The sequence below is a fragment of the Cricetulus griseus genome (genome assembly GCF_003668045.3).
Source record: "Cricetulus griseus strain 17A/GY chromosome 1 unlocalized genomic scaffold, alternate assembly CriGri-PICRH-1.0 chr1_0, whole genome shotgun sequence".
Lineage (NCBI taxonomy): Eukaryota > Metazoa > Chordata > Mammalia > Rodentia > Cricetidae > Cricetulus > Cricetulus griseus.
The window spans coordinates 49638623-49709620 of NW_023276806.1; the positions used below are offsets into that span (position 1 = coordinate 49638623).

The following is a 70998-nucleotide window of genomic DNA, read 5'->3' on the forward strand; positions in this document are numbered from 1 at the left end:
AGGCCTCTGTGCTGTGCTAAGTACTCTCTTTACAGGCCATCTTCTCCCATCATCCTCTGGTCCCAGGAGATGGATATTGCTATCTGTAGTTTATAGATGTGAATTTTGAGGTTTAGAGATATTAACTAATTTGCTCAAGGTCCCTCAGATTAGTGAGTGGGCAGCAAGAGACGTGGCACTTGCTTCTGCTTTCTTAGACACTTTGTGATGTGTTTCCAATAGCAAGTTCTTAATAAATGTGGCCAACAGCATAGGCACTTATCAGAATGGAGGTTTATTAAACTCTGTGGGCTCTGCGCTTCAAACCAGTGCACTGGAAAGGAAGAATCAGATCTCTACTAGTGGGAAACTGGTAGAAAATGACCAGACGCACATTGCCAAGGTTTAAGGAATATGACATTTGGTTGCAAATGAGTCAGAGTCCAGAAAAAGAGCCTGGGCTCTATCTTGGTGCTATCTGTTCTGTTCCTGTCTTTCTCATCCTTACTTGACAGCTCCAGATTTCACTTCTTTAAAGTTTGTCCACTTAGGGCTGGTCCCTGGAGCTGGGAGAGATGAGGCAGAGCAGGTCAGATGCTGCCCCGAGAATCTCTGCATCTGCAGAATCAAGGACAGCCAGGAGCTGATGGGAGCCTTGGTGTGTCAGGTTTCCCTGCTGGACAGTATGTGCCAGGGATTTGCAGTCTCTGATGAGGCCCAGACCCCAGAGCCAAACTGCTGGCAAAGCAAGATTATTTACTGTAGCTGCTGGCAGGGGCTAGTGAGGGGGTGCTGCTTGCTTCCTCGTCACATCCCATGGAGATTCTCCTCTTCTCAGGCCTCTATCACTCATGTCCTTGGCTGTTCTGGGAATACTGGCATCTGGTTCCTCTTGTCTATCTGCCTCTTCTCTCTCTGAGAAGTTGTCATTCTCAGAGGAAGAGTCCCATATTGTCCTAGCCTGCCCCCCACCCCCAAGCCACCAGGGAGCTTGAAGGGCAAGTGCCTGTAAGTAAAGATAGATAACTGAAATATAAGCATTAATGGTCCCCTGCCTCAGCAGACAGAAGCTACCCAGAAAACTTTGTTTCAGGGGCAACCATTTTGTGGAGAGGTAATCTGCTGATTATCATGCTTTCTCTCCCTCTTTTTATGAGTAGTTTTTTTTTAATATTAAGGCATTCACTGATGTGCAAATTCAGCTATTTAAAACCACACAATTAGATATCACTGTGCACAGAAAATTCATATGTGAGAACATAGGCTCAGAGGCAGTATGAATTATTACTGAGTCACTCAAGTATTCTTATGTCAGAACCAGGTATGTTTTGTTAGAGAATGGTTCTGGGTCCAGCGAATTTTAGGCTGCCTTAGTCTACCACTTGGAGTTGAGGTGCAGAAACCTGCTTCTTCTAAAGTTCTTGTGGGATGGGAGTGAGGCGTACTAAGGGCCAGAGGAACCACAGATCTAAACCCTGGCTGGCACTATGCTTTAGAACGACCCAGAAGTTCATCTGAAGATAGCACCCCAACATTTGTATTTACTGGTTTAACTAGAATTTCTAATGCTATATTAATTTGCCACCCATTCTTTTGTTCACAAATAGAACTCACTGGTCCATACTCTCCAAACTCTGTCCATTATATTTTTCTCTGTAGACTTCCAGACCCCTGTGGTTTAAAGACCTGCAGAAACTGAAAGCAGAGTAGAAGAACTGCTCACAAAAGATGTGAATGTTACCCAGGAGGGTGGTCCCAGAAGGTGCTGCCAGGAGAGAAGTCAGAGAGGATTTAGACTATGTCTTCTTGTGGCGTCTAAGGGAAGGACAGCTCCTGTGCTTCTGCTGAGCCACTGGGAAGGTTCCCAGTATGGCTGGTGGGCGCTGTCCACGGTCCTGCCATACCCAGAAGCCAACTGCCTGCTAGTTAATTTGAGAATTCCTTATAACACCTAGGAAGAATCTGCCTGACCAGGGTCCCAAGAGTAGTATGCTATTAGTTTTGGAGAAGAACCCAAGGGAGTAAAGAAGCTCTTGGCCTCAGAGAGAGGCTGTGGTCCATGAAGTTGTTCTACTTGGCCTGTGGAGGTGGATTCGTGTGCACCATTCTGCAATGTAGCAGGACACACTACAGACCTTCCCAATCGGTGCCAGAGGGTGCATGTGATCCAGAAAGCACAATGCCCATATCTCTTAGAATAGCTTAGGGGTGGCCCAGGGTTGTGAAGCCTCCTTCATTTACCATAAGTTCCAGGCCAGTATTAATATTTTTGTGTACTGTGATTTGTAAACAGTTGCAAGATACCAGCACATGAGAAAGACTCTTCACTTACAGACCTTGGTAGATCATGATTTAAAACTCAGCTCCTTGCACTTAATGGCTGGGTGACACCTTGTACATGATGGTTAGTTTCTTTGCCTCGGAACCTTCATCTGTCAAACAATGATTGCACTTTCCTTGAGTCATTGTGAGCGTAGTAGGTCTTTGCTGTGACTTGTCCCCAGTAAGGAATACTTTCTTGCCCAGATGTTCACTATGCAAGGCAGAAGACTGGAAAAGAGATCCAACCCTTCTTGTTCCCAGGAAGGAGATGCCATGTGGGGACTGTAATTAAGGGTTTCTGATTACCATTCCTTCAAGTGCTCTTCAGAACTCTGCTGGCTAACTCAGGTAATTGGACACTTGAATCCTTCTGTGTGTCTTTGAAACAAGAGAAAGTAATGAGTTTAAGAAAATCCAGGTCAGAAGATCTGGGCAGATGCTAGGAGACCCATCAGCGACTATCTTGAGTCCCCTTGGGTAGGAAAAGAAGAGAGTAAGGCCTTCAGTCAGTCACTTGTGTCTCTATATCTAATTGTAACTGTTTTCTTTCTTAAAATTGGTGTGCACATGGAACTTCTGTCTGGGGCCTAGGGTGTCCTTCACCAGCCTGACTCCCTGTTTTCCGCTCTTCAAAACCTCTGCCTTTTGCAGCAGCCTGATCCAGGTCACCTCCCATCTTTCATCTGCTCCCCCACCCCCAGTTTCTCCTGTTGTTGAATTACAGGCAGCTATTGATCCTTTTGAAAACAATTGTGTCAGATTCCATCTCAGCCCACAAATCTCCGAGACCTTTCTGGCAGCCTCAGAGAAAAACCAGTCTGTTTCCCCAGGGTGTGGGTCCTGCCTGCTCTGTTGTTCCCCATCGTCCTGCCTCAGCCCTCCTAACTTCCCTTACTCAGTGTGCTTTGGTCATAAACTTTTCTATTGTTTATAGTCGCAAAGCAGCCTGGTGCTGTCTCAGAGCTTTTGTGATTTCTGGGTCCTCTCTGTTGAATGCATTCCCAAGATATCTGAATGGCTCATTCTCTCTCTGTTTAGGCCTTTGTGTTATCTTATCTGAGTGTGCTGTTTTAATGCCTGTTTATCTAGTAGCATTCCTGCCCCCAGCTCCATCTCCTCATACTTCGCATTATATATTATACATTTATTTTCCTCCCAGCATGAGAATATAAATTTCACAGGGCAGGAGCATAATTTCCTCTGTACTCTTCTGTCCCAGAATAGGGCCTGGCACATAGTGTATAGTGTATATTTATTGAAAGAAATGAAGGAACTGAAGGAAACAAGAAAATTAAGGCTGTATTTTCAGTAGTGCTTCTAATTTACAGGAATCTGGGCTCCATTCTTCCAGCCCAAGAGGACAGTGGGAAGTCATTTTAGCAAAGAGCACTTGAATGTCCCTACCAGCTCACCATGTCTGTGGGGCCCTGAGTGCCTGTTCACATTTATTTCAGGGCATCATAGGACCATGGGTGGATGTTTCTGTGGGTTGAGCCAAATTCCTACATTTTCTGCACTAAAGGAGTTCCAGTGTTGGCTGTTGGAGAGTGGGGTGCTCTCTTGACCACAGTCCTTATGCTTTTATACATATGAATTGGGAGTTTTCATACCAATCTTTTCAGGTCCAGAATCTGGAATCAGAAGAGGCTACATTCTTTCCCAGAGATTCACTGCTGGTAGATGGCAGAACAGGACACCTAACCAGGTTTGCCTACCTCTAAACCCCATGTCTTCTTATGATTGCAGACACCTTGGGAGTCAGGCCCTGGAGTCAGCCCATGGCAGTGCAGATCCTGTGGCCTCCACTTTTTTGCACTAGTTGCCTTATTCCTTTACTTCCAAAATGCACATTTATACTCACTGGTATATCTTAAAAGCAGGTCATAACGTGCCATCAATGTCCACTTCAAAATGGCAACCAGTCTATGGCAGGGGTGACCTACTTCCATAGGGCCAAGATCACAGGGTCTTGAGCTCAGTGGAACATAGGTAATTCCTCACAGCTTGCACTTCTTCGTTTGTAAAATATGAACACCAGTGGCATTTCCCTGTTATAACTATGGAGGGATTAAAGGAGACAATGGATGAGTGGTATTAGCACCTTGGCTTCCACAGTGTGACCAGAGTGTTGCAGCTGTCCTTGTTATTGCTACACCCTGCTACATCTTCAGAAGTCCCCCAGACAACAACTCAGCACCTAATGTGGCCGTAGTGAACTCACACAGAGGCGCCATGCCTCCCATCTTACATCCTAAGCATGTTTTCCCCCTCATATGAAATGGTAAAAAGGAATCAAACCATCTTGTTTGCACTGACCACGCCCACATCCTCTAGTGCCAGTTCTTCCCCCTCTGGGCCATCTGCCTCTTTTCCTGCTTCTTTTCTCTCTTGACTAAGAAAACAAATTAGCCACACAGAACACATTCAGCAAGTATGGAAGGAAGGTGGGGGGCACTGCAGAAGTTACATCGACTCGTTGGCCTCATTTGTTGTTGGGAACCATTCCTCCTTAGCTCTCTGGCATACTCTGTGCCACGTGCTGATCATCCACACTTACTTCTGAGATGAGGATGAATCCCTTTTGGGAGATGCTGAAGGTGGAGCACAAATACTGGCTCCTTTAAAAGAGGAAAAAGCCAGTGGCTCATAGTCAGGCTACTTGGTGCACCTTGGTTCTTAAACTACTGCCTGAGGACATCCTTGGGGCACGACATCAGAATATTGCACCAGAAAATGGAAAAATATTTACACTAGCAAACTAAACTCAGACTGGAAAAAAATTAAGGGGCATTCAAAATGCCAGCTCAACTGTTTCATATTATATTTATTTTGAGCATGCCTTAATAGAAAGACATCAAATATTGGTCTCAACCAGCACGCATGTAAAATGGAATGATCAGAAAATCCCCATTCCTTGTGTCTGACTCCTCAAGGAGTTTCTGCTCTTTTCCTTCTTCCCATGTGGTAGCCATATGCAGTTGCAGGTAAGTGGTGTTCTCTAGTTTACAGATGACTAAGGAACAGAAAGATGGCTTCTAGGTCCTGGAGCCTTCACATGTGCACAGAGAGCTGAATTTGATTAGCACCCTGGCAGCCCATGCAGACTTCTGGTCAGGCTCGGTGTCTCCCTGGTCAGCTCTGCTCATCCTTCACCTTGCCTTGTTTTTAAAGATAGCAGTTGAAGTTTCAATGTGGAAAGACGGTTGTTCTTCGAGGGTGGGAAAACAAGGGCTCCATAAAGTCCATGTTTCATCCATGGAAATTTGTAGGGTAACCTGTGCGTAACAGTCAGTGGCTGCACAAGGAACAGTGAAGGTGGACAAAAAAACCTTGGTTCCTGCCTTCGAGGAATATCCTGTTTAGAAAAGGAATGTGTGTGTGGGGGGGGCATGTCTATCTCAAGAGCCAAGGTAGTCTTACAGAGTATGGTGAGCAGGGAAGAGGAAAGCGCCATTACTCCAAGAATTACAGAAGGTGTTACTGAGGTAAGGTCAAGAGGTGGACCTAGGAGGCTGAGGACATGGAAGGGTTTCTGCAGAGGGAGGAATTGAAGGCCAACATCTATGTGGACATAGAGGAGACCAAATGCCTTAAGAAGGGCTATAAGGCTGGGCATGGTGGTAAATGCCTTTAATCCCAGCACTTGGGAGGCAGAGGCAAACGGATCTCTGAGTTTGAGGCCAGCCTGGTCTATAAAGAGAGTTCGAGGGCAGCCAGGACTGTTACATAGAGAAACTCTGTCTTGAGAAACAAAAAACAAAACAAACAAAACAAAAACAAAAGTAGAGAAAAAGAAAGAAAGAAAAGAAAGGAAGGAAGGAAGGAAGAAAGAAAGAAAGAAAGAAAGAAAGAAAGAAAGAAAGAAAGAAAGAAAATCGGGCTATGGGTTCTCTTTAGAGGGGAGTGAATCTGGGCAATATGGTATGCTTTATCAGTTGCTTCTGAAAGTCACATGTAAGAGACAGCAAGATGTCTCAGCAAGTAAAGTTATTTGCTTCTAAGATTGGTGATCTAATTTTGGTCCTGGAGACCCACACAGTGGACAGAGAGCACCAACTCCTGCAAGTTGTCCTCAGACCTGCATATGCCTGTACCCATGCACTCACAATATGCATACATACTAACAACACACACACACACACACACACACACACACACACACACACACCACACATGCACACACACACATACACACACACACACACACACACACACACACACACACACACACACACACACACACACGCATGCACACACACGCACATACACACCACACACACACACACACACCAAAAAAATGTAAAGGCCGTAAAAAAGATGGTCAAGAGACATGAATAGGGAGCCTACCAAAGGTTCCTTAGCAAACAAAGGGCCTGAAGCAGAGCAGGGTGGTGGGGTCAGGTCAGAGATGAACACCCCCATAAGACTTCATGACAGTTGGGTGGAGTGGAATTCCATTCAAAATGGAATTCCTGCAGGTGTGTCCTGGGAGAGGAAGTCCAAGGAAAGCTGCCTCAAAACCATGAGGGGCTGTCAGAAATTTGGAGAAAATAATTAAAAATAATTTGGAGGACAGTTTGTGTCTCTGATAGCAACCCAACCTGTTTTGAGCTGTGTGGAAGCCCAGAGTCACTGAGGTGATTTGGAAAACTGCTGGGGTCACAACCACTTGTGACATCGAAATCAGAAAGCGACTAAGCATTTTCTCAGGAAGAGGGATCTAAACAAATTTTGTTTTCACCACCAGGAATTCTTGAGCTGGATCTTGGCCTTGAGGCCTAAATGCTAGTGTTGCCACTTCCTGCTTAATGTCTACCTCTGTGTCAATGTTTTTCTTCAGAAGGACTGGGTCATAGGATGCTTTCCAGGGCCATAAACTTTAGGGAGCAGATTTGGGCACACCCCAGACTGCGAAATGTGTGCACTGTAGTGTGAATAGTTGGGCTGACTGCCTGCTTTCCCAAAGGTGGCATCTTGTTTACCCACCTTCTCTGGGGAGCTCCTGCCTTAAATGACCTGATGCAACCTTCCTGAACAAGAGATACCCCAGATCCAGAGAAGCCAATTAGCATTTCAGAAGAGTTTTTCCTCTGTATTCCCTGGCTTTGGGGTAGGGGGCTCTGGGCGTGGCCCGGCTCACAGGGTGAGAACAGCCACGCCCTGCCTATGAGTGATTACTAAGGCTTTGTGCTTGAACATTTGTTGTGGAGCCATTAGAGTCCTGGCAGGAGATATTTTTACCTGTCTGCCTCCTAGTCTCACTGTATTTTTTCTCTCTCCTTTAAAGAAGATTCACAGTTCACTGCTCAGTCCTGCTTTTCTCACACGAGCTATTCTGAGCCCTGAGCCACACGGGTTGCTAAGTGACAAGCTGGCACTGAAGGCTTGCTCTGCGCTTGAGCCCCTCTGTGTTGTGCTTCATGTAATTGAGGCGTCTTTTCAGAGTACCTTGCAACTCCATCGTCTGATGTGCTGCTTGTGAAAGCCTTTACAACCTACCCTGACTACTACAGGGGGATAACTAGAGTATGGTTAGGCTGGTTGTCAACACTTCCTCATTACACTCCAGCAGGATCTTAGCTGATGGAGGGTGGTAAGATAGACAGACTGCCAAGCCTGCTATACCCAGAGCCTGGGTGGCCATGCTTTGTTTATACCCCCACACAAGAGGGACACTCTCTGGATATATGCTGGGAGGTTACACAGATTCCTCATTTACACTCAGGGAAACTGAGGTCCTGTGAAATTAGGATGCTGGCTACATATCTGACTCAAGGCTGGTCTATGGGACATAAAGGCAGAGCGGAAAGAGTTTGCCCTCTCAGGATTCTAGTATCCTGGCATTTGCTTCAGGCTGCAGATGTTGGTGACTGGGTTCTCCCTTTGTGCCTACCTCTGTGCTGAGCACTTCCAGCTAGCCATTTGCTACATCTGCCAGCAGCTTTCTGGGAGAAGGAGCCATTTTCATCATGAAATCAGTCCTTGGGTAACTAATGGGTCTCTTCCAGGAGCATACAGCTAGCGTGCAGCCAAGCCCTCAAGTGGGTCAACACCTCATCAAGAATGCCCATCCAAGCCAGGCAGTGATGGCACATGCTTTTAATCCCAGCACTGGGGAGGCAGAGGCAGGGGAATCTCTGTGAGTTCAAGGCCACCCTGGTCTACAAAGCTACACAGAGAAATCCTATCTTGAAAAACCAAAAAAAAGAAGAGGAGGAAGAAGAAAAGAAGGAGGAGGAGGAGGAGGAGGAGGAGGAGGAGGAGGAGGAGGAAAGAAGAAGAAGAAGAAGAAGAAGAAGAAGAAGAAGAAGAAGAAGAAGAAGAAGAAGAAGAAGAAGAAGAAGAAGAAGAAGAAGAAGAAGAAGAAGAAGAAGAAGAAGAAGAAGAAGAAAGAAGAAAAGGAAAGGAAAGGAAAGGATGTCCATCCAAGTCTTTGTCCCCATCATGCCATCATGCTTTTCCTGCTCTTCCCACTCACCCTGGCCATTTGGACCACACTGCTGTTCTTGAATTACTCACATTACTTCTTTTCATAAATAGGGGGGATGCATGTGTGCATGTATGAATGCCTTTGTGGGCACACAAGTTCATGTGTGGTGTGTGTATTTGTGGGTGTAGGACTTATCTCTGCTAGTGCTTTCCCCTGTCATTTAGGGCTCTGCTCCAGAGCTACCATATTGCCCTTCTTGATTTCTCCCTCCCCAGCATGAAGGCAGGTGGCTCCATTCTGCCCATGTTGTTTTTCTCTTTGCAGCACGTATCATGCCTGGCCATTACATTTGATATTCATTTCTTTAGTATCTGGCCCTCTGAAAGAAATGTGAACTACACAAAAGGGTCTGTTTTGCTCACTGCAGTATCACTTTCCCCAGAATAGATTTTGGTGTGCCTGCCTCCTTCCTGAAACCCCTCCCCCCAGATCAGCAATGTTGATCCTGACTTGGTTTAGTGGGATACCCTGTTAGGGTGTCAGGAGCATCTGAGTAGTCTGAGCAATTTATTTTCTCTTTCTGAGCCTTAGTTTTTATGCACATTCACACACTCATGTGCACACATATGTATTTCTATATGTTGAATGTCTTATTGGGCAATTATAGGGACCCTTAAGCCTTAATTCTTTCAGGATATGGTTCTGTCATCACCTGAAAATAACCACTGGATTTAGAACTTCCTGACTGTGGCTACAGCCCAGCACTGCAGCTTGCAGGCTCATATCATAAGGATGCATCCTGCAGACATAGTGGTACATGGGTCCCAGGATCCCTATCCCATAGAGTGAGGACAGTCTGAGTAAGTGATATCAGGAGGAGGAAGGCCATGCAGCACTGACTGTGACCCTGTGGCTGCTGGTCATACAGCTGTGGCTGCCCTCTGGCTTTCCAACTGTGTGTGCCTGTCTTTGCCCTTGAGTGTTTCTAGCTCAAAGTGGTGGTACTTTTTTTCTTTTTCACATTAGTGACTAGTGCTGCTCACCAGGTATTTATAGGGAAACATGTGCTCTAGTTGGTTAGAATAGAGATGGATTCTGCAGCTGGTGGGAGCCTCCCCTGGCCTTCTCCACTTTGGGCATAATGATCAGTAGATCATACCTAATGCATTGCAGAATGCTCTGTGAAATCCTATGTGGGGGAAGTAGCTGGAGGAAATTCTAAGCCAAAGCATTCCAGATTGCAATCTCTAGACCCCCACCCCCACACCCCACCAACCAATATCCCTGGCTTTAACCTGCAGTAAAAGCTTTCAAGGTTAGCTGCAGAAGAAAGGAGTTCTTGTAAATGCCTTAGGTTTCATCCATTTGAGTGCCATGAGGTCAGAGACCTTCTGTATGTTTCTATGTTTCTAGGGCTCTGGTGCCAGAATCCATAGCTGAGCCTGGGCAGCTTTCCTGCCAGGGAAATGAAAGGGACTCAGTAGCTACTGTCCAGAAGCCCCATAGTGACATCAGGGAGCTTTCTGAGTCATAGGTAGGCTCTCATTCCTACTGAACTCCTAGTGACGCTTTGGCCCATGGATTAGGTTTAACAGGAAGAATTTAGAATGGGGACACTCACCTTGGCATCCCAGGCCCAGACACATGCCTCCCCATTGCATAACTCCGAGAGTATCCTTCGATGTGTAGCATGGGCTATACAGCAGCTGGGAAGAAAACCCCGAGGGCTAAAGAGCCCATAGACACAAATGCCACCTTGGGCACCCTCTAGGACACAACAGGATGCTCAACTAGCCTACCATGTGAACTTGGGGCATCATCCAGGATGCAGTGGAACATTCAGCTAGCCCACTATGGAGTCTCAAAAGAGTTTCTTATTGGGAATTCTGAGATCTTTTAGGCAGGCTGACTCTGCCCCAGTTCCTTCAAAGCCCAAAGTCATCAAGACATGATGTCTTGATCCTGGGGTGGAAAGGACAGTTGCAAAGATTCACTGCTGTTCTTGAACAAAAAGAGCAGGTTAATGTCACCTGCTGATGTGGTCCACAGCCTGGCCTGGGTAGAGCTAGCTAGTTTCACAAACTAGCATGGATGCATGGATGGTCCTCTCCCCCCATTATCTAGGCCCCACGGCTTTATTATATCTGTAGCAGGGATGGCCTGGACAGGTCCTAGCTGCAGTTACCCAGGAGAGTTGTATCAACTCCAGAAGAAAAGAATGCCTTGTGCCCTTCTGCCACACAAGTGACCTTGCCTGTGCTTTTCAGGGGGCATAGACACATGAGAAGAATAGCAAGCCTGGCTTCCAGAGACAGCTTGTTCCCTTAATAAAGTAATTACAGAGCTGGCTAATTTACATCCCTAGAAAGATGCAGGGCAACGGTAGGCTGGGGTGTGTGTGTGTTTAATTTTAAATCCTCCAGCCTCTCCTTAATGAGGAGGTGCCTTGAAATACAATTTCAAAGCACTCGTCTCAGCGCTTTCTCTCTTTAAGGGAAAGTGTAAAAGACAAATGAGGGATGGCAGCAGAAGGGGACATGTTGCCTCCCCCACCCATGTTGGGCAGACATTATCTGCCATAAAGCTGTCACTGAAGGATGGAGAACCAGGTCTTGGCTGCAGTGGCCCTCAGATAATGTCAATGCTGAGCAATGACCCAGGATTTGTTGGCACCAAGCAAATGTTTCTAGGGCTCTGGTGCCAGAATCCATAGCTGAGCCCGGGCAGCTTTCCTGCCAGGGAAATGAAAGGGACTCAGTAGCTACTGTCCAGAAGCCCCATAGTGAGATCAGGGAGCTTTCTGAGTCATAGGTAGGCTCTCATTCCTACTGAACTCCTAGTGATGCTTTGGCCCATGGATTAGGTTTAACAGGAAGAATTTAGAAAAGTCAGACATTGGCTTCCTGTGTGTATTAGCTACTTTCTCATGGCTGTAGCCAAAGACCTGTCAAGAAGCAACTTAAGAGAAGAAGGACTTTGTCTTAGTTTGGGTCTCCGTTGCTGTGAAGAAACACCATGACTACAGCAACTTATAAAGGAAAACATTTAATTGGGGTGGCTCTATTATATTTTCAGAGGTTTAGCCCATCTGGTATCATCAAGAGGTTTATCATCAAGGTATGACATGGTGCTGTGCAGGCAAACATGGTGCTGGAGAAGGAGAGAGTCCTACATTGTGACCTACAGACAACAGGAAGTGATCTGAGTCACTGGGTGTGTCTTGAACATATATGAGACCTCAAAGCCTGCCTTCCCGGTGACCATAGGCCATACCTATGCCAGCAAAGCCACACCTCCTAATAGTGCCCCTCCCTATGAGCTTACGGGGGCCAATTACATTCAAACTACCATAGACTTATAGATTAAGGAAACAGTCCATCATGGGGAAAGCATGGTGGTGGGGACAGCTAGGGGCATTGGCAACAAGGAGAAAGGAACTGCTTGCTCTTATCTGTCTCCATAGGCTTGGAAGCCCAGAAAGCTGACCTATTTTCCTCCCTTTTACCCTTTTTACTCCATCTGGGACCTCAGCCTGTGAATGGCATGGCACACATTTAGGGTAGATATTACACCTTCACTTTGTCCTCTCTGGAAGTGCCCTCTTAAAACACTCAAAGGTGTAATTCATGAAGTTGTTCCTTAATTCAACAAGTTGACACAGTTGAAATTAACTAACATACCAGGGTCCCATTGGCTTTGGTAAAGTAGAACACAAAGGGCTTAGGTGTGAGCCACAGCCATGCTACCTGGGAAGGGGAAGGGTGTGGGTATCTCCAGAGGTCTTGACCACTCTAGGTTCAGCATTATAAAAGATGGATGTCATGATAGATGATATGTATTTGGATTTTGCTGGTTCTGCCCCAGTAGGTTTCCAGAACTGTCTAGTGATACCCAGGTAACACCTATGGGAAAACAATGTGTGTTTACCTTCAGCTCCCCATTGAGCATCCTGGTGGGGACAAAGGAAAGCTCAACACTTTGGGAACCCAGGGTCAGTATGGGATATGTACCAGGGACTTGATTTGGGTTCTGTCTGTCTAATTTGGGCTCCTTATTTCTGGCATTGTCAGTCAATCTTCTGCTATGTATCTGCTTTCACAGGCCTTTGGATGAGAAAGAGCTGACAGGAGCTGAGCCCCACCTTCTCTGTGTGCTGGGGAACAGGGCTACACAGCCCCAGTGGCACCCATGCCGAAGAACAGCAAGGTGACCCAGCGCGAACACAGCAATGAGCATGTCACTGAGTCCGTGGCTGATTTGCTGGCCCTCGAGGAGCCTGTAGACTATAAGCAGAGTGTACTGAATGTGGCCGGCGAGACAGGTGGCAAGCAGAAGGCAGCGGAGGAGGAGCTGGACGTAGAGGACCGACCGGCCTGGAATAGCAAGCTGCAGTACATCCTGGCACAGATTGGCTTTTCGGTGGGACTTGGCAACATCTGGAGGTTCCCCTACCTATGCCAGAAAAATGGAGGAGGTAAGAGGGTACCTGGAAAATGGGTTGGGCTAGGGTAGGAAGGATCATGCCTTTGCTGAGGCAGAACTGGAGTCCTTGGAGATAGGAGTGCAGAATTCCAGAACAATACTCATAGTGTCAGACAGTGGCTCATAGTTATAAAATGCCAGGAGGCCATGATAAGAATGGGGATTCTGGATCCAGGCTGCCATGCTTCAGTTCCCATCCTAGCCATAGCCTGGGACCTAGTCCAAGCTGCTGGACCCCTGTAAATTGAATGTAAGAATACTACTCTTGATAGTTGAGAGGATTAAATGAGTTTTATATACTACCTTGGTAAAGAACAACTGTTGGCTGTTATTATCAAACATTTACAAGATACAAAGCACTGTTTTAAGCACTTAGTGGATGTTGGACTCAACTGCTTGAAACTCCTCCTATTTGAGCATCTTGGGACAACCAAAGTACAAGTTTCACATGGCTCATCCATCAATTCCTCCCAGCAACCTTGTGTAAGGAGAAGTTCATTGTCTTTACTTTAGAGACTATAAAACTGAGGGACAGATAGGTTGGGTAATTTTCCCAGGTCATGTGACATGAAGGTCTATTGCTAGTGATGGGATTCCCCCTGGTGGGTGTGGCCTGTGCACTTTACACGACTCCGGCTGGCTACCTGTAGTGGATCCTCACACTGCACCTGAATGCAAATTCCTCTTGAGCATGTGGCATGCTATAAATTTGTCATCAGTGCTGACAAAGCACCCAGAGCAGATAGATATCCCTAGGCGCTGTCTCTCCAGAGTGTGGAAGTTTACCAGAATTTCCCAGACCCACACTGATTTGAAATGATGGGAAAATTACAGAAAATAAAGAAAGCTTTAGTAGGCTCATGTTTTAGTTTCTTTTCTCTTATGATAAAATACTCTGACTGAAAGCAGCTTCAATGAGAAAAGGGTTTATTTGGCTTACACTTCCAGGTGACAGCCCATTATTGAGGGGAATCAGGGCAGGAAATCAAGCAAGAACTCAAGAAATCATGAAGAAATTTGCTGGCTTGCTCACAGTATAATGTTTAGCTAACTTTCTTATATAGCCCCAGCCACTTTACCAGGGAATGGTGCTGCCTTGGTGCTGCCTATAGTGGGCTGGGCCCTCCTGGATCAATTACTAATCAAGGAAATCCCCAAAAGACATGCCTGAGGCCAGTCTGATCTGGGAAATCTCTCAATGGAAATTCCCTTCTCACATGGCTACAGTCAAGATGTCAGTCAAAGTTAACAAGGAAAGCCCACACTTGTGTTCCTGAGAAAGCTATCCGCCAGGGAACTTCATAGGCCCTGAATCTCCTACTCTGGGACTACCACACTCCAGCCTGCTGGATGGCTACAGCTTTCTAGGCATTTTGACTCAGCTTCTTCCTGCCTTCTCCATGGGATTCCTAACATTGTAGCCTCTCCCAAAATGTCTGCTCCATTTAGAGAAGGACACCCCACCTTTATACCGGTTACTGTTCTCACTACTGGAACAACATAGCTAACAGAAGAAACTTGAGAGAGGAAGGACTTAATTTGGCTCAGGGTTTTGGGGGGAGCTCTGTTGAGGTGGCAATGTGAATGAGTGTCTCATGTCAGAGGAAGTGTGTTGGGAAGCTCATCATGAGGTAGAGAGGCAGGAAACAGAGTAATACAGAGCCAGGGACAGGCTGTACCTCTCAAAGACCCACCCACAGACCTCCTCTCTGCCAACCAGACCTACTGAAGGTTGGACAGCAGCATTCTTGCTTAGTCTTCCTATTCGAAGTAACTCATTCCTTCTTCACAACGCCCTTTAGAGAGTGGAGGAGTATGAAGTGACATTTTTGTAAATAAAAAAATGGGCACGTATCAGCTATTTCATATGGTTTTGTCTAATGTTTTCATTCTGTCTACATAGATGACAAAATATCAGTAAAGAGAGATCAAGTGATTTGCCTAAATTTGCAAAGTAGGTGGCAGAGCCAGGATTCCAGTTTTGATGATCTGACCCCAGAGTCTCGTCTCAGCTCCTTTTCAATCCATATCCCAATTAACTGGGGCAAAAAAGGGGTTCTTAAGTCCCAGAAATAAATGGTCTATGCAAAAAGCAAGGCATGGTGTATAGACAGGAATCTGGGGAATGGAGAGCCAGGCTCCATTCACTTATGGTTGTGCTCTGCTAAATGCTCCCAGCTGTTCATTCCTAAGACTCCTGAGAGACACTGTGGCATCAGAAGAAATCCAGTTGTCCCCAAGTCATGTTTTCCAAGGTGGAAGAGGGTGTTGCATGATTTCAGTGATGGTTGACACACAAAAGTGCCTTTTACTAACCATGAATTAATCTCACCTAAGTGTCCTGGCCTTGAACCCTCTGGCCAGACTAAATTCCATGTGGCCATGACCTGCAGTCATGACTAGGATAAAAAGAGCCTGGGCCACGGGAGGCAATCCACAGTTTTTTTTCCCACGAATCACTTTTAGAGGATCTCCCGGGTTTGTGAGAAGAGGAGAGAAACATGCATAGGAGATACCAGTGTGCTCTGACATCCTGACACTCATCTCCCTGTACATCTTGTCCCTCCTAAGAACACTGAGGAAAAATAAAAAAACCAGTGAGGCTCCTTCATGTTGTGTTCCTGAACTCACATTGCTTCCATTGCTTCTGTTTCTCTCCAAAGACCAAGACAGACTAGGGTGCATGCCCATGGTTCTTTAGGCCCTCCCTTTTTGGAGAACTTGATAGGACTGCTTGTGAATGACAGGATTAATGAGTGAGTATACGAGTGGGTGTGCATGAGTGTACATGCATATACATGTGTGTGCGTGTGTGTATGTATGTGTGTGTTTTAAGATGCTGCTGCTCTGTGAGGCTCAGAGGGAAGCTTCTCTTGGAAGGCTCTCCCCAGGAGTTCCCTCAGCAGATGTGTGTTCAGGTGGCTCCTGTAGTGTGACCAATCCAGGATGTGTGTATACACATGCCTGCTGACATTGCCCAAATGAATCTGAGGGACATGCTTCCCATGAGGTCTCCCAGGATGGCATCTGGGCCTTCTGTTACTCTTGTATTCCCCAGAGCTCGAGTCTGGCATACAGAAGACCCATGGTAGGCAGCTTCTGTTGCTGACTAGCAATTTTGTGTCTAGTAGTTGTCTGACCTCCAGTGTTCTTTGGCAGATTAGGCACGAGCCTGAGAAGGGTGAGTTACAGGGGACAGAGCAGGGGGACCGTACTGGACTTTTGGAGACTCCTCTCTTGAGAGGGTTTTCCTCAAGGTGTTAGGTAGCCCAGGAGACAGGAACCAGCAAGACAGTTTGACAGGCAGAGCCTGGCTGATAGTATTGCTAACAGGGCTATGTACTTGGCACAACTCTTGGTGGGGTGCAGTCATCCATGTCCAGCCGTGGCTGTAATTCTCTTGCTAAATGCCCTGTCACTTGGAATTGAGATCGTGTCTGCAGCTAAGTTTAAGACAGCAAGATTAATTTGTTATCTGTAATCTTTAGCAAGATCATTCCATCCTTTATGATTCCCTTATCACGCTTTCCTGAACAACTAATTTCTCTCCCATTCCTCCCAATTAGCTGTGGATTAATGGTGATGCTGATCAGACCCTCTCCCTGGAGAGTTTCCAAGCTCGGCTCTTCTAGACTGGCTCAGTCTGCTGTGTCAGCATCTGTCTCAGATGCCAGGAGGCTGGACCACAGAGTGGGAGGGTGTGTGGCAGTGAGCCCCTGGGAATGAGTGAGCAGGACCCGTGACACCCGGGAGGGTTGTGGACAGGTGTTCACAGAGTACTGTGTGAGACCAGGCCCTGTGACTTGACATGCAGCTCCCTGAGAGGCAGTGAGGAATCGGCTTCTGAACCCAGCCTTGCAAGTGGAAGGCACTGGCATCCATATGCTCCCTGTTTCAAATCTCAAGTCAGAGAATCGAGGAGAGGAAAGGTCTGGATGGGCCATTGTTGGAGAGATCACAGCCGTGAGCCACACCATTCGCAGAGAAGCTCCAGATGGCCTAAGATGTGGCTGAGTCTGCTGGACATGGTTGCCACCCCTTCCCTTACATTGCTGTCACTGCCCACACACTGTGGCTGAAACTGTAGGGCATGCCTGCCACTCCTCCCCTCACACTGTCACTCCTGTCCTTGCAGGTGCCTACCTGGTGCCCTACCTGGTGCTGCTGATCATTATTGGCATCCCCCTCTTCTTTCTGGAGCTGGCTGTGGGCCAGAGGATCCGCCGTGGCAGCATCGGTGTGTGGCACTATGTGTGCCCCCGCCTAGGGGGCATCGGCTTCTCCAGTTGTATTGTGAGTCAGAGCTGGGGGCTGGCGCTGTGTGGGAGGCAGAGGGACCACTTTTGGAGAGTGTGAAGGAGGTCACCAGGTTTACAGGTCAAAGTCCTGGGCCAACACAAGAGGGATCATCACTGGAATTAAAGCTGGTTTCCCAGGACCATAGTCACCATATTTCCTAAACTGAAAGTTGATGGCACTGCCAGACACCATATGTGATGCAAATGATGCAAAAGAGGGAAAATGGGGCATGTTCACGGGGATATCTCAGTACTTATTATTCAGGGACAGAGGGACTATCCCAGGTCCCCAACACTCCTAACCAGCCTTCAGCTCCTCATGAATTCCTTTCTCTTTCCTTGGGAAATGAATTTCAAATTTATGTGGCTTAGGACCCCTTGCTAGAGTGCCCTTCAAAAGAACAGTTGCAATATTCAGACAGGAGCCTTATGGTCAACCCAGGAGGCATGAGGTTTTGGGAGATGTGCTGGGCCTTGAATAGGGATTTCTGGGCTCCTCTGTGTGGCTGGAGATGAAACCTTGCTGAGAGTTGTATACAGTAGAGGAAATGGAGCATCCCTTAAAAGTGAAGCCTGCAGATGTCCATCCTTACACTTGAGATAAACACTGGAATTTACTTCTTGAAGGGATTGGGGAGTCTGTCAAACATGGTAGGATGATTATCCTAAGTCTGTTCGGTCCTATTGTTCAACCAGGCATCACCTTTGCCCCGCTTACTCTGGTCAGCTACAGTGTAACTGCCAGGCTGGCTGTGTGTGCACATGTAGGAGTAGGGAGCCCTACTGGACTGAAAACACCACAGTTAAGGAAATGGATGTTTCTCTGTGTATTTATTCCAGCACAGCCCCCTCGCTGGTTTTCTCTTTTTGTGTGTGAGTGAACACGCGCTCCTCCACACAGTTGCTCATGTGAAAGGGAAGAAACCAGGGGCCCTCTGCATTCACATCAATGAGCAATCTTAATTGTCTGGGGTAGCCAGGCCTCCAGAAGGGACCTCTGAGCCTTGGGAGCAGTCGCACCCAAACCCTGCCTACTAAGCATTGTTAGACCCTCCTATTTTAATAAAACTCTGCCAAGCTTAGTTGCTGTGTCTCTAGAGGCAGCTGCTCGTAGTTCCAAAGAAAGAGTAGCACCCCAGAAAAGGGAAGAGTTGGGAAAACCAGCACCACTGTCTGGGCCTTTAAGGACCAATGCTGTGGTGTGTTTCCACAGTCCTGGAGGGCATTTCTAATTAGAATCCTGAGTCATCAGGAAATGATGGGGGAAGTGCTTCAAGTGTCTTACAGGAATTTCAAACTGGAAAGGATTAACATTTTAAGAGTTTATTGCTTAAAGGAGAAAATTTTAATATCCCAGGAATTCCTTTGTGGACTGCCTGAGTACCAGATGAATGGAGAAGGACAGGGAACAGCCCCTACTCCATCTCACCACCCCCCAATCCTCCATCATGGCTGGTTTTGAGATGCTGGGCCTTGGATGGAGTGCAGGGAGGGGTGGCTGTACCTGTAGCCTCCATGACCTTACCCTGGTCCTTGTCCACAGGTCTGCCTCTTCGTTGGACTGTACTACAATGTGATCATTGGGTGGAGCGTCTTCTACTTTTTCAAGTCTTTCCAGTACCCGCTGCCCTGGAGTGAATGTCCTGTCATCAGGAATGGGACTGTGGCAGGCAAGTGTGGGACCCCTGAGGAGCCTCAGCTGTGGTCTCCAGCCAGCCTCGTCCCAGGAAGGAGTCTAAACTGTTTAGTGCTCAGATTTGGGGTTTTATTGGTTCATTCAGTCGTCTTGGAGAAACCACTTCACACCCTGGTCCTCATTTTTTCCTCTTTCTCCTGAGGGAATGACCTACCGCTCTCCTGCTGGCACTGAGGTCTCAGGCACTGAATTGTGTTTGGTTATTATGAACTATTGTGTTACTCCAATAGCATATGTCTAAGAACAATTTTAACTTGTGTGCAGCAGACTGTCCCACTCTGTAGATGGGAAAACAGATCTGGAGACCACTTTCCCATGCTCATATGTCCATTTAACCAGTAATCTCATATCTGGATTCCAGCCTCTGTCTCAGAGCCTTCCCCAAGAACCTTTAGACAAATTTGGCATTTTTTTTTTTTTTTGTGAATTAGTGAGCAGAAGATGGTCTATATGGGAATTCAGCCATGTGATTGTGGCCCAAAACCTCTTAGGCCCCACCAGAGACGGGATTCCTCAGGACCTGTCAGATCATGGCCCAGCTTGCCCTCAGCGACCCACTTACCCACTGCTGCCTGGGCAGGGTCCCACACAGGAGATCCCCATGGGGCTGGAATCTGAGGCCTCATGGCCTTTGCTGTGGTTTCAGTGGTGGAGCCTGAGTGTGAGAAGAGCTCAGCCACTACCTACTTCTGGTATCGAGAGGCCTTGGACATCTCCAACTCCATCTCAGAGAGCGGGGGCCTCAACTGGAAGATGACACTCTGCCTCCTTGTGGCCTGGAGCATCGTGGGCATGGCAGTAGTCAAGGGCATCCAGTCCTCTGGAAAGGTGAGCTGGGACAACCCAGAAAGCAGGAGCTTGGAACCCAGGCTACCAGGAAAGAATACTTGAGTGGCAGCATTGGCCTCATGGGATGGGTAGGAGCATTACCAGCACAGACAGCCTAAGGATGAGCTTGCTGGAGAGTCATTACTGGGACCTATCTATCTGCCTTCGCACTCATAGCTCCGGCCTGCTTTGCATCTTGGGTGCCACTTGTCCAGGTGGCGCCTCCTCAGGTTCCTAAGCAAAACGCCCTTATATCGGGTAGTCTAAGCAGTTTTTGATTAAATTCTGCCCTATGCTGTCTGCTGATAAAGGGCTATTAGAGCATCTGAGAACTTTGAGGCCCCCAAACAGTCCAGTCAATGATGGTCATAATAGTTGAGCCCTGCCTTCCTTTCCCAGCAGTTCCAATCTTTATTATTTATGACCTCATAGAATTCATGGGCTCCCAGGGATGGAAAGGATGACAGACATCTGATAGCCCCCAGCTCATTTGATTGACAAGGAAACTGAGGTCTAAACTGGGGAAAGTACCTTATCTAATGTCGTATGGCTAGTCTGTCTGGGCTGGAACTGGAGCCCTGACTGGCTGGCTTGATGAGTAAGCATGCTGAGTTGTAGAAAGGTGGCGTCATCTCAGCCACCAACCTCCTCCCTCTCTGGAGGCCAAAATAGTAGCTGACACTTCATGGCATTTATCAGAACTGTCACATCTGCACATCCTTGGCTCTCACCAAAATGTTATGAGTTAAGAATATTACAACCCTTTAGAGATGGGGAGATGGACGCATCCTAAGTAGTTAGCCTGAGGCCCCAGGATTGGATGATGGTAGCTGCAGAATCAGTACTCATGCAGATAGCTCAGGATTTGTCCTCATAGCCTTTCTGTTGCCCTGTCCTTAGTACCCCAGGATTTGTTTCACTGCAGCTGAAGTCCCATGATCAAATTCTTTGTGTATGGCTCTATACCAGGCACACTGGGCTATAGAAAGGCACATGATACATGTCAGCTAGCAAGTATCATGTGGGTCAGGTTCGGGATCCCTTTCTTGGGGAACAGTGCCAAGACCTCCTAGATGCCTTCTGCTATAGGACCTCTAAGGACAGGGGAGTCCTGGAATGGTCCACTGGGGACATGAGAGTGGGACAATAAGAAGGGAAATCATAGTGTTTCTTCACCCCATAACAGCCTTTATGAGTGTGGTCTGCTAATTCAGCCCTGCCAGCCCTTGAAAGGCAGACCAACTCCAGGCACAGCCATGCTGTCTCCAGCTTGCTCTGCTCTTGCCTGGGCCAGATGGATGGTGGGTTTGGCTCAGTGCCTAGGGGCTCCAGGCTCCAAGTTCTGCTGCCTGATATCAGAGGAGAATCATGGGCCCCAGCTGTGAGCAGGGAAGGGGGGTGCCAGCTGTAGGAGGGGCTCTGCCTGACAGGGGCCTCTGTCTTCTCTGCAGGTAATGTATTTCAGCTCCCTCTTCCCCTATGTGGTGTTGGCCTGCTTCCTGGTTCGGGGGCTGCTGCTGCGAGGGGCGGTTGACGGCATCCTGCACATGTTCACTCCTAAGGTAAGGCTCTGTGGTTTCCACATGTGAGGGAGCCCTGGCAGATCCACTGGGCCTGATCAGCTTCGTGCAGTTTTACACCCAAACCCAACTGTGGGTCAGGTGTTTTTGCCAGCCCCTGTAGAGAGGCACAGGAAAGGGGTATAGGCTCTGCCCTCATGTGTCAAGGAGAGGTGGCATCTGAATTGAGCCTTGCAGAGCAGGAAGGGCTTCAGTGAGTACCAGTGTGATTTATTAACCAAGGGAAACCATGTGAGCAAAGATATGGAAAAGCACCAGGCATGCCTGCAGCAATGGCAGAGGCATATTTCATTTATGTGAGGAAGGGGCTTCATTAATTTGAGGGGTGGTTTCATTTCGTGGATCTGTGGTCAAAGGAGCCAAGGAGATGAACTCCAGGAATTTCAGTTGTACCCAAACCTGGGGAACAAGGAACCTACTCAGGCAACCTGCTTATCCTATCAGTAGCCTGTGAATGGGGCTGCAAGGGATCTTTGTTCATAGAGGATGCAGCTGAGAAACAGGGTTCCTGAATATGTACACCTAGCCTCTGGGAAGGCGGTCTGTCCCCATCTCATGGCCATGACCATTTAGACCACTGGGCACAGTTACATGAGTCAGGTCACTGGGGAAAATCGGTTTCAAATTTCCCTAGACATTGTACATCAGTGTCTCCAGCTGGTGGGGATGAGAATTTCACCTCCAAATCCCCCTAATAAGTGGCAGCCAAAAGGGGCCTACTGAGACTCTAGCCCAGGGCTCCAGGTCAGACTGGGCCAGACCATCTTGAAACCTCAGGGCTCAATAGTGCCACCATACATGTGTACACAAATGCACGTACACATTCCCTTACATAGGTAGTTGACATAGGGTGATAAAGAAAAGCCCAGAGTCTATGGAATTGGAAGTCCCCAGGTCCCTTTGACTCTTCTATTGTGAGCAGGCTCCTGGTGTGGGGAGGATGGGCATGGTTAGGACCTACACCACCCAAACTGCACAAACTGGCCTTAGGCATCCTGGGATGGAACACGCAAGATTTCTACAGACGTGCTCACAAAGGCTCACCTTCTAAAGCATGAAGCATGTCTCCTAAAACAAACCATAGGGCTGTAAACATGTGATATCCGGTAGAGAGCCAGGCTGCTTCCAGTGGGGAATTGATCATGAGAAGAAGGCCATCAGCCTCTGAGTTACTTCAACAATTGCCCTAGTCGCATAATAACAGTTATTCTTCACTGGGCTATGTGAGCGTATTCTCTGACGATGTGCCTGAACATGGAGCTTTACAAACATCTCCAGATAGGCTGCTGATGGCCTTAGGGTCATTGGTACGAAGATCCAAAAGGTAGTGGCACAGACTCACTGTGTGGCCCAGCTGTGCTTCAGTCTGCCTCATTAGATTCAGACACCCATTACAATGTCTCTTTAATTCTGAAATATCTCAAGCTTATAATTGCATTCCAGCAATATAATAGACATTTTAAGGAAGTAAACCATTACAGAATGCCGATAAAGTGCCTGTGTAGTGCTGTCTGATGTCACATCCCATTCCTTTCTCAAAGGCAGCCACTGGCCACCTGCTCTTGCTGCCATAACAAAATACCTTAGACTAAGTAATTTATAAGCAAAAAGTTTATTGCTCACAGCTCTACAACTGGGAAGGCCAAGGTGAAGGCACCAGAAGATTCCATAGTGAAAGGGCAAAAGGAATCAGCTTGAGCCTCTATTATAAAGGCACTGATCCCATTCACCAGGGTGGATGCCTCATGATTTAATCACTTCCAATGAATCACTCCTGAATATTAGTTTCCAATGTGCAAATTTGGAGTTACAGAAACTGTTATCCTGAATTGGGAATTTATCCTGCTAATGCCTTCTTTGAGATGCCATACACAGACATATTTCCACAACCAGTGTACAGCAATTCTACATATCCTTAAAGTTTACATATATTTTCACAGGTATCCTTCTATGATTTGCTTTTGATTTTGCATGACATGATTCTTTTTTACTTACACTGATATGTGGGCTATAACACATCTATTTTCAGTATGGTATAGTATTTCACCACAGAAACTAAACTAAAAATTCTCTACTTGGTGGACATGTAAGTTGTTGCCAGTTTTTACTACTACTGATAAGGCTAAGTTCTGGTTAGTTTTCTTGTTGCTACGATAAATAGCATGACCAAACACAAATTAAGAAGAAGAGGGTTGACTTCCTTGTACACTTCCAAGTCGTAATCCATCATTGAGAAAAGTCCGAGGAGGAACTCAGGCAGAAACAGTGGAGGAATGCTGCTTACTGGCTCACTCTCAGAGCCATGCTCAGCCTGCTTTCATACATAGCTCAGATCTATCTGCCTCAGAGTGGTGCAGCCCGCAGTGGACTGGGCTCTTTCACTCAATCACTAATCAAGACAATCTCTTACAGGCAAGCCCACAGGCAATCTGATGTGAGTGGCTTCTCAGTTGACATTCCCTCTTCCTAAGGGTGTCAAGTTGACAGTAAAAATTAACTAGCACAGGTTGTAATAAACATTATTACACAAGTTCCTCTGGAGTATACACAGTAAGAATTGAAATTGCTGTCTCAAAGGCTATGCATTTCTTCAGCCAAAATACTTTCTAAGTGGTTGTATCCATGAAGACTTACATCAGATATATAACCTTCAGTCAGTCCACATTTGACATGCTTCATTTTTGCCTATCAAATAGATGCATATAGCGTATGTACTCACTGAAAAGCAGGGGCATTTCCTTTCTCAAACCATTTCCAGAAACCATGTGGATCTGCCTTGGCATTTGTAGAGGCCAGAATCTTCTGACCTGAATAATTAAACCTAGAGGCCCCTAAAGGAGCCAAGTTCCCAGGAGCCACCATGGCACAGCTCATGGCTCATCTGACTCATTGGTCTCTAGTCAAGACTTTGTGACCCATCTTGATGTTGTGTCCTCTAAGATTTTCATGGTACAGCTCCTGCCCCTGACTCTAGAGGATTGCATTGAGCAAGGGGGGTGGCTAAGAAGACTTGAGCACTCCCCCATCAAGGGTACCCAGGCAGGCTATGCCACTGTTTGCCTGGAGTGTAGTTTCTATTTACAGATCCTCCCCACCCCGCCATACTGTGTAGAGAAAACAAATTCACTCTCAGCAACAGTCATCTTACAGTCCATGCAGGCTGAGTACCATTGGAGAGGTGACTGCTTTAGCTCAGGACCAGGAGATAAGATTTCTCTGGGACCATTTAAAGTTCTTGATGCCATAGAGTACCAGTTGTCCAAAGTGTCCAAGGATGGACACTTTCTTTCATATAGGCTAAAATATTAATAACATTCCAAAGGGTCATGCCACTTGACATCCTGAACAACATCCAAGGAAATTTGACCAGGGCATCTCCGACTCTTTTCAGACTATGCGGATAATGTGGTAGGTCCTCCCTCCTTCTCAGACTTCTTCCAAGCCCAGAAAATATCCAGGCTATAGGACCTGTCCTTTCTGTCCATGTCTGCAAGCAGAGAGCTAGTGCATCTGATGTGCTGTACGACCAGGATGTGATGATGACTCACTAGTGCCCCTGATGGGATAGTAACTGGTGTTAATGGCTAATGAACTACTCGAAATTCCCAGACAGCTTTTCCTTATCACTTCTTTCACCTAATTACAAAGCTGGGTTATCATGGGGTGCCATGCAATTCTCACATAATTTGCCCAACATACAGTGGTGAATTATGGAGAGTTTTTTTTAGCATACAAACTCTTTTTTTGTTTTATTTTTTTCCATTCATTTATTTAGCTCATAAATAAAGTCATGCACAATTATGATACATAATACAGTATGTTCACAATGGCATGGCTAAATTAAACCAATTAACATGTTATCACACATATTCATCATTTTTGTTTTGAGAACACTTAAAGTATACTATCTCACAACTTTTAAAAAAAGCATATTGTCATCAACCATATTTATCATGCTCTCAGTAGACCTCAAGACTTCACAGAGTCCATGACTCTTGTCCAACTGCAGTTTTATATCCTTAAACCCATCGTTTCCCCATTGTTAAAAGACCCACATTGAAGCCTAATAGCTACAATTCTGCTCTCTGTTCCCATAAGTTCATCATTTCTAGGTTACACATAAAATTGAAATTGTGTGACATTTGTCTTCCAGTGTGTCACTTATTTTTTTTGGCAAGCATATAACTTTACTACTTACTAAAGATGAAATCAAATTTGCATGCACAGGTGAGCACTCACTGAAACACCTTGGATTCATCACATATTTGAGTTTCAATTAGCTTATATATATATTTATATTTATATAAAAAGAGCAATATGGCATTATGTTATGCATCAATAGCAGCAACAGCTTTTCCAGGTTCTGCAGTCATTTGAACAAAATTGTAGAGACATTCAGCACACTCTATTTAAAAAAAAAAACCCAAAAAACAAAAAAAAAACCAAAAAACCAAAACAAAACAAAACAAACAAACAACAAAGTAAAAAAACAAAATCCCAGAAAACAGCATAGTTCGAATACAAACTCTTAAGCAATCAGAATTATGAACATTCATATTCTTTGGCCTAGCAATTTCACTTTTAGGTATTTTCCCTACAAATGTAGTCACATATAAGCAAAACAGCTAGTACTCAGTATTGGTTGCTACAGCATTTTTTTTTTTTTAGTAGCAAAAAAAAATGGCATGCTCCAGATGCCCAAATGCCTATCATTCATGTTTGCATTCATCAAATGAAGGCTCACTGGATGCTAAGCAGTGTTGTAAGACTGAGATTCAGCCCATGAGTACAACAGACAAATTTGCCAACCCTCAGAATGGATGATCCAAGATAAGATGCATAATTGTTACTGACCAGGGTGACAGGGGAGAACAAAGAATTGGGGTATCTAGGGAGAAGAGTTGCATTTTTATGCAGAGTCAAGGAATGCCTCATCGAGGAAGAACATCTGAATAGCGACTCTAAGGAGGTGAGGGTTCAGGCTACATGCAAATATAGAGAGCACACCTTCCATTCTAGACAGAGAGACAGTGAGTAAAAGGAGCTGGAGTCTGGAGCAGCTTGCAATTCTAGGAAGTATGCTAGAAAGAAAGGAGGGGAGAGAGGCAGGACTGTGGTCTTACTAGGGCTTTGAGGGTCTGGGAGGCCTTAGAGACACTTGAACATCTCTTCTGTGTAAACTCTGGCCAGTGGGAAGTTGTGGGCAGAGGACTGAAGCCATGTGGTCACCCTGAGCCTCTTAGAAGACTGCCATAGGGAGTCCAAGAGGAGAACATGGAGATTTGCTGTGCAGGTCACTGGGTGAGAGGCAACTGTGAGCCAAGCATCGACGGAGGGCTGAGGGTTGGTGGAATTGAAGAAACACTTACGAAAGCAGATTCAAGGGAGTTTGCTGTGGTTTGGATATGAGGTGTGGGAGGAGTCAAGAGCGACTCCAAGGACTTTAGTCTGAGCAGCCAGAAGGATGAAGATGACATTTACAGAGAGGGGAAGGATGGTGGGAGAAGCAAAATTTAGGAGGGGACACCCAGAATATTGTTTTAAAAAGCAGTTTTAAAAGGTCAGATAGATAGGCAGGTGGAAGCGCTGTGTGGTAACAGGAAACAAATCTGGGAGTTCTGGGTAGTGGGTTGAAAACTATGGCTTGGTTTATAATGCTGGAGAGTGAACACTGTCAGGAAGGAGGACTCAGCCTGGAGCCCCAGTGTTATTGGTTGAGGGAAGGATAGCAGGTAAGGGAGGCAGAAGAGAAGAATGAAGCACACATATCCACACCCCCAGGCAGAGTCAGGGAAATGCTTGAACAAAGGTGAGATGGGCAGATGATAAAGTCGAGAAATGACTAATCACCTGGCAACAGAACTGTCAGTGATGACCTTCATAAAAGATGTTTTGGTAGAATATTGGGGACAAATTCTAATAGTAACGAACTGAAAGAAAATGCAGAGTGATGAATTAGAGACAAGTAGGAAAGGGCATTTATATTCAGTCGTTTCATTATAAAGGGAAACAAAAGATGAGAAATACAATAGAAAGTGGAGAGGGCTCTGAGGTCAAGGATATTGCAGAATTTATATAATGATGAAAATAATTCACTGAACACTGACAGGCTAGAAATGGTGCAAGAGCTTTGAAAAGGTCTGGCGTCTCTGTATGATGCAACAATTTTACTCTTAGACCTGTACCCAAGAAAACCTAAAATGTGTATTCACACCAAGTTTGAACATGAATGCTCATAGAAGCATGGTTCATAATAGCCCCAAAGGAGAAACAATAAAAAATGTCAACCAACTGAGGAATGAGCAAAGGGAATGTGGTAGGTGTATAAAATGGAATGGTATCCAGCCATAGAAAGGAAAGACGCACCAGAGCTGTGATAATGGTACAGTCGGTAAAGTGTGTGCCATGCCAGCATGAGGACCTGAATTTGATCCCTAAAACCTACAGAAAAGAGTCAGGCATGGTGTCATATACCTGTAATCCCAACTCCGTGGATGCGGACATGGGAAGATACCTGGGACTTGGTGCCCAGCCAGTTTAGATTCTGCTCTAACCATCAGTGTTCAATGAATTAGTAATCCAGTGAGATACCCACCTCAAAAATAAATAAATAAATGGTGGAGAGCAACCTAAGAAGAGACTCAAGATTAACCTGTGACCTCCACCAGTGTACACACAGAAGTGAACAGCCCTCCCCCTATGAACATGTATACAAATCACACAAGAATAAAGTCCTGATATACGCTACAATATAGAAGACCCTGAAAAAGTTAAACAAATCAAAAGAAGCCAGTCACAAGAGGCCACATAGTGTGTGATTCCAAGCATATGGAATGTCCAGAATAGGCAAATCCACAGAGATATGACATAGTAGTCACTTAGTGTTGCACTCGAGGGGAGACATGAAGAATAAACTGTCTGTGGAAACATGCCTCTTTTAAGGGCAAGAAGAGGCTCTAAATTGGTAATGGCACTGACTGCCCAACACTGGTGTGCTAAAAGCTGTTGAGATGTACACTTTTAAAAGATCCAGATGGCATCGGGGAGACCCAGTGTCCTTGGGGGAAGAGTTGGTGTTAGCTAGATCCACATGCACCAACAAGGGAGAGGGCAGCCCCTGGCATTGTTCTGGCAGGAAGAAGCTGTCGGAAGGGGTCCTCTTCAGATAGTGGCATCTTTCTCAGTGAGGTAGGAAACCAGATGGTCATCTAAGAGTAAGAACGAAGGAGGGACACTGGAGGGCTAAGGAGGTATGAATGTGAAGTCACTGTCATTTGAGAACAATGGATAGGCATGGCCCTAAAAGCCATCAGGTAGATGTGGCTCTGGAGTGGACATTACCTCAGTAGCATGGGCCACCCCTAGTTCTCGGCAACTTTTTGCAGATGAACATTCTGAGAGCACATTGCATCCCATGTCAGTGAGGTGCTTACATAGTTGTGTTACAATCCTCACACATATCAGCTTATTTAAACTTCTAATGCCCCTCAGGGCAAGTGTCCTTTTTACTGCTATTTTCCAAAGAGTCAAATTAACTATAGTGTGAGACTGTGAGTGGACAGAACAGAGCAGCTTGTTAGGCACCCTGGACTCTTTGGGATGCCAGTTCAGCACACTGAGGAAGATGGTGTGCTCCAAGAATGGGAGAGCTCCATGGAGTATGGGGGACATGTACCACACACGTGTCTGTATACATGTTGTAACACGAGATGTCTATCTCACATGCTGGTGTCTGACTGAACCTCACTGGAAGAATACTCAGGAAGCCAAAATCCCTGTTACTTATTTCTGTGGAAGGAAACTGGACTTCTGGGATTGAGGGGTAAAGAAAATGAGCCCAAAGGACCAAGAGTATATATTAACTCTCAGAGAAAAGCAGAGAGGTCCCTGGAAGCTCCAAGATCCCGAGAGAACAGTCTAGTTGTGGACTTCTTGACTTGCACTTGAGCAAAGACCTCTTGAAGAAGATGCCCAGCCTTGTGACCTGTGACCTAGCTCTCTCTGGGCAGGTCCCTTGACTCTTGGAGCCCATTTTCATAGCTGCAAGAGGGGGTACACAGTGATACCCCTTCACAGAACTGTCAGCAGAGATCATAGACTGGTCCTGGCAAGTGGGAAACATATGGCAAGCACAAGCTATTATTGTCCTTGTCCCTTGTGAAGGTGACACTGTTCTTAGGCAGTGGGAACTCTGCACTCCAGTGCCATCTGGTGTCTTGTGTCGCAGTCTGGCTCTGCCATGGGCAGGTGCTGGAGAGGTACTGAGAAGCAAGGGTGTGTTGCTGTCACATCATGTGTGTTCTGCTGTCACGTCACTCGGGCCGGTGCTCAGCAGCTGCTTGTGCATTCAGAAAGCATCCTCAATGCTGCAAAATACCTTGTTCCCTTGGCAGGAAGTGACTTAGACACTGTGCAAAAGGAGCAGCAGGAAGCCAATGCTTATCACACTAGGCACTGCCAGGGAGGGAATGAGCTTCTCTCCAGAGTAAAAAATCCCTTCCCACCTCTTGTAGTCTTATCCCAATATTTGGAAGGGACATGGAGCACCCTGTCTCGACTGGCCTCTTTTGACACTTCCTGAAACCACATACTACCATCCTGTGAAGCCTGACAAGAGCCTCCTTTAAAATCAAGTAGCTTCAGGCATTCCATACTGAAGCCTCTTGACACAGTTCACCTTCAGATTAGCTTTGTGTATCTGTTCATCTCCATCAGCAAAAGTGACCCCCATTTAAGCTATGGACTAGAAGCAAGGTTGTGGGAAAACACCCACACAGGGTGATCTCCCCTCCAAGGGTAATCTTTAGTGTTAGGTGATTTTTATGGGGCCTCAAAGCTCCAATTGTAGCTATCAGTCTACGTCAAAATCATCTAGGGCTGGAGGTGGGGGTAGAGATTTAGAAGAATGAGATTGGCCTCCTGTTGATGATTTCTGAAACTGGGTAATGGCTATAGTAGGGGCTTGCTACACTACCCTTCTCTATTTTTGTTCATTTTATAATATATGGGCCATATTTAAAAAGAATAATGATAGCTGCGATCTTAAGAAAAGAAACAATTATTTCTAACCAAAATGATTACATATACCTCAACCCTGCCTCATCTTTTGAGATAATCCTCAAGCTATCATATCAGACTCACTAGTCAGTTTGGGACTGGGCTGTCTCCCCTGGAATAGCTGCTTTCATTTAAAAAATTTAGCCCTAAACAGCATTGGGGCTTGACATAGAACCACATTCTTGCTTTAACTTTAGGGAATGATGAGAATCCTAATGAAGTCCCATGTTTGGGTCTCAAAGGCGAAACCATCACAAGGGACATCAGGAAACACCATGGCCTCAGAGTATAAGTAATCCCTCAAGCCATTTCTGGAGCCTTTTGGAGAGTCATTGAAAATTTGTCACCCGGGGGGGGTGTTTTAGATGAGTTCTTTCTCAGAAGTGAATGGCTGTTTTCCTCTCTCTTTAATTTTTACTTCTCCATAAGGCCAGTACAGACCCCTGTTTCTTACTGCCTTAAAAAGAATTGCTTTACTTTGTTCTGGTTCCTGTAGAATTCGTTTGGAGGAAAAACAACCTGCACAGCCTATTTATAGACTTTATTGATTTTCTTGGTGTGAAGATTCATATTGTGTTGCTGAAACCCTGAAGTGTTTGATTACGGGGTGCTGCCCTGAACCTTGCTGGGGGATGTTAATGTGGTTGTGTCTCATAGCACCGTATTGCTGTCTTAAAATTAGAAGCAAAAGCCTCAGGTCCAAACCAGTTTGGCCCCAAGGTTTTACATGAAAGCCCTGGGCCTGGGTTATTTCTGTAAAAACAAAACAAAAATCAAAACAAAACAAAACCCAAAACATTTCATCCTACTTTAAAAGCCAGACTTGTTAGAGATGGAGCTCAGAAGTAGAGCAGGATCCTAGCATGAAGGAGACTAAGTTCCACACCTCATACTGTGCATTTACACACACACACACACACACACACACACACACACACAAATGTGTTGGACATGACTGTGCACACAGGAAAAGCATGAGTTCTTGGTGAGTCTGAAGTATACAGTGAGACCCTTTCTCAAAAGACAAATAACAGCAAAAAGCAGACCTTAAATGACAGAAAGGAGCTGGATGTACAGACCTGCTCGCACCTGTCCTGTCCTCTCTTTCATTTCTAATGAGTAGTTCAAAGGGGTCTTGTGGAAGACAGCTCCGTTCCCCCATTCCTACATTCCTGACCCCACTTGGTGTATCCTATCACCAAGTCATAGTGCCCAAAACAAAAACATGACAATATAGAAAAACAACAGCACGAAATTCACAGATTTTTCCTGCTAATACTCCCTCTGCTGCCCAAGGCTGGCCTCTCCAAGGACTAGCTTACATGCCTGGATTCTGCTTCTTTTCCTATGCTTCCTGAGTCCCTTCCCTCCACCTGGCTCCAGGGCCTCTGTATCCCTGAATAGCTAATCTCATCTGTGACCTCCTGGCTTCTGGTTTCCTCTCTGGGGATCTGTCTCTGGGAACACAGGCCTTCCTTGTATGATGTACCGCCCCCAGGGTTTCCCCTTATGCATCTCCTGCTCCCTTTGAGGTGACTTCCTCTTCCCCATATGAAACTCTAGAGATGAATTTGGCCCGAGGCTCTGTCCTCTTCTCTCTCTATCTTTAGGTTTACTTCTTCAGGATCACATGCTAGCCACAGCCTCGTCTCCAGCTGTGCTCTCTGCAGTAAAACTGTACCCATCTGTCTAGCTCCCTACTCGACATCTCCCAGCACATTAAACTGAGCCTCTCTAAAACTGCTGTCCAGACCTGTTCTGCCCAGTGCCCTGGGCCTTCTTTTCTGTCAGCTCCCTCTCTAGGCAGAGCACAGACATGGCCTCCCAGTCTAAAACACCGATCTCTGTTCCATCCTGAAGGTCTTCATTTCTCTCTCTTAAACCTCTCTCAACATCATCTGGCCACTGGCAAAGCCGCTATCACATGCCACTTGGACTTCCAGAAGGGTTTTCCTTGCAGCTTCCTGGCTACATACACCAGTTACTGTTGTGAATGCACATCTAATATAGCCTTCTTCCTTCAGCCCCTTAGTACAGCGTGGATCAAGTGTTTTCTTAGGATGAATACAGAGATCTCTGCAGGCCTTTGACTCTCTGGGTTTCCTCAGCACCACTTGTACTGCCCTACCTGAATGACCCAGCACTGCCTCACCCGAGCTGCCTCACTGCCCCTTCCCAAACACACCTGCTTACCTGGACTGTCTGATAAGAAAGAACCATCTCACCTGCACCACTGTGTCCGAATCACCTCTTCTGCCTACGTCATCCCACTTGTACAAGCTGCTCCATCCCACCTGGACCACCCACCTCTCCTGCATAGATCACTCCACCTGGACCACCCCTCTTGCTTGCTTCACCGGCACCCCTACCTGTGCCAACACAGATACACTTCACCAGTCCAGGCATACCCCCACACTGTGTAACCAGCTTAGGCACTTCTCCACAATATCCTTCTCCCCTCTGCCGTCACTGGTCAGACGGTCAGCTTCGGGATTTCCTCCCCTAGGCAGCATCCCTCATCTCCCGATCCTCTTGTCACAGGTGTTCTGCGCTCTGAGTGCCTGACTTGTGATTTAGCATCTGTTGGTGGGATCAGTTTGCCAGTGTCCATCTCTCCAAGTAGACCATAAACTCCAAGAATGCTGGAACCCTGCCTATTTCATTCTCCTTGGCTCCTACCTTAAGGAATGAAGAGCAAAAGAAAATTTGATTTGAAAAAGGCTTTGGGACTAGCTCCATGCCACCCAAATGCTCTTTTAGTTAAGCCTCCTGTGTAAGCACTCAACATTTTTTATTTTTGAGGTCGACACCCTCATCTGTCCTTTGCACTTGAGGAAACAGGGCTCAGAGGAGTTAGGTGAATTGCCCAGAATCTCCCAGCCACAGCTGCTAAATACCAGGTCCTGCTGCATCAACCCTGGAGGCTGACCAACAGTTGGGGATGGTGGGCACATGAGTAAAACCATCATCTCTTTGTCTCTTTCTTTGCTCCCATGGTCATCCCCATAGCTGGACAAGATGCTGGACCCCCAGGTGTGGCGGGAGGCAGCCACGCAGGTGTTCTTCGCCCTGGGGCTGGGCTTTGGAGGTGTCATTGCCTTTTCCAGCTACAACAAACAGGACAATAACTGCCACTTTGATGCTGCTCTGGTGTCCTTCATCAACTTCTTCACCTCGGTGTTGGCCACCCTCGTGGTATTTGCTGTGCTGGGCTTCAAAGCCAACATCATGAATGAGAAGTGTGTGGTCGAGTAAGTGGCCTGGCCCCTCCGCTCCCTCCTTTCCCCACCTGCCTCGCCCAGGGGTAGCAGCTGGGCCAGGCAGGATGAGAGGTCCCTTCCATCCCATAAGGAATGAGATCATTATCTTCCTCAGCCCTGGCCCACAGCACAGGCTCCTGGTTGTCTCTGTTGGTGGCCTATGGGTGCCCTGTCTGGGTTTCTGGGAGGAGTCTCTGGGGTCCCACTCCTACTTTCTTACCTCCTCTTGCCCTCTTTGGAATGCAGGAATGCTGAGAAAATTCTAGGGTACCTCAACTCCAATGTCCTGAGCCGGGACCTCATTCCACCCCATGTCAACTTCTCACACCTGACCACCAAGGACTACTCAGAGATGTACAACGTCATCATGACTGTTAAGGAAAAACAATTCCCAGCCTTGGGCCTGGATCCCTGCCTCCTGGAGGATGAGCTGGACAAGGTACCAGAACAGACTGCCCTTCCCAGGACAGGCAGGAACCCAAAGACAGGCTTGGTGGTTGGAGCTTGGGGACAGGCCTTGAAAGTCCATAGAACAGTGGTTCTCAACCTTCCTAATGCTGTGACCCTTTAATAAAGTCCCTCATGTTGTGGTGATCCCCCAACCATAAATTATTTCATTGCTGCTTTATAGCTGTAGTTTTGTTACTGTTGTGAATCATAATTTAAATATCTGACTTGCAGGATATCTGATATGTGACCTTTTTGAAAAGGTCGTTCAACCTCCAAAGGGGTCGTGACTCACAGGTTGAGAACCACTGCCATAGACTCATTCATTTGCTAACAAGTGAAGACTTACTATGTATACAGATGGTGAAAGGCTGAAAGTGTCAGCCAAAGCCGCCCAGAGGGAAGCTTATGATTAGATGAAGGGCCAAAGGAGATGCTGAAATCACAGGAGCCCTTGGCAGTTTGAGTCAGGTTCCCCATTTATTGAGCAGGCTTCCTATACACAGGGCCCTGTGTATACAGTCCACTTAGCATGGCACCTGTGAAACAGGTAAATGCTGATACCCTTTAGCTCCCATTTTCTTTGACCCCTGTGGCAGCTCCATGAGTCGGGTATGAATATTGTTCCCAGTTTTATCAATATGCAGCCTGTAGGTTGGGGAAGGGGGTTGATCAGCATCTCACAGCTACTTAGTGAACAAGCAAACAAAACAAAACAAAACAAAACAAAACCCAGAGTCCTTGTTCATCCTCATCTCTTGAAACCCTTGGCCTCCCCAGCTGCCAGCTGCCTCCACTTCCACGGTTACACTGACACTTAGCTCCTGGGCTAGAATCATCTTCCTCATTAATGCTCAAGTTGAGGTGGGGATAACTTTCTCAGTGTTTGCATTTGCACTTCTGGGTACTTTCAAAATGATTGTTCTGCTTCAGTGGCAACAGGAAACAAATCCACAGATACTGGGACTCTGTCTAGAGCCAAGGCTCATGTTGGGGATAGCAAGCCCCATTATCCCCTGAGTTTCTTTGTGAGACCAGAAGCTTCCCATAGAGGTGTCTGAGCACCATGTCAAAGGCTGCTCCACTGCTTAGAGGTGTAGTTTTGTTGGTGGAGTGCTTGTCTGGCATCCGTGCACTTAAAAAATTCTGATTCTGTGCACTTAAAAAAAAAAAAGGATTAACAGAAGAAAAGCATAAAGGCAGTTTTACTGGTCTGTGGGAGCTGCATCCCATCATCTCTGGCTTCTCTCTCATGGTCAAGAACAAAGGAACCCAACTGGTGGATCTCTGGCAGCACACTCTCCTTTATGTCCCATGAAACCCCACCTTTTTCTAATGAGTATAACCTGATCCTCTGAAAAATCTAGGAATATAGCAGGGTTTTCACATAAGGCAACCTCAAGAGTATCTAAATGACAACTAAATGCTCAGGTTGGGCCATATGTTCCCTCAATATCACGGGGCAGTTCTAAGTGATGTGATCAGGCAGTGTGTAGCCTGTGAGAAGGGCCTCTGTATTAAAGCAATGTCTCCCTTCTTGGGCTGTCCATGAGACCCCCTCCTCCAATAGCTTTATAAAATCTCATACCAGCTTAACCCTAGGCCAATGAAATCATGGTCTCTGCAGGAGAGTATGACATGAGTGGGTCTTAAAGACTCTATTTGCTTCCATTGGGCACCTGAATCTGGGTGTATTGCATTAAGATCTGGAGTTCAGCAGTGGGAGTGGGCATTGTAGTTGCAACAAAGATGATGTCTTTGAGGAGCAGAGTCTTACATTGTATGCTTCTAGATGGAAGCATTTTCTGCTGGATCACTGGGGTCCTGAAACAACTTGTAGATTCTAGGTCCCCCAGAGAAATTCACTTGGACTTTATTTTTATTATTTACGTAACATTTTGGTTTAGTTTGATTGCTTTGAGACAGTCTTAATCTGTAGTCCAGGTTAGCCTGAAACTGAATGTGAAGTCCAGGGAGACCTTCAGCTCATGACAGTCCTCCTGCTTCAGCCCCCTGAGTGCTGGAATTACAAGTGTGAGTTGATACAGATAACTTCTCCAGGGAGTCTGATGCTCACTAAGGTTTGAGATCTACTCTCTCAAGCTGAAAGAGTTCAAGTGGCAATAGGGATCCCTATGAAAGAGGGGACGGTGATTCCCATTCCTCTGGAGGAGGGAGGCAGGGGACTTCTGGAGTAAGAGTGGCCCCCACTCTCTGCCCCACTCTCAGTCTGTGCAGGGCACAGGCCTGGCCTTCATCGCCTTCACAGAGGCCATGACACATTTCCCGGCCTCCCCCTTCTGGTCTGTCATGTTCTTCCTGATGCTCATCAACCTGGGCTTGGGCAGCATGATCGGGACCATGGCAGGAATCACCACGCCTATCATCGACACCTTCAAGGTGCCCAAGGAGATCTTTACAGGTAACTAACTCCTTGTCACCCTGCCAGACACCAGCCCAGCATGTGCATGCCACTTAGGTTCTGAATTGATTGGGAATTCAGCATCCCATCTGCAGAAGACTCTTCTCCCTGACTATAGACAGTGCCATTCAGCTACCCACACTGTCAGGATACCCGGCTACCTCTACCCTGCATCCCTGGGGAGTAGGAGTAGGGTAGAGTATCTTCCTACTTTCAAATGGGAAAACTAAGGTTTCCGGGAAAGGATCGTAGGACCAATCAGTTGAATCATCTCAATTCAATTCAGTATTTAAGTGGAGCAGCTGTCTCGAGCCTGGTGCTGTGCCAGGAGCAGGAGCTTGGGGGAAGAATGCAGTTTATGTCTTCCTCAAAAGTCTCCTGCCTGATATAGGGGGAGCTCAGAACCTCAGTTTCCAGCACTCTCCTCCAGGGCTGTGCCTGTGGATCATAGAGTGGGCAGACTTCAGGCCTGCTTAGGAGCAGTGTGATGGGAGGTAGCTGGGTTCCCCAAAGTCCCCCAGGTCCCGCCCACCCTGCACCTTTGCCCCCACACCGGCCTCTCGGCTCTCTGTAGTGGGCTGCTGTGTCTTTGCATTCTTCGTGGGGCTGTTGTTCGTCCAGCGCTCCGGGAACTATTTTGTCACCATGTTTGATGACTACTCGGCCACCCTGCCACTCACCGTCATCGTCATCCTTGAGAACATCGCTGTGGCCTGGATTTATGGAACCAAGAAGTAAGGAGGTCACAGATAAGTGGTGGGGATGGGTGGGTGGGGTTCTGTAGGAACTTTCTGGGGAGTCCTGTGTTCTCATGGTTGTTTGGGAAAGGGGCAAGAGATTATAGACTATCAGAGCTAAAGGGCCCCTTGGCACCAGGAAACTGAGGCCTATAAAGAGGACATGAATATTGGAGGCTACTTGACTAGTAAGAGACAGAGTCATGCTAAGGATCTTGGGAATTCTTGGTTCAGGATCTGGTGTCAGCCTAAAGGATTAACTACCACAGCCCCTTTGCTGAATGCCAGTCCTTCGATGTCCACTAAGCTTGTTTAGCACTTGGTTGGGATTCCAAGCCCCCCTGCCCTCAAGGAGTTGGTAGACCTCAGGCGCCTGAATCATAATTTTAAGGTATGCTTTTTGGCCTCAAGTTTAGATTTTGTGGGGAAAGTGGATTTAGCAGTAAGGTCAGATCTGGCTTCATGGTCTGACCTGGAGGCAGATCTCCACTTACTGTCAGCTATTTATGGTCAAATCTGCATCCCCCAGACTTCCAGGACATCTGCCTTTCTACTCTCTTAGTATTTACTGTGTCTACTGTCCTCGTCCTCAGAGGGACCCAGGCTTTCCACTACCTAGCTCAGCCTGACCCTCCTTGATGTCCAGATGGGTTTGGAATCCAGTGTCTCTAACAGGGGACATTCACTTCCTGGGAGGGCACAGGAGGAGGTGCAGAAAGCCTTAGAAAAGGAGCACCTAAGACAGGCATAATGACAAATGCCTATTATTCCATCACATGTGAGATTGAGGCAGGATTGTCATGAGTTCGACGCCAGGCTGGGCTATATAGTAAGCCCCTGTCTCAAAAAAAAAAAAAAAAACAGCAAAAGGGAATGCAGGAAGAGAATATGGGAAGGAGGGATGAAGAGAAGAAGGGAAGGGAGGCTCCAAGTCCACCCCGTGATCCTGGCCTGGAAGGCTCTGCTGGAAGTGCTCTGACTATGGATGCCGTGGACTCCTGTGCAGTTCGTGGAAGCCCTTGTGCTTGTTCTCATAGTGTTAATTTTAAATGATAAGCTATCCATACTTAATTATACAGAAAACTAATTGTACTGAAAACTGATGAAGTATTGTTTAGTGTGGTTTAATATGTACTCTACTTTTACCACAATAAGTCTGCAGATATAGCTGTGGGTCTAGTAACAACTGTAATTTAAAAGCAATGATGGGTGTAAGTGTTTCGTAGGTATCTTCAATAGCTGACACATGATAAGAAAATGTCTGATTCAATCTGTTTGTGAAAGAGTCACAAGTACTGTTAACACTCCTAAGGTTGCTTGCACTTAGAATAGAAGAAATGACCAGGTTCAGTTAGTGTGATTAAGGTAAAGACGAGTGTTGTATGCCACTCAAAACCATAGCCTGCCTGCCTCCTGGAATTTGCTTTGGAAGCTTCTTCCTTCCCATGTTAGATAGGTGCATTACTGCCTCTTCTCCAGCAGGGGGAGCCTTGAGCAAGCAGGTGGGAGGCGGCTATGCTGAGAATTCAGAGCTTTCTATCACCCATCCACTTGGTCCTGGGCCTGTCTAATGTATCAAATCTCTGATGTGAAGTAGGCAGAACAAAGCTTCCTAAAAACCACTGGAGCTTCACACTGTGAAGGCATCGGCTAGCAGAGCCCAGAAGGAATGGATTGGTCGGAAGCAAGTGACTTGTGGGAAAGGGGAGACTCAGTGGTGAAGGGGCCAACTGCTGTTGTTTTCTGCTCTGCCTGGCAGGTTCATGCAGGAGCTAACAGAGATGCTGGGCTTCCGACCCTATCGCTTCTATTTCTACATGTGGAAGTTTGTGTCTCCATTGTTCATGGCTGTCCTCACCACAGCCAGCATCATCCAGCTGGGGGTGTCGCCCCCAGGCTACAGTGCCTGGATTAAAGAGGAGGTAAGTGGTGACCCTCCAAAGCCCCAGAGTCACTTGCATCTTCTCAGTCCTTTAACACAGCAGATGACCGGAACTAACTTTTCTAGGACAGCTACTCTATGGTACAGTCCTTATGGCAACCCTGGGAAGTGGCATTATTCCTCTAGCATAAAGGAGAAACAAGCTCAGCAAAATCAGCATTCTTCGTGGGTGTTCTAAGGCAGTCCCTTTTCGTGTCTGCGGGGTGGAATTACCCACCCGTCTTATACATGCAGATACTGAGGCCCCCTTTAGCCAAGGTGACGCACTGAACTCAGCGAGCACTCCCTGGGGATACCATCTCTACAGCTACTTGACCAGAGTGGAGCGAAGGGAGGAAGGAGGGCCGTGGCAAGGGTGGGAAGAGATCAGCCTGCAGGCTTGGGAGGGACATTGTCTAGAGCCCTGCAGCATGCTTCCCGCTGTCAACCCGTAGGCTGCTGAGCGCTACCTGTACTTCCCCAATTGGGCCATGGCACTGCTGATCACCCTCATTGCCGTGGCAACCCTGCCCATCCCTGTTGTGTTCATCCTGCGGCATTTCCACCTGCTCTCCGATGGTTCCAACACCCTCTCTGTGTCCTACAAGAAGGGCCGCATGATGAAGGACATCTCCAATCTGGAGGAGAACGACGAGACCCGCTTCATCCTTAGCAAGGTGCCCAGTGAGGCACCCTCCCCCATGCCCACCCACCGCTCTTATCTGGGACCTGGCAGCACATCACCCCTGGAGACCAGTGGCAATCCCAATGGACGCTATGGAAGCGGCTACCTCCTGGCCAGCACCCCTGAGTCAGAGCTGTGACCGCTACTCCATCCCACCTGCCTCCCCTCAATACCCAACCTGCCCACTCGGCTGGGCCTGGCCTCTTCCTCCATGATAGCCACCAGACCTAAGTCAGTCCAAGGAAAGAGGATCTGCCCTGCCTTGTTCCCCACCCAAGTCCCAGCAGACTCCCTACCTATGAGCAAGGGATCGGGGACAATTCCATCCCCTATTCCAGGCCTCCAACCCATATAACTTTTTGAGAACTCTTGCCAAGTTGCAGCCATGTAACCACAACAATCCCATTATGGGGGAACTTCAAGTGGGCACTTTAGGAGTCACTACCCTCTCTCCCTGTAAAATCTACCACTTGCCGTTCTCAGGTCTTGGGGAGGGTCGTTTTGTGCTGCTTTCACGGTGGTGGTGGGCAGAGGCTTTGGGGCCGAGGGCGCAGGAAGTAGACTTTAGCCCAGTCTGCCATAAGAACAGAACACACCATCCTGTTCAACCCAGCATGGCTGCTCCTGAGCTGAGATGGGAGATAGGGACATGTGTGTCAGGACTTGGGCTTTGATTTGCCAGGAGGTATATGGAAACTCCTCAGTTCTGTCTTACGAGATAGGTGGTAATCTCAGGCTTGAGTGTGAACGTGGGCATTGAAAGGAACGGCTCTGCAGCCAGCTCATGGAATCACTGAAATGTCCCTGTTTCTCCTGCCAGGGGCAGATGGGATATCTTCCTGATTCTGCCTGGGACATGGTGAAGGGGTCACCTTAGCTACAGTTTAGCCATTTGTCAGTCCCCACTATGGAACCTGGAGGTGTGGTGGTCTTTGCCTCTGTCCCGGAGAGAAAGGGAGCAGCGCAAGGCGAGGTTTCCAGAACACAGTTTGAAGGTTCACAGCACAATCTAGGTTTGGAGCACAAGTGAAACTCTCTTCCACTCTCATCTGGAACTCCATTTCCTCTTTAGTGGCAGCTTCTGCCCTGGAATGGGGGTTCCTGGAGTTCAGGGCCACATCATCAGGAACCCTCGTTTCTAAGGAAAGACAGGTAATTTCACTGCCCCTTTGGGCTGCCACTCACTCTCCTTGTTGTTGCTCAAGCACAGCCACCAGTGTTCACATCAAGTGAAGACACCTTGGAAGCCTTTCCCAGACTTCCCTAGCCTTTTCCTAGAAGTGGCACTGGTAATTCTGGGCAGGATAGAGGCTGATGGGGGCAAAGCAGAGCCTCTGGTCTTAGGCACTGAAAGAAGATGCAGCCTCTATGTCCCCGACCTTCTTTCAAAGCTCCCCTGGGAGACAGGCTGTTTCAGAGCATCCTGTAAGGACACAGGAGATGACCTGAGAATCAGGGTGTCTTTCTGCAGTATGACCTCAGAAAGATGGTGTATGGTACATATGGCCGATAGGCTAGGATGGGTGGGTGGATAGATGGATGGGTAGAATATATATATATATAATATATATATATATATATATATATATAATATATATGTATATTGAGAGACTGTCTCAATCTTTGAGAGTTCTGATGGGCAGGAACAGACCTGAGCACCTTCCGGAAGTTCCTGGGTCATTTTTGTGGTCCTGACTTCCCTCAGTACTGAGAGGGGCCGAATAGGCCCAGGAACCCCCCTTCTACTCCTACGCCTACTGGTTACCTTCCTTCCTAGCCTGAGAGGTCCATCCCTTGAGCTTGCCATCTCTCTTTTTCCTCAGTTCCTCACACCTTCTTACACTTCTAGCCTTCTTGGTCCCATCTGTCCTAGAATTTAAGGTGAGAGGGAGTCTGGATCTCCCTAAAGAGATGAGCTTTTGGGGCACAGCATCCCATCATCGGCCCCCTCACCTGACAACACCTCTTTCTTGGCCCCATGCCTAGTCCCAAGCAAAATTAGAAAACAGGAAAACCAGGCCCCAGCACACTCCACTATCTGTACTCCTCTCTATATGCTATTTCTATTGTACATTCAATCTGTACATGTGGGTGTAAATGCTGTGAAATGACAAACCCAATATTATACTGTGGCTGGTGGACTATTTTCATCCTCAGTGCTGTACAGATCTATTTTCATTGTATATTTGATATATTTTTAATTTTGTAGCGTGGCTGGGCCAGGCCTGCAGTGAGTGGGGGGTGGGGGTGGGGTGGGGAGCTGAGCTGGGGTTGTTTGCTTATGCATTGTGAACTCTGTCGTGTTTGTTGTAGCCTTTTGCTGTAGGTCAGAACCTGTCCTGGCTGCATCTTTGCTGTGAGTTGGACATAGGACCCAGAGTGCTCCCGCTCTCTCTGTATGTGTGTGCACCTGTGTGTGTGTGTGTGTGTGTGTGTGTGTGTGTGTGTGTTACATTGGTAGATGTGAGTGCCTAAGGTGCTGCTCTGTGACACCCCCAACCCCTACCCAGTCAGTGTTCACCACTTTCTGAAGGCCCAGGTCTTCTTCTCAGCTTTGTGGGGGAGGCATCAGGACAGGCACTTCTGAGAGCACTAGGAAGGCATGTGTTTCCTGCAGGTGACTCATTGTCATTACACCTTTGGTGGGAAGGAGGGCCTTGGGTGGGGGGAAAGCCCCGTTTATTTTCCAGTAAACCTTCTGTTGTTCACACCGGAGTCACGTGGTCTTCGGCAGACAGCACTGGCTTCCTTAGGCTAGCTGCCTGAGGGAGGCATCTCTGGCCCTCCTGTCCTGCATTTGTCCTTGAAACAGTCCAGAGTACCCAGAAAGCAACAGCTGCTTCTTAGACCTTTGTTGACTCCTCAGGAGAGACGAGGTGGAATCACCTGACACTGAAGATCCAGCCCCAGCTTCCTAGGAGAAGCTGTGGGTGAGGGCCAAATCTCTAAGCCTTTGTAAAGGGTCCCCACTGCCACCGGCTGGTGCTGCCCATACAGTGCCCACCAGGAGACAAGAGGTTTCAGGAGCTGTGAGTCAACTGAGCCGGGGCAGGGCAGAGGTACACAGAAGGGTCCCCTGTTCTGCCCGTGTCCCAGCCTCCTGCTCAGGGAGCCTGCAGCCCTTTTCACAGAGACAGTGTGAAGCCTGAGGCCCAGTTCGGGTGGCCAGGGAGACATGAGACACAGAAGGAAATGCAGGTGAGGTTGGCTTCTGCCATCAAGCAATAAATCTTCAGGGGCTGCTGCTTTTTAAGTGCCAGGAAATGCCCCCAAGAGGCAGCCTGTGTGAGCCCTGAGGCTGTGAGCCAGGCCCCATGAGGGTCTGCAGTATTACAGGCAGGGGCTGCCCTTCTTCTCTTCCTTACCACCCTCCTCCCCCAAGCAGAGTAGGTCCCCTCTGTGAGAAGAGAAGTGACAGTGAGAATCTTGCACTCTGTGCACTGCTGGGTTCCTCCTCCTAGGCCTGAAATTTGGGGAGCAGGTGGAGGAGGACTTGGGGTCATTTCTCATAAGAAGTCCTAAACACACACTGGTCCGTCACTTCAGGTCCTGGCACAGCCTCACAACAGTTTAACTCCCGTGTCCTGGACTGGTCAGATCCCTGAGTCAGGATACTCAGTCCATGAGAGGGATGAGGCATTGTGACCCCAAGGCCCCTCCTTCATCTCCCTTACCCTGGTGTACAATAAAGTGTCTGTTCTTACCACCTTCTCTTGCCTTTCTTACACATACAGGAGCGAGGGGAGCTGCGGGAGACTTTGAGACAAACGTGTGTTTTAGGGTGGGGTAAGGGCTGTATTCTTGTGGATGCTGGCTGTTTGGGAAATTTGGGGATGTATATACAGTCAGTCTCCTAAGAACATCCCTAGGTATAAACAATGTGCACACTGTGCTTGGCCTTACTGTGTCCCAGGAACTCTGTACATCTTTGCCCTGAGGGAGATGCTTGGTACCTACATTTTTCCAGGTAAGCAAGGTGAGGCTGCATCTAATATGAGGACAGTGTTTGGTGTCCTCTCCCAGGGCTTTTCAGGGGCCATTCTTATCCTGCCTGGCTTCAGAAAAAACTATATATGTCCACTCTGCAAGGGGATACCAGAGGTCTGAGGGAGAACACAAGAAAGGCAGAGGTCGGACCTGGTCCTTAGGGAAGTGAGCTAGTTCACAGCAAGCCATGTTCTAAGTTCTGAGAGAGTTACCCCCCCCCCACTTCGGATGTCATCCTTTGGAATCTTCAGTGGAAGCTGAAGGTGAAGTATAAGATGTGAAACCCCATGTTTTGTTACGTAAGCACCCACCTAATGCAGGACTGTGAAGAACAGAGTGAGCTGTTGGCAGGGAAGCCCCTCGTCCTGCCTCCAGTAGGAGACAGTCTCCAGAAGAACCTCACTCTCATCCTGATCTGAGGTGTGGATCAGCACTTCTCCACCTCAGTCTCATTCAGCAGGGTCCTCCATAAGAACCTTCCTTTTCCTTTCCCTGACACCCATTGTTCCAAGAGCAGCCACCAGGTGGCAGGAACCCCTTTCTGTCCACTTTTAGTCTGGGAAACCTCTTCAAAAATGTCACTTACTCTGTGGGGTATTCACTGAACAGACATTAAGAACACACCATGGGCTTACCATGTTAGCCATAGACAGCCCCCAAACAAGGCAAATCAGCACCCAGTGCCCTGAGTTTGGCCAAGGAGGCACCTCTTTATCCCATCAAATCCTCCTACTTCTCTCTCAAACAAGGGAATGTCCCAGTGTTGGACAAATCATTCTTTATACAGCTACTCAATCTTTTGGTAATTTTGGTTAAAATGGCAGCCATCCCTCCAGGAGGGGTACATAGACACCAAGCCACAAAATAATAAGGGCCTCCTGGGAATGGAGCTCTGAAGGCAACTTCTTAAAGTCTAGTTGAGGTTCAAGTGTCAGGTGGGTCTTGTCTTTCCTGGGAGACTTTAGCTTTAGGCTACTTGCTTAATCTCTTTGAGCCTACATTTTCTAATTTGGAGCAGGGAAGGGGGCAAGAAAAGAGGGAGAGAATATTTTGAAGGAGATAACACACCCCAAGTCAATTATCTCTTGCAGTGTTTCAAATCAGTCCAAATTTTAAAACAGCCATTTATATTATACCTCATGTGAATCAGGAATTCCAGCACGGATTGGGACATTAAATTGGTGGAAACTAAGGCAGTATTCAGTTGGTAGAAGAGCTGGTCTGGAAGTCGAAAGGGAGAAGGGAGTCCTTCTGCAACTGACTTTTTTTTTTTTTTTTTTTTTTTTTGAGACAGGGTTTCTCTATATAACAGTCCTAGCTGTCCTGTCACTCACTCTATAGACCAAGCTGGCCTCGAACTCACAGAGATCCACTTGCCTCTGTCTCCCAAGTGCTGGGATAAAGGACGAACACCACCACACCCAGCTGCAACTGACCTTTCTCTTTTTTACTTTCCATTCATTTATTTAGCTCATAAATAAAGTCATGCACATTTATGATACATAATACAGTATGTTCACAATGGCATGGCTAAATTAAACCAATTAACATGTTATATCACACATATTCATCATTTTTGTTTTGAGAACACTTAAAGTATACTATCTCACAACTTTTAAAATATAGCATATTGTTATCAAACATATTTATCATGCTCTCAGTAGACCTCAAGACATCACAGAGTCCATGCCTCTTGTCCAACTGCAGTTTTATATCCTTGAACCAATCGTTTCCCCATTTGCAAATGACCTTTCTAACAGCTCATTTCGAGTGACAAAATTCTTACCTGATGACTCAAAGTACTCGAGAAAACCATTTCAAGAGTAGAAAAAATGGAAACTAAGCGGGAGGCTGTCCATTTCATAAGGCCTGGGCTTGGGAATATATAGCTTCCACCATAATCTATGGGTCATAGCATAACCCAGACCTCACTGTAGGTTGGAAATGCAGGGGTGCCCATATAATAAACCCGTTCTGGGGCATTAGATGTTTCCATCGTCCATCTTTGGCATTTTTGTGGAAGCTTTTCCTGAGAGGATGTCAATTTTTAAGCACAGAACTGAGACACACACAAATCTCTTCTAATGAGGAGATGACCAGCTAAATTCGGGGCCTGAATAGAGGCAATAGGTAGGGGATAATAAGGGCGTCTAAAGGACTCCAGAGACAGCTTTTGTCCCCATTTTCACCCCAGGGACAGGCAGTATGAGGTTGTTTCAATCATGAGTCTGTCACCAACCTTGGACAGGCTACTTAACTTTCTGAACCGGTATGACAATAAAATCTCTTCCTTGAGATGCTGGAAGGAATAAATGAACTCCCGAGGTACCAGATGGAACTGAGCATAGAAGTTTTTCCATAGGGGGAATGTAATACATAGTAATTATTGCTCACATCTATCTTCCACCCCTGGGAGAGTGCATTTGTCTTGTTTCACCCATGCAATGAACCAGCATCCCGGGACAATTGTTAAAAGACTGTCTCATACTAACCCTGGAAGAAGCCAAGGAAGGAGGAAAGAAAAGGTCCCCTTTCCAGGAAAGCAGGTGTTCACTAATCCCATCCCTGTCCTCTTTCCTTCTTAGCCACAACCAGATAGAGAGCCTCATCCAGCCCTAGTCACAGGCATGGGCTGAAGAATTCTATAAATTCCAGGAATGTGGTGGTTTGTTGTTGGTGAATTTTCAAAGGCACCCCCATTCTTTAACCCTCTCCCAGTGAGAATATTCTCTGTCTTTCTTCTTGAACCTGGGCAAGCAATCCCTCCTCTGACCAGCAGAAAACGGAGGAAGTAATGCTATGTGACTTGTAAGGGTGTCTACATTAACAAGGGAAGTGCCACTTCCTCGCAGTGTTCTAGGGATAATGGTTCCTGGGACAGTTAGCTGCTTTGTGAGGTAACCCAGGTACCGGAGACAGAAGCTGTTGTGTTTGCACTTCTGTAGACTGCTTCAACTGAGCTCTTAGATGATGGCCTGTGTCAACCACCGGCCGTGTGAATTTTGACCACCGTGCCATATTGACCATTCAGCCCAGGAGCCTCACATATTTGCAGTACCAATGGATGGGTGGTTGCAACTGATGAGTTGCAAGTACTGCTCAACTGAGCCCTTCCCAACTTCCTGGCCCAAAATAATGATCTGATCAAAGAAAATGACTGTGAAACTTAAATTTTAGTGTCAATTCATTTCACAGTAAAAAATAAGCAGGAAGTGAATCTGAGGGCTGATTTGACCTAATCTCCTCATATAACAGTTGAGGAAACAGGCCAGGGGTAAGAATTCCTACAACCAAGCAGAGGGGAGACTGTGGCCAAAGCCTGGTTTCCTGACTTCCAGTCCAGCGTTTTGTCTACCACACTGCAAGGCCCCGATGGAAAGGACCCCGACCATCTCCTACTTCTCACCTTCCTCCATGCAAGTACTCGGAGTACCTAGAATTGTACTAAACACTGAGAGTCTACATAAAGGTGCAGATCAGGCAGGGTTCCTCGTCTTGTACAAGCAATCACAATGAGACTTGGTTTGTCTACCTCCCGGTGGCGCCAGGCACACGAGCTTAGGTGGGAAAGAACCTGGGAGATGGAGAGAAGACAAGTTAGTCAACAAAAACATCATGAATAAGATTACTTCGTGCTAGCTGCAAAGCAGAAAGACCTGATATGGGTTTGCTCTCGGACTCCCAGGGTCCTGGTTGACAGAATATGTCTTCCCTCATGTCCAGAACTAACCTAAGAAGAGCTGGATGCTTGAACTTCATGACTACCTAACAAGAACCTGGGTTTGAGATGCCTCTCCAGACAGCTGCTCCCCTTTCTCCAGGACTGCTGGAGGGGATCAGACCCATCAGTACTAATTAATTACTCTACTGGAATGAACTTTTTTTTTTTTTTTTTTTTGGAACTTAGCCCAGGTAGGAGGAATCTGTACTTTTCTAGATGGAAAAATGGTGAATGCCAAGGAGACATGCCAGCTGGGCCCTGCTCTCTCTCTCTCTCTCTCTCTTCTCTCTCTCTCTCTCCTCTCTCTCTCCTCTCTCTCTCTCTCTCTCTCTCTTCTCTCTCTCTCTCTCTCTCTCTGTGGTGTGTGTGTGTGTGTGTGTGTGTGTGTGTATACTTTCCTCAGCCCCAGCTGCCTCCCAGAGCCCAACAACATCCCTGAGGAAAAAAACGCCTGTAGGGGTACCTTGACTGGCTCTGCCTCTATGATTTTTAAGAACACTGTCCTACACATGGAGACCACATGAGCTTGCATGGTTTCTCTGTTCTTGGCCCAAACCCAGCTGTAGTGCCATCTCCAAGGTTCACTGCCGCTACATAGGCTGAAATCCCTCATCAGAAACATGCCTATGAGGTACCACAGTCCCCCCACCAGACCTATGACTCTAAGCCACTGTTTCTGAAATCCCGAGTTCTGACCAAGCCCAAGCTTGTGATCTGCACCTTTTTGGTCTCTTCGTCTTAAGAGATGGAAGGGCATCAAAGGGCATCTGAAGTCCCTGAGGTTTTTAGAGCAATACAACCCTGCTGGCAGCTGTTATAAGAATCAGTGTAGCCGACCTCCACGTTGCCTGTAGTGCTCTGGGCCACTGTCCTGGTACATTCTTTCTAGAAACTTCCTGGGACAGCTCTCACATTTGATTTGGAGCCCCAGAATCTGGGGCTCCAAATATATGGAGACCACATATATGGAGAATGGAAGAATAAAATGAGCTGTTGAGCAAACAGGTTCCCAGTCTTCCCTTGTCTACCCTCCTCATCCGGCACAGAATAAAAAGCCTGGTGATGAGGTCTGATAAAGCAATTCAATTTGCTGAGCTGAGAGGGAGCAGGGCATGCTGGGAAAGGATGCTGGCTCCTTGGCCTGGATCTGAAGAAGGAAGGGTTGGTCCCTGAGAGGATCTGGAAGGCTAAGAAAGAGATGTGAGTACTAAAGGCTATAACTTTGCCCTGATAGCCACAGGCCAGCTCCTTTGCCTGGAGCCCCTCAGAAAAGGGGATCACAAAGGAGCATGGAGAAGTGATCAGATAGCTCTTGTCACCCCAAAAAGAGAGACCACATATATGGAGACCACATAAGTCCTTAATGAAGAAAGACTTGAATTTTAGCCTTTCAGTTTCCCTTTGGCCTGTGTAGAGGAGGAGAAGCTTCTTCAAGAGCCCTACAAAGAAGACAGGAACCCAAGAGCCTGCACCAGCACCACTCTAGATTTAAGCTTTGACATTCTGTCCTTATTCTTTGGTTACCCCCTTAATTCTAGCTAGGAAACTTACTACATACGATATCTGATCCTACACTGTGAACTGGCTCTAGATGCTCTTGCCTACAGCTCCCCCCCCCAAATAAAAGACATCCCAGGTGAGAAAAGAAGAGAGATGGGAAGAACAGCAGGGTGAACTGAGGGAGAGCAGCAGGGGTTGAGGGGTAGGCTTGCCTACTTTTGTACACTGTCAGGATCTTGGGAAAGGAGAATGAAGAGAGTGGGCAGTATCCCGGTAATGTTAGGGTGGGACTAAGGCCTGAGGTCTTGGAATCAACAGGAAACCATGGGCCAGGAACCAATAGCAAGCAGCCCATTTTCTACACACCTAAAAGCCTGGAGCAGAGGACAACTCAACTAAGCACCACCAGGGGGCAGTACCCACCCACTCACAGTAGGGCAGGGGGGCTCACATTTTCCAGGAGTATAGGATTTGGAAGAGAATAGCATTACCTCACACACAGAGCTGGAGGCAATAAGTGTCAGAGTGTGAACCTTAACATGCACTCCCAGAAAAGAAAGGCCCATGAATCAGGTTAATCCAGAGCTTTAGAATAAACTGTCAGTAGGAGCTGGGCCCTCTCCTCCTAGAATGCCTTTACCAAATTTTTTTCTTGAGCTCTTCTTGGGACCCCCTAGCTCCAGACTCACTTTCTCATCTCCCTCACTTCTTTCGTGGACTCTTTTTTTCCCTCTTTCTTTTCTTCCTGGTCAGGTTCCTCCTGCACTCTCCACAGACACTCACCACCCCATCAGTATTGCAAAATGGAAGCACAAACCGGACAGAGGTTTCCTGGGGCTGGAGATGCGGCCTGTTCCATTGACAGACTTGTGCTCAGTGTCTGGAATAGCTTCTGGAAGGATGTGTATGAATAAATGAATCTGGGGTACTGTGATATGTTTTCTTTCTCCCTCATACCAGCCCCATCCACTTGTCTATTTTCTCAGGCTAAAGTGAAGAGAGGTTCCAAGGGGGTTGCCAGGACATAGTCCTGAGAGAGAGAGGAGTTCAAAGTCATCATTACAGTCAGTTCTTTAATATTCTCTTGATAGTTCTTCTTTTCTCACTCCAACCCTGACCAGACCCGGATCTTCTCAGTCATGTTGCAGTATTTCTCTTTACTGCAGCTAAACTCTGTAATATACAGTGTGTCTAAGGAGAACGGGGTACACAAAGATGACACCCACAAATGAATGCTTCTAACTACAGTCAAGATGGTGGTATGGTCCTCCCCTGCATGTTAACACAGACCATCAAAGATTATCATTTGGCTACTATTTTGACTTCATTCACAATGAGAGCCTTGCTAACAAAAATCCCTTGCATTTATGTTGGACTTTTAACCTCTCTCTGAAGAACAGGAAAGCTCCAGCTTGTGAATAGTTTGTTGTTTTTATTTGCCCAGTGTGGGTAGGTCCTTCCTAATCAAGAAACCAGATAGTACACAAGTAGTATCAGGTATGATGTGTCAATCACCTTGCACTTCTGTTTACAAGTCCTTTTTATGTCACTCAGAGTGGCTGAAGCAGAGAAGGAGGTAAAGGCGATGGAGAGGGAGAATGTTAAAGATATAGTTGTGGTTCTGGGCTTTTTGTTTTTTTAACAACTAAAAACTAATGAATCTGGAAATTGCTTTTGGGACACAGCCAGCAAGAAGCAATGCTTCATGTTCTGGATACGGCGGCTTCTCAATTACTTAGCAAATGGGTCCTCAGAGGCGAGCACTGTGGGTGTTATCAAGATGAAAAAACACAGTGCGGCCTAGAGGAACCCAGAGTCAGGGAGAGATGACAGAACCACCGGAAAAAGACAAAGTGCAAGGAATGGAATAGTAACAGAACCGTGAGATGGCACAAAAGCAGAGAGTGGCACTTCGGAGGAACAGGGAGCCGGGCCTTCAACCTGATGAGCTTCAGGGCCACAGGGCCATACCCATAACACATTTCTCCGCAGAGAGCTGACAGCTGCAGATGTAGAACATCCTCCACTTCTCTGCCCAAGGCCATGCTGTTCTGGCTCCAAGGTGGAGGCTGTGATGACTATGGCAAAGATCATGAATATCAAGATCTAGAGCACCCATGACATATGGCCGTGGTGTTCAGAAGGCCCTAACACTGTGTCTGGAGGAGAGGACAGCCTCTTCTTTGATGTACAGTCTTACCACTCTATCCCATCCTGGATTCCACTCAGTCACAATGAAGCATTGAAACCACATTAAAATGACCTGCTTAGCTGCGAGGGAGACACAGGTTAGTTTCTGTATGAAGAGGATCAGGGAGAGAAAGAGAGGTTAGAGGTCAGGAGTCGAAAGCGCTTGGGTGTCACCAAGGGCTGCAGTGGGTGGAGCTGAGGGCTAGGGAGAGGCGGGGAGTGGGGCCGAGAGGGGATGGCGGCGGAGGCGCGCAGGGGCGGCGCGCGGCGCTGGGCACTAGCTGCGAGCGGGTTACGCGCCTCGGCTGGTTTGGAACGCGCGGATGAAGGCTGAGCTCTGCCGCCTGAGCTCCGCAACGCACCTAATCGGCCCGGCGCCGCGCCGCGCCCACCCCGCCCCGCGGAGGGCGCGTCGGGGTCAGGCGAGGCCGCGAGGAAAAGGCGCTACTTGGAGCGCCGCATCCGCTGCCATCGTGGGAGGGAGACGCAGAGCCCTCGGAGCCCCATTCTTCTGGCGCCCAGGCGCTCCCTCCCCTAGACCACCTCGCGCCCGCCCCTAACAGCGAGCCAAGGCCAGCGCCCCGCCTGGAGATGGGCAGACGCGTAGATGGCGCGGCTCCCGGCGCCGCCAGATCGCAGGAACCTGGCGCCGGGGCTCTGCGCTGAGGCTCCCTCTTGGCGCGGCCCCGGAAGCCTGCAGGTGTCCTTGGCCGTTCGGCCGCCGCCCGGGATACTTCTTCGCCAGCGCCGGGTGCCTGGCTCTTCAGAGCAGCCCCGCCCTCCAGGCTCTGCGCCGCGCAGGACGCCCCGTCTGAGCCCCCCCTCGTCCCGCCGCGGCCCCCGCAGCGCGGCACCCAGCCCGGCGCAGCTCCCGGCCGCGGACGCAGGACCCGGGCTCTCTGCTGCGGGCGCGCTTGTTTTCCTGCTGCCGCCTGGTCCTGCACAGCCCCCGCCCGCCGGCCCCGCTCGCTCTGCTCAGCCCCGCCCGCCTTCGGTGCCCCGCGCTGGATTTATGAATGGGGGGAAGAGGCCACATGCAGCCACCGCCGCCTCGAGTTGACCGCACACTGCCCGGCCCCGCAGAGCTGCGACTACCCTAAGAGCATCCGCCTGGCCCCGGTAGCCGCTCCGAGGACTTGTTGCTGTTACGCTGCTGCTGTCGCCGCCGCCGCCACCCGAAGCAAACCTGCCGCCTTCAGGTTCGGCTCGGTCTGGGAGCCAAAGGGTGGCCCGCGTGAGTGTGAGCGCACGCGCCGCGGACCCTCGCAGTGCTCTGGGACTGTGCGCTTCTCTGTCTTTCTGGGGTTGGGGGGCGTGTCCCCGGCCCCGAGCATCCTTGTGCTTGCCCCTACCTCCCAGGACCCCTGGCTGGAGTCCTTGACCCTGGTCTCCACTTCCTGCCTCCCCTAGGCTCTGCTGCCCAAATCCCAACCACCTGTACGCCAGAGAAACCCAACTCCTCCTGCTCCGCGCCCTGGGGGGGAGGGGGGAGGCAGGGGCAGAGCCACGCCGCAGAAGGGGCCGCCACTGCCTCCTGCCTCCTCCTCCTCCACCTCCTCCTCCTCCTCTTCCACCTCCTCCTCCTCGTCTCCTCCCCCTCCCCGGTCTGACGCTGCCTCCTTGGGAAGGGTGTTTGGAGGGCAGCGGCCGCCCCAAGCCGGAGCCCCGCAGCGCTTCTTATGATCAGCTCGGTGTGTGTCTCCTCCTACCGCGGGCGCAAGTCGGGGAACAAGCCTCCGTCCAAAACATGTCTGAAGGAGGAGATGGCCAAGGGCGAGGCGTCGGAGAAGATCATCATCAACGTGGGCGGCACGCGACATGAGACCTACCGCAGCACCCTGCGCACCCTACCGGGCACCCGCCTTGCCTGGCTGGCGGATCCCGACGGCGGGGGTCGGCCGGAGTCGGATGGCGGTGGTGCAGGCAGCAGCGGCAGCAGCGGCGGCGGCGGGGGCTGTGAGTTCTTCTTTGATAGGCACCCGGGTGTTTTTGCCTATGTGCTCAACTACTACCGTACCGGCAAGCTGCACTGCCCCGCCGACGTCTGTGGGCCTCTCTTCGAGGAAGAGCTCACCTTCTGGGGTATCGATGAAACTGATGTGGAACCCTGCTGCTGGATGACCTATAGGCAGCACCGCGATGCTGAAGAGGCACTGGACATCTTCGAGAGCCCGGACGGGGGCGGGGGTGGCACAGGGCCCAACGATGAGGTTGGCGATGATGAGCGAGAGTTGGCCTTGCAGCGTCTGGGCCCCCATGAGGGAGGAGCGGGCCCTGGTGCTGGGTCCGGGGGCTGCCGTGGCTGGCAGCCCCGAATGTGGGCGCTCTTCGAGGATCCCTACTCATCCCGGGCAGCCAGGGTGAGTGGCAGAAGCCAGGGTCTCCCCATCTTGGTGTCCAAGGGGTTCTTAGTGCTGGTGTTGGTGGGTCGGATGGGGTTGGTGGTGGAAGGAGACATACCTGGCAGACTATACCTGCCTGCCTCCCAGATCCCTCCTGGGCCCTTGGAAATCCCCCACCCCACCCCCCACCCCCGTGAATGCTCCATCAGGAGATTGCACACACTGGACTTTCTGCTTGGACCTAATCCCAGTGTCTGCCTTGACACATGCCCGTCAGTGACTGGCATGCCTTCAGCTTGGCTTTTCTTCCTCTTCTTTGGTCAGCACAGTTGCCCTGAACAGGAAAACAGTCCTGTAGAGCTTGAATTTGGTCTTTTGCAGAGATAAGGCAGGATCAAGAGGAGGAAATCATGGATTGTGTCAGACACTTACCTGTTCCCATCTTGCCAGCTGCTCTGTGTGCAGGCAGCTATGCATTTCAGAGAGGGGGGGGCATAGTTTACAGAATGCCTGTCTTGTAAGAGGCAGAGCTCCCCAGAGCCCAGGCCTCCTTTCCTGATCAAGGGCCTTTCTTCTAGGGACCAGGCCATGTCCCAAGGCGTTCTGTACCTCTGTCATAGCCTGGCTTCTCTGAGATGGAATGTAGAACTAGACAGGAAAAGCCTACTGTTTTAGGCTCTTCAGCATCCCAGGGCAGTGGCCAGCCACAAGCTTCCTGGTGATGATACAGATTTGCCACTGCTCTTTTCTTTCTGTTCTAGCACAAAGTAGCTTCCCAGAAAGCCCTGGTTCAGGTTACACTGGAAATGGATGTTTGGGGAGAATGGGGAACAGGTTGATTTAGACAAGACCTAGTTCCTGCCCTGAACGTAGGAGGAGTGCTAGAAAGATATGTATTCATTCACTCCATTATGCTTGGGCAGCTAAAACCCTCAAGAAGGCTTTAGAAATTTAAAAATAGAAAAGTCTGCAGGCTGGTATCTGTTCTCATGGCCTTAGCCTAAAACCTGGCTGAGCTCTGTCTAGGAGACAGGAGAAAGAAGAAGAAAAGCAGTGTGATTTGCTGTGTTTAAGGCATGCTTCTTTGAGCCGAAGTTGGACTGATTGGTTCCTTTTGCATCCCAAGTTGTCATGTTAATGAGTCGCAGAGCCTTGGTCTCCGTCTCTCTTCAACACCCCATGGGCTGGTCCTTACCCTAGTCATGGGAGAAAAAGTTCCACTTCCTACCCAGGGGACAGTGAAAGGTAAAAGAATGCAGTTAAATGGCTGGGTTAGCCTGATATAAATACGAAGCCAGGGCAATGCATCTCTTGCCTGGAAGAGAAAAGAGGTGGAGGTCTTAGCAAGAGGTTCCATGTGGAGCTGGGACTTGAAGTAGCCACTGGAAATCTAGAATCTTTGCCAGGCCCTGTCTATTCTAGCTGCCTTGGTTTATAGCTTTGTGATCCTGAAAACCAGCTAAGAAGTGGGGAGCACAGTGACACCCCTGGCCAGTGCACCCCTGCTGTGAGTTTATTAACCCCGGTGGCCCTTGGCTTATCTTTAATAGGAGAGAGAGACGGTCACAAATCATTGAGACTTTTTCAAAGTTGTGGGGTAGGGAGGAGGCAGAAAGGGCCCACACCAGGGAAGCTGCTCTGGAAATAGGTGACTAAGGAAACTAGGCCCTATCTTTTCTGAGAAGTCTAGGGCTCCTGCTTCCTTTTCCCCTTTGGAATTGCAAGAGGCTTTACCATCAAGTAGAGGGCTAAGTAGAGGGCTAAGTAGGGAAAGAACCAGGATTCAGACACATTAACTGTCTTGCCAAAGCCACCCTTAGTTTGCATCCTTCAGATCATTAGTGCTAATGTGAATAACGCTGTGGATCTCTGGCTGGCATGTGTGCCAATAGGCTTGCCCACAGCTGAGGAACATAGGCAGGGACCAGATCTGAACTGCTCTGGTCACACAAGTGGGAATGCACAACTTATTAAAATATTAATAACAACTCTTCTTTGAGCATCCTGTACCAGTACTTTGCCGTGAAGACATTACATTAATTTCTACTCTTCCTAACAAACTTAAAGCAATGCCCACTTAACAGTTGAGGCTGGAAGCAGGTAAACCACTGGCCTGGGATTACAGCACTCATAGCAGGGTTTTGAATCAAAGCTGGGGCCCCTTTATGCCTAAGCCCTTACTCTGTAGCTACTGCAAGCTGTCCTCCACTGAACAAGGCTGTTTGCTGGGTGGAGAAGTGGCTAGTTCTTTGCTCCAGTATGCTTGGAGTCCTGAGGTTCTGCTCTTCTGTGAATAAACCTCAGAAACCCAGGAGCCAATGGAACTCAGAAGTCTGAGGGGACACTTACCTTGTTACTCCTTAAGACTGAGGGCCCAGTGCCATAGAGTACTATAGTTGCATTTGTTTGCTCCACTGACCCCCACCCCAAGTTAGTGGAACTGTCCCCACAGGAGCTCTGGGGTCATCCTTGTGGATTCCTGGGATTTCCCTAACACCAGGTTTCTCCCTAACCTCCACCCCTCCCCCAACTCAGCCATCTTGATCCCTCATGTTCCCATCTCCCATCCCCTCCCTTCAATTCCCCGTCCCAGTAGTGTTGGAGGTGTATGTATACCATCCCAGTCAGCTGTCATTTCCCTGGAAGGAGTTTGCAACACTAGGGGTTTGTAGACTCACAATGTCACTTAGGAGGGCACATGAGGGCAGAGGAGATGTGCCCTCAGCCTTGAGGCATCTCTTCACATACAATAGTCCATCCATTTGAATAGTACGTTATGACAGGAGCAAAACAGACACAAACGGAAAGTGAACTGAGCTAATTAGGAGAGCCTGTTGCCTAGCTACTGGCCTGGTTATCAGCTTGTCCATTCAGGAAGGCTCCTAGGTAGGATGATCACCTCTGCTGCCTTCACAGTAGCCAGGCCACTCCTGCAGTTGTGTTTCTGTGGCTCGAGCTGAGGGCAGGCTGGTTCTGTCCTCAGCCTCTCATGGACACTGTCCTGGGGTAGAGCAAAGGCTCCCTTTGGTTGTTGTATAACCCAGGAGAGGCTAGGAAGGGCTTGTGCAGCACTTAGGTCTATGGAATCTTGCCTTTATTCCTTCTGAGAGTAGACTAGAGGCCTACCTAAGGGGACCCTGGGCTACCTTGCTTCCTTGCTCTGTTCTTTAGAGGTCCCAAGCTGAGCTGGATTTAATTCAGCTATCAGCTGTATAAAGGGCCACTGCCCTTCTGTTTTGCCTAAGATTCTTGGGTGGATCTTTTTTCTTACCATGTTTCCCTTCAGAACAGAAGGGCCTAATTAGAGGATCCCCATTGCCTCTGAAGGGCAGCTAGACATGAACGTCCCTCTTTCTCAGGGAGGTTGACCTGGCTTTCTTCTGCTACCTCCTTTGGCTCAGGAGAGGCAGGAATCATTCATCTCATTGAACAGATAAGAACATGGAGTCATAGTGACACCTGTCCAGACAGCACAGCCAGTAGCACTAGGATCCAAACTCAAGAGTCTCGGCAGTCCACATCTGCTGTTCCTCCTGCCTCTGAAGTTCTAGCCCAGAAAGAGTCTCTGGCTTCTAGAGGGCTTGGGGTGATGCTCACTGGAGAACCCCCTCCTCCACTCCACTCCTGCCCCCTTCTTTATTTCTTGTCATTTCTAGAATTTCCTGGGACTGACCTCTCACTCTCACTTTTTCACCAGGTGACTTTGGTAAGAAAAAAAGAGGTCACACTTGGTTACAAATAAATACTAGGTTGTGGGGCAAAGGGACAAAACTCATGCCCCTCTACAGGTCTGACGTTGGTAGTCACAGCAGTCATGACTGGCTTCAGAGGGAGGGCTAGCACTGGCTCATGCTGTGCTCTCTGAGCTAGGGTGTGGGGTGAACATGAAATCTAAGTCCAGAAGGGTAGTGCCAGCCCACCCTGGACAGCCAAAGGCTGCAGACTCCCTGCTGATCCTGCCTCAGGCAGCCTCTCAGCTTCCACCCAGTGTTGTTTCCCTTTCTCATTCTGAATAGACCAACATTTGCCTCAGAGCATCTTGTCTGTGGATGATGAGTTGTTTCTTTTTGTCACCATATTTTCAAGAATGTGGAGTGGGGGAGGGGAATGAAATTAAACGGGCTATTTTAGAGACCTGAGGCAAGAGCAGGCAGGAGCAGAGTTGGGTAGTAGGGCCTTGGAAAGAGCTGGCTCCTTGATCCTTCTCCTCCACAGTGGACATTGTCAGTCTAAATGCTGAGTACCAGACACTCACAACATCCGGGGACTACCAACATGACAAGATGATCCAGCTCCCTGCTGATTTTCCTTCTCGCCATGAAGTGGTCACCCAATGCTCAGCAAGGAGACCTGCCAGAAGTAGGTGTATCCCACTCTAGAGAGCTGTCAAGGTGCTAGGTCCCCGGTATCTGAAGGTACTCCTGGGCATACCTTTGTCACCTCTAGCTCTAGTCACGAAGCTAATGATTCCTCCTCCTGACAGCTTGCCAGTCCCGTGAGAAGATGCTGCAGCCACCTCAGCCCTACTCATCTAGAAGACACTAACTGAGCACTTACTACATGCTAGCTACATGCTGAGTTCTAAAAAGAAGAGTCCAGTGGTCTGGGAAGAGCTAGGACAGGTAGAATAGGTGGCAGGAGAGAGACATTGGTGACAAGGAGTGGCAACTGTAATATTAGGTGTATTGTGAGGGGGTGATTTGGTAGTTGTGAAAGATAAAGTCCAATAGGCAAAGAGGAGTGATAAATCCCCCCTCTAAATGGGGTGGGGCTTCTGGGAGGAAGTAGAAAGTTGAGCTGACTAGACCTTGTAGGATAATGACTTATCTCTTTGAAAATGGCTAAAAGGATGCATTGCTATAAAAACACACAGTGCGCAACTGTCAGGGACAGGATTGTCTGGCCAGGGAAGGCAGGTCTGCATGGGACATGGCAGAATGGAACTTGACCAAGGAGAGGCTCTTGGCCAGTGACTTGGGGTGGATCAGATCCCATTTGATTGAGGACTCACAGTTTCTGGGCAAGCCAGTGAAGCCAATCCAGCAAGGGTGAACACAGGTGAAGGTCGGCACTATTTGCTGGCTCACAGCCAGGTTTGATAGAAAGAGAAAGCGGGACTGACCCTCAGCTAGGATAGAGCCTCATGTATGTCTCACTTAGGAGCCAGGAGATGCTTGGAGCTGCCTTTCTTGGCAGGCCCTATTACTTCCTTCCTTTTAACCCCAGGGCATCCCACTCCATATCCAGCACTGCCTGGGTACTAAGATCTGGCTTCACCAGGAGGCTCAGCCCCTCACCCGACTCCACAGATCTTCCTCTGCAAGCGTCTTTGGCTGTGTTCTCAATTCTGCTTTCTCCTACACGTCTTCCTTAATATAGGTTTTGGGTATGAGTCTACTTATGTTTATCTGTCCATCTGTCTCCATGGCCCTCCTTCCTTGGACTCCCCTCCCCAGCCCCCAATGATTGTATTCTGTTCCCATTGACTAGTGTTTGTCACCTCTCCACTCACCCAGCCTATGCCAGATTCCAGACACTCTAGGCTTTGTGCTATGTTTCACAAGTACCATTTCTTTTAATTCTCAGAACAACCCTTTTAGGTAGATTCTGCTCTCATCTCCTCTGAGACTTGGGGTCTTTGCACTGTTGCTCCTGCTGCCTCAGGAACTCTTTCCTTTAGGACTCCATTCATATTTCACCTTGTCATTTGTGATCTGGCCTGACCATCCAGTTTGCATTTAGCTCTCTTACTCCATGCCTCCCTTTTCTGTTTTTTTTCTCTATAATGCTAATGCTATTGGATATGCTCTGTAAGTTGTCTGTCAGCAGTTTCTTCCCACTAGGATGCAAGATCCCAAAGTCAGAAGTGTTTTTCTAGAGTTTCCCTGCTGTTGCCAGCATGATGGCACATAGTAGGTGTTCAAGTTTCCACTTTATAAATGAAGATTGTAAGGCTAGTTGGGGCTAAGAAATTCACAGAGGTCTCATAGGCAGTTGGTAACAGAACCCAATTTGAACCCATAAGTGTGACCTTTCCTTTGTTCAAAGACAGAGTAATGGGGAAAGCTTGTAATTGGGCTGAGAGTTGCAACATTTGGGCCTTTAGAGACGGGCAGGTCCCTTGAAGGCCATAATGGCCAGCATGTGTGTGAGGGGGGGTTTTAGGAGTACAGGGAGCTGATAAAAGTGCTGTCCTGACAACCCGGGTCTCCTGTTGGGGGTGCTGAGGCCTACCTACCTCCTCTAATTGGCACAGCCAGTTTACACCCACAGTTTTCCGCCTGGGCAGTCTTGACTTCCATTAGAATCCAGTTTGTGTCCTCAGGCCTAGGAGACAGCTGCTTCAGCCATGGCATCCAGGACAAGTCACTTCTAGCCTTCAGGTTTCTCTATTTCCAAAAGCAGAAAGGGAGTCCACTTGTACAAATTTCTGAGGTTTTAGACCTCGGAGGGGGTTTCCTCAGAGACTACCTCCACCTCAGCTTGGTCACCATTTTATGGAGCACTTAGCAGATATTGGGCATGTGTTGTGTTGAAGCTCACTCGCCCTAAGCAATGGTGTGCTGTCCCTGCACACAAGGAGAGAATGGCGTGAATGGCACTCGCTTACCTGCCCGATCATAAGAGACAACAGACTCCTGGAGTAAGGCTGCCAGCCCAGTGCTCTTCAGCTATGCTTTACCCTCAGGCTGGCAGTGCAGGACCCAAGGAGAGGGATGCCAGGCACAATCAACAGACCTACAATACTGCTCCTGGGACTAAAGTTTAAACACAGCCTGTGACCCCTTGCAGGGTATGATTGCTGTAGCTGCTATCTCTTGGGATCCCTTTTGTCCTGGGCAGCCTGAGGCAAGGGCCTTGTGGGAAATGAAACAATATCTCTCCCTCAAGGATGAGGCCTGGCAAAAAGCACTAATTACACCAGCCAACCACTTAGGAAACAATTGCCTGAGTAATGTAGAGGAGAGGAATACTGTAGGTCACTATAGGTTCTAAAGGACCTCTACAACCTTATGGCAATCATGGCATGGCTCTGTGCTTAAAACAAAAAAAAGGCCAAGAAGACCACAGGAGTTGAGTTGGGCTTGTTTCTGCCCTGTGTGAAGGTGGTCTGGGCCTGCTGTCAGTACCTGAGTAACAGAGGCAGCTGAGGAATGCAGACTGAGGCAAAGGCTGATCACCTCCCTCCTGCCTCTGCTCCCTGTGCTCAACCCCTTGGCAGCTCTGCCTGACCTTGTTTTTCCACATCACTAATTAACCTCACACTCAGGCTCCCAGGTGAGCTGACTCCACTAACGGTCCCTCAGAGAGAGAGAGAGACAGACAGACAGAAAGGCAGACAGACAGAGAGACACACACAGAGAGAGACAGACACACACACACACACACACACACACACACAGAGAGAGAGAGAGAGAGAGAGAGAGAGAGAGAGAGAGAGAGAGAGAGAGAGAGAGAGCTTGGGCTTCCATGCCCCCTGGCAAAACTAGGAAGTGCTGGCCCAACTGCTCACTCTGGTTTCTTCTGCTTCTTGGAGCACAGGGTGGAGCCAGGACCCAACATTGCTACAGCCACAGGCAGGCACTGTCACCAGCTCACAGTTGACCATGGAGAGCCTGCAGCAGCCTATGTTGTCTTGGCAGCACATACCTCAGGGGAATAAAAGTAAGGCCAGCGACAGCACTTGAATTTTACTTTCCGGAGGAGAAGTAGGGAGGAGGTACTCAGTAAGGAAAGCGTCTATGGACTCTCTTCCCCAACCTGTTCCTTTCCTTACTGTCTGTGTTCAGCCACCTAAACTTAACTGTCACGTACGATGAGAGATCTGTCCTATGGAGGTACACATCCTTATGCTGAAATAGCAGGCATCAGGGAACGGATGGGGTAGGCTCAGCAATCAGGGCCTGTATTCCTGGGCCTGGGAAGCAGCCCTGCTCAGGGCATAGTAAAGATGGTACAGTTAAAAGGAATGTGCAGACCACATGATTTTGGGGCCATACTTGGTTCTTACCTGCTCTAGACAGTATGGCCCCAGAGTAGGCATACAAGCTGTGTGGAATGGAAAGATGAAATCTGCCAGCCGTGTCTCTAAGGAGACTGAAGGCAGAGACACATACAGAGTGTCTAATAGTTCCAGGGAGAGAATAGATGGTGAATGTCATGGTCAAAGTTCCTTCCTTGACTTACCTCTATCCCAGAGGGCCCTGGGGGTGTGGGTTCTTGCCTGGCTTTCCATAGTCTCTTGTTTTTTGTTGGTACCCTGCAGTGCTTACTCCCTTTCAGTGTAGGTGCTGAGAGGAAAACTCCTGACAGGCAGATCTGAGTGTTCACTGGGTGGGAATAATAACAAGGCCAGGTAGAAATAGGAGCAGGGCAGGCATCGGCTTCTCAAATGTTACATGGCCAAAGACCTCCTTCAGCCACCTGTGTAGGTTCAGTCCTCCACCCAGGAGGGAAGCCAAGCCCCATCCACCGAACAGGACCAGTGGCAGGAGAATGGACTTTGACAGTGAACGTCTTAACAGTGCCGAATGGCATGGCATGAATAACAGATGAAGGCTCTGTAATTGGTGTTATTACACATGAATCTCATCTCCATTCATAATGACTGGACACTTAGTCCAGCTATTTCTCTGCGGAATGCTGCTGTCATCATTCTAGCTGAGATCTCCATGGCTGTCAGATCAGCTGCCACCATTCTGATCCTGATAAGTACAGTTCATTTGACTTAGGAGCTCAGTGTCCCAGCTAGCATCAGTTTGACGAAAAGGAGACAGTGGTTGTTCTGAGACACCCCACCCCACCCCCATCTCCTGTCATAGGCCATGTCTTAGTTAGGGTTTCTATTGCTGTGAAGAGACTCCATGACCATGACAACCCTTATAAAGGAAAACATTTAATTGGGGTGGCTTACATTTTCAGTGGTTCCATTATCATCATGGTGTGACCTGGTGGCATGCAGGCAGACATGATGCAGAGGAAGAAGCTCAGTGTCCCTCAGCTTGACTTGCAGGCAACAGGAAGTGGTCTGGGATACTAGTAGGTATCTGAGCATATATGAGACCTCAAAGTCCATTTCCACAGTGACACACTTCCTCCAGCAAGGCCACACTTCCTAACAGTACAACTCCCTTTGGGGGACATTTTCTTTCAAATCACCACAGCCCATGTTTGTCTTCCTTCCTAGATTTACTACCTAGGCAAGGGGGTTGTAGGTGGTTAGGTGGGGTCATAGAGGTAGGTCAAGTTAATGGGGTCAGCTGGCAGCAAGTGGTTATTCCTTACAGCCCTTGTCATTGGACAGCCTCTAAAGCAATGGACCTTTATCTTAAGTATATATCAGGGTCACCTAGATGGTTTACTAACATACTTCCTGGGCTCTGTCTCCTCCAAGTTTCTCTTTCGGTAGGTTTGTGTTACTGAAATTCGCATTTCTAACCTGTTTCCACACACTTGATGCTTCTGGTTTAGGCCCCCACTTTGGGAGCCTGATTATTCCAGGTGTGGTTCGTGGGCTACACTTCACCTTCGAGCTTGTGAGAAAGGTGGGAGTATAGACCCTTCCCTAAACCCCTGGGTTAGCCACGCTGGAACAGTTTTTTCAACTGGTTTGTTCATATACCACAATTTAAGAAGACTTAAAGCATAAATTGGGCAGAGCTGAAGTAGGCAAGGCCTACTACACCCTGACTTGTGGTTTCCAGCCAAAAGCAGCCTCTGTCTTCTGAGCACCCTGGCAAAGATTAGGGGAAGCCTTGTCCTAGAGCATTCGTGCATACAGATCCTCTCATGTATCTACCTTAATCCCTTTGACTAGCAATGGGCTTGTAACCTGTATGCTCACGTTCTGTGAGCAGAGGTCACTCTTTGCAATGAGGCCAACTATTGCTACTGACTTGACGGCTACTCCCTATTCTCCTGACCTACAGGTGGTAGCCTTTGCCTCTCTCTTCTTCATCCTGGTCTCCATTACCACCTTCTGCCTGGAGACCCACGAGGCCTTCAACATTGACCGAAATGTGACAGAGATCCACCGGGTAGGGAATATCACCAGCGTGCGCTTCCGGCGGGAGGTAGAAACAGAGCCCATTCTTACCTACATCGAGGGTGTATGTGTGATGTGGTTCACTCTAGAGTTCCTGGTTCGCATTGTGTGCTGCCCGGACACACTGGACTTTGTCAAAAACCTACTCAACATCATCGACTTTGTGGCCATCTTGCCCTTCTACCTGGAGGTGGGATTGAGTGGCCTGTCATCCAAGGCAGCTCGCGATGTGCTGGGCTTCCTGCGCGTGGTGCGCTTTGTACGCATCCTGCGGATCTTCAAGCTCACACGCCACTTTGTGGGGCTGCGTGTGCTGGGCCACACACTCCGGGCCAGCACCAATGAGTTCCTGTTGCTTATCATCTTTCTCGCCCTGGGTGTGCTCATCTTTGCCACCATGATCTATTATGCTGAGCGAATTGGGGCCAGGCCATCTGACCCACGGGGCAACGACCACACCGATTTCAAGAACATCCCCATAGGCTTCTGGTGGGCAGTGGTCACCATGACAACACTTGGCTATGGGGACATGTACCCTAAGACATGGTCAGGAATGTTGGTTGGGGCACTGTGTGCGCTGGCTGGTGTGCTAACCATTGCCATGCCTGTGCCTGTCATCGTCAACAATTTTGGTATGTACTACTCCCTGGCTATGGCCAAGCAGAAGCTTCCCAAGAAGCGAAAGAAGCATGTACCACGGCCAGCCCAGCTTGAGTCACCCATTTACTGCAAGTCTGAGGAGACTTCGCCCCGGGACAGCACCTACAGTGACACCAGCCCCCCTGCCCGGGAAGAGGGTATGGTTGAGAGGAAACGGGCAGGTGAGTAAGCAGAGAACCCCTCTTTCCCAAGTAGTCAAGGGAGTTCTCTTAGCCCTTAAAATTTGGGTCTATGCTATATTGTGTAAGCTTCACTCTAGGAGGGCAAAGTATTAAGATAATTTTTTTTTTTTTGTCCTGTGGTTTAATGATCTTGTTGAAAACCAGGGTCTGTGGAGTGACTTAACTTTCCAGTGTAGGATGTGATGGCAGACATGGGACTGTATGTTAGAAGGACTGGTTTCTAGTCCCTTCTTGGCCCCATTGTTTTGTTCCCAGAGGCTAGTCCTTTCCTCTCCAGGCACAACATACCAGTAAGCATGGCATATCAGTATCCTACCCCCAGGACTCTGATGAGACCCAAATGAGTGGTGGATGTGCCACACATTGAGAAGTCAGAACAAATGCCGGTGCTGATATGATTAGCCAGAGATCAGGGCAGCTGTTCCGCCAAGGTGCATCAACACATGAGTCACTTCTTTCCCAACATTCATGTCTGCTGTCTCTTGGCCTAATAGATGTGATAACGTAACTGCAGTGGGAGGCTGCCTTCTGTTCTGCTAAAGCTCGAGTGAGGCCTGGGCTCAGGGTTTGACATGGATAGAAGGGAACCAAGGAGGAAGTAGTCCGGGGTCTTGGAAAAGGAGGAAAGGGAAGGAGCTGGTGTTTGTGTCCTGAAAGGAGTAAAAGGAAAGGCCACTCAGGAAATCTCATCCGTTCTGGGTCGGGAGACCAGAAGGAAAATCAGCTTGGTCTCCAAGAATATGGGAGGAGGTCAGACGACAGGAAAAACACTATCAGATTCAATGAGCAGGGCCCCAGGAAGGGTAGAAGCCCAGGTCTGGAGGGTAACTGGCTGTTAGGCCACTGAGGCTGGACTAGGTAGAGCTGGGAGACTGAGGCAGGAGGTCCTGGTTAAACTCTAGAAGTGGGACTAGTTCTCCAGAGGGGTACCTGAGTTGAGACACTTACCTATGACCTCTTGGCATGAGCCCATCACACGTGTTGGGGCTAGTTGCTCTCTGGGATTATTTGGGGTCTGGATCTTCCTTGATAAAGACCTTAATAGAAAAGCTTCCTTCTGTTCCCTACCACAGTGGTATCCTTGATCCTATTGGGAATCTAAGATGTGCTCTGAGGCCCAGTCCGAGCTCAGAGAGGATCCTTGTGTCTAAATAAAGAGGGCCTTAGGCAGCCTCCTAGACACAACACTGAGGCCCCTATCCTGCTTGACTGGCCATACTGAGATCTTGCATGGCCAATGCCAGAGTCTTCAGACCAGGTTAACCCCACCATATACAGCAGGGGCCATAGTCGCTGTACCACTCTTTGACAAAGACAAGGTGTCCCCACAGAGAAGAATTTAAATTGGGGCTTCTTCCCTATATCTTCCCAAATATGAGAGCTCTGCCCCAAGCCCTTCAGCACTGGCCCCAGGTGTCCAAGGAACAGAATAACTCCCTAAGTGATGCAGGGAAAACCCAGAGACTGCTGAGTATGTCTGGCACTCAAGCCACCACCCATTATCCCTACTAGCCAGTTAATGCAGACTCAAGAGCCTACCTGAGCCAGACCTGAGGGAAAGTAAGTGTCTGTGCCTGCAGGAGTTGCTCTCCTGGGACATCCTCACAAGCCCATTTGGGAAATACAGTGGCTGAAGGGTGTCTATGTTGTGTTCCCAGCCCCCAAGGGAGCTCTAAGCCAAAGCTGAGAGAAAAGCCTTCAGACCAAGCACCGCCATTTTGCTTTTGCTTCCTGAACCTGGGATCTGAGAGGCCCCAGCAACCATCTTAGCTTCCTTTCTCTCTGTCCCCTCCAGACTCTAAGCAGAATGGTGATGCTAATGCGGTGCTGTCTGATGAGGAAGGAGCTGGCCTCACCCAGCCCCTGGCCTCGTCTCCCACCCCTGAGGAGCGTCGGGCCCTGCGACGCTCAGGCACAAGAGACAGAAACAAGAAGGCAGCTGCCTGCTTCCTGCTCAGTGCTGGGGACTATGCTTGTGCTGATGGCAGTGTCCGGAAAGGTATGGCTCCCTGGGCTGGGCAGGTGGGGAGCCCCCCCAGAGCTGAGTCTCCCCAGCCCTCCCCACAGAGCTTGAGGTCTCCCCCTCCCCTGAGCCCATGGCCACCATCTCCTCTGCCTTGGACGCGCCCTCGCTTTTAGAATGGGTATTCTAAGTTACCAATGTCTGGATTAGAAAGGCCTTTAGTATCCCCTATGAGTCTATGGAGCCCCTCCCTCAAAGATATCCACCAGGAAGAGCAGTGCTAGACATTTTAGGGGATACTCTATTGTCTTCTCTGCTCTGGTCCTGCAGGCCTAGCCCACAGGGTCTTGCCCAGCCATGCCCCTAGTCCTAAACACTGTCAAAGCTTCCTAGACTCAGGGATTACAGGTCCTAGGTCTTCAGAGAGGCCACACAGGCCCTGTATCTCCAATTCTTCACTGACCCATGTCTGCAAGCTGCTGGTGTGCGATGATCATGGGACAGATTCAGGGATGGCTAGGGGTAGGTGGCCGGGGGTGGGGTGGGGGGTGGCTGTCTCTGAGGAGTTGTCTGAAGGGTCCTTACCTGTCTGTCAAGGCAGCCTGGAATTCTATCACCAGGCCTCCAGTACATGGCAGGGACAGAGCTGAAGTTGGATTGTACAACTAGGGATTCTTAGCCTTAAACGAGGGAGGGAAACAGAAACCACTGGGGTGACAAGGGCCAGTGATGGCTGAGAACCAGGAGGCTCAAGACCAGACCCTTGTCCTTCCTGTTTCCTGATCCCACTTTACCTTGTCTGTCCTGTGTCCTAACCTCCCCTAACATCCTGTCTATTTCCAGGAGAAGCTGGGATATCATCCCCAAATTCTCTCTCTGGCCACTTCTTAACTAGCGAGGTTTCCCACTCTCAAATTCCCATGGTTCCAAATCCCAGAATGAGACTGATTTGAGTCAGACAAGGTAGTGGTTGCTGCAGGAATAGCCTGCCATGACTCTGGTCCCAAAAGATGGTCCCTAGCTACCTGGTCCAGGCAATCTCTGGGCACCTTCCCGTGTGATTCCTAGATACCCTGGTTTGATAAGCTCTGAAAAGTGGGCGCCCAGCTTTGCTGGACACATAACCTTGCTGGGTGATGGCACCTGGAAGGAGATGGCCCAGAGGCCCCAGCTGTAGGTAGAGACTGCTCAGAGCTCATATACCCTCACCTGTGACACCTGTGCTCCAGTCTTCAGGCCCTGGACATGTCTTTGTCTCTTGCACCTCAAGAATGCAATAGTACCCAGAGAAACCCTGTCTCAAAAAACCAAAAAAAAAAAAAAAAAAAAGAATGCACAAAGTACCAATGTATCCTCTTTCACACCTAGAGAGCCTTGCTCAGGCTGCAGCCTGCTATACAATGGTATAAAATGTATCCCTTACTCTGGTGGAGGCCTGAGAACACAGAGCTTCCCCTTCTTGTGCTGTGAAGTGCTTGGCGGAAGTAGAGCTGTGAGAGGGCCAGTTAGGAGAGCCCTGAGGACAGGTGCTCTTACATGTATAGGCGCCATGCAGAAGAGCCTGTATCCATCCACTTTGCCTCCCCAGGGTGCCTTTGGGGCCCATCTGCTCTATTTTCAAGATGCCTCCACACTGCTTCTTGGCAACAAGCATGTAGCTCAGCCAATTAGAGTGACCTTCGAAAGGGAACAGGTGGGTTGCTGGGAAACAGGCCCTGCTAAGCAAGTGTGGCAATTAATATCACCAAACTCCCAGTGTGCATTTAACAACTTTCCCCACGCCACACCTCTCTGCAGCCATCTAGGCTTAGGGCAAGGAGAGCTGAGTCCAGGCCTGTTCCAGCCGTCAAACTGACCCCATCACTAACCAGTAGTTTCCAGTGAGCCAGGAGTGTATGTGACACAGGTGCTCACTAGGGGTGGTAGGTGCTGGAAGCTGTGGAGTCTGTGCAGCTGGACCATCAAGGAGCTAGAGGACAGGACAGGACATAGTTCAGCTGGGTATCGGTCCTATGGTCTGCCCTCAGGAGTCCAGGAAAGTGATGGCAGGGAGAATCAGAAAGCCACTCCCAACAAAGAGAGATCCTCTCAGCCCAGTCTGGGGCCACCCACCCTACAGAGTCTCTTTAAGTAGCATGGACTCCATGGAGCTCCCTTGGTGAGGAGATGCTCCCCTTTTGACCCATGTGCCTTTTCTTCACCAAGGCTGTGAAAAGTCCCGGAGTCTAAACAACATAGCTGGAGCGGCTGGAACCAGTCTGGGGCTGTCTCCACTGGCATCGCGGTACAGCTCGCCCTATCCTCCGAGAAAGCTCCTGCTCTCGCACCCCTTCCACCCGCTCACCAGCCCCCCGCCTGGTCACTCAGGTCCTTAGCTACACCTTCCTCAGCTCTGACACTGGGACACATATCCAAGCAGGCATGTTACGTGCCATCCCAGCCCCTATCCCTCCTGAGGTCTGAGAAGACAACAGAAGGGAACTTCAGTCAGGATGGAGAATTTGAATCCCTGAGCCTGCCCTACACAGCACCTGGCTCCCCCAAATGTTCAGCCATGTGCAAGGGGGAGATAGTCTCAGAGTTCCTCCCAGAACCATAGGTGCTGGCACACTCAGGGCCTGTGTCTCTGGGTTTTGCCTCCAGCTCAGGATCCTATAGGCCAGGGCATGTGTGGTACATAGAGCATCTGGAACTATTCAACCTTGCCTGCAAGTCAAACCTACATTTGTATTTTAATCACAGAAATTTCATTTGCATTCCTTATGGCCATTGACCAGTAACCAAACAGCTTGTCTGTCTGTCTGTCTATCCACCCCACACCAAGATCAGTAGGTAATAAGGCTGTCCCACGGGGCATCTCTGCTGGTGTAAAGGACATTTGACTCCTCAGAATAGCAGCACCTGTGGGCAGAGCTGCTCTGGGGGCAGGACTGGGTATTTTCCAGCCGTGACATGGGGCACAGATGGGAGTTCCTAGAATCCAAGCCCAGGCTTGGTGCAAGCACTGGGCAGGGTGTCTAAGTGCAGAGAGGCTCTCCTCCCTGAAGCCTGTGCCCAGATTCGGTGGGTGACACCCAGCATCCCATCTGTGCCCTGCACCGCAGCAGCATCTCTCTCCATACTGCTTCCTCTGCTTCCGCAACAGTTTGCTCCCTCTCCGCTCCCTCAGATTCCCAGCCCTGCCTCTGAGTCACCTGCCACTCCCACCCAGCCTCTGCTCTGTATTCCTGCCAGAACCAGAGACTCATCTAATTTCTATAATTAAGTGTATTCATTTACCTAACGAGCCCGGGAGCACAACAGGTTTGTGAGTCATTGGGTGAGCAGGGGTACACCTTGCACAGGGACAGCTGAGGGGAAGTAAGGAGACAGAAGCACTCCTACCCACACCTGCCACTAGCCCCACCTGCTCCCGGTAAGCCCCTCCCTCGGCCCAGAGCTAAAGGAAAAAGCCTCAGCCAAGACATTCCCTGCTTCACCTGATGGGAATTGACCTGACAGCAGAGCCACGTGCCTGGCAATTTTAGAGTCGGATTATGCAACTTTGAAAAGGGAGTGACTAAGGAAGGTCTGCATTTGTTCCCTACGGGATACTAAAGGGACCTGGTGGGATAGCTTTAGGGACCTAGCAGGAAACTAGGAAACCAGGGGGTCAACTCAAAAGGTGGCCCATGCATAAACATAAGATCATTTCCTGGGGTTGGAGGGCAAAACCTGGGACAAGCACTGTCAGCACTAGCAAACACTAGTTGGCCTTCCGGAAGTTCTGTTAGATCAGGCCCTGGGACACTCCTGTTCAGTCATGCTCTACAGGGCCTGCAGCTGCTTTCTGTCAGAGGAGGTGTCTCCTGAGAGGTGAGATGGGGAGATACAGGGAAGCCTGTGAAGCAGGGGATGATGCTGAGTCTGACTCTAGCCTCCTTGTGGTAGGATTAGCCCCACCCAGGAGGGCTCCTGGCACCAGGAGACTGTGGTCTGACAAAGACATGATGAGCAGGTGTCCAGTTTAGCATGGGTACCACAGCTATTTTCTCTAACTTGCTGTTCTGGTTTGGGGAGCTAAGGCAGCTATTTCTGTGGCAGCCCTCAAGTTGTCAGGAGCCCAAGTTTCCACGGCACCCACCGCCTCCTCCCCTCTTCCCTCCTACGGGGATGGGCATACTCACAGCACCCCTGTGGGGGGCACAGATGTCCCTGGGCAACACAGTACATCTGCCAGGCTGAAGCCCCCAGTGCTTTGTTGGAGTGATGGGCTCTTATCTCC

General features: G+C 48.6%; 2 protein-coding genes across 3 annotated transcripts in view; both read left to right on the plus strand.

Moving 5' to 3' along the window:
• The first annotated feature begins 12919 nt into the window (after positions 1–12919).
• On the plus strand, positions 12920–41668 carry Slc6a17 (solute carrier family 6 member 17). Its single transcript, XM_035451879.1, has 11 exons — positions 12920–13205; positions 17349–17506; positions 19055–19181; positions 19854–20035; positions 21487–21597; positions 33682–33923; positions 34179–34371; positions 36609–36801; positions 37376–37535; positions 39298–39460; positions 39915–41668. The coding sequence occupies exons 1-11, from the start codon at positions 12920–12922 to the stop codon at positions 40281–40283; spliced, it is 2184 nt and encodes a 727-aa protein (XP_035307770.1). The 3' UTR covers positions 40284–41668.
• An 11553-nt stretch (positions 41669–53221) lies between these two features.
• The window catches only part of Kcnc4 (potassium voltage-gated channel subfamily C member 4), a 19734-nt gene continuing 1957 nt past the window's right edge, over positions 53222–70998 (plus strand). For both annotated transcript variants that reach the window (XM_027395447.2, XM_027395448.2), the window contains exons 1-3: positions 53222–53902; positions 63814–64750; positions 66567–66770. In XM_027395447.2, coding sequence (XP_027251248.1) covers positions 53222–53902; positions 63814–64750; positions 66567–66770 — 1822 coding nt within the window. The remainder of the gene's footprint in view (positions 53903–63813; positions 64751–66566; positions 66771–70998) is intronic.

Bases quoted from the DNA above. Each gene is read 5' to 3' on its own strand.
- Slc6a17 (XM_035451879.1), top strand. From the start codon at position 12,920: ATGCCGAAGAACAGCAAGGTGACCCAGCGCGAACACAGCAATGAGCAT. The intron at 19,182-19,853 runs GCAAGTGTGGGA...CTGTGGTTTCAG, and splicing joins CAGGAATGGGACTGTGGCAG to TGGTGGAGCCTGAGTGTGAG. The intron at 39,461-39,914 runs GTAAGTGGTGAC...GTCAACCCGTAG, and splicing joins GTGCCTGGATTAAAGAGGAG to GCTGCTGAGCGCTACCTGTA.